The sequence below is a fragment of the Vigna umbellata genome, chromosome 3, assembly GCF_029865625.1.
Source record: "Vigna umbellata cultivar VRB3 chromosome 3, Vumbellata_1.0, whole genome shotgun sequence".
In the NCBI taxonomy this organism is placed as follows: Eukaryota; Viridiplantae; Streptophyta; class Magnoliopsida; order Fabales; family Fabaceae; genus Vigna; species Vigna umbellata.
In genome coordinates, this window is record NC_142167.1 from 34638197 (window position 1) to 34710285 (window position 72089).

The 72089-nt window shown below is 32.5% G+C and overlaps 4 protein-coding genes and 2 pseudogenes across 4 annotated transcripts; 3 read left to right on the top strand and 3 right to left on the bottom strand.

Annotated features, from left to right (window-relative positions):
* Nucleotides 1–1809: 1809 nt before the first annotated feature.
* LOC124820495 (mogroside I-E synthase-like) lies at nucleotides 1810–2640 on the bottom strand (annotated as a pseudogene).
* A 4138-nt stretch (nucleotides 2641–6778) lies between these two features.
* Nucleotides 6779–10531, top strand: LOC148202374 (transmembrane emp24 domain-containing protein p24delta7-like). Its single transcript, XM_088110032.1, has 4 exons — nucleotides 6779–7129; nucleotides 7504–7716; nucleotides 9310–9386; nucleotides 10121–10531. Exons 1-4 carry the CDS (start codon nucleotides 6914–6916, stop codon nucleotides 10263–10265), a joined length of 651 nt encoding a protein of 216 aa, XP_087966158.1. The 5' UTR covers nucleotides 6779–6913; the 3' UTR covers nucleotides 10266–10531.
* A 370-nt stretch (nucleotides 10532–10901) lies between these two features.
* Nucleotides 10902–14356, bottom strand: LOC124820278 (uncharacterized). The gene is made up of 2 exons (XM_047291940.2): nucleotides 13044–14356; nucleotides 10902–11227 (listed from the first exon to the last, which is right to left on the bottom strand). Exons 1-2 carry the CDS (start codon nucleotides 14286–14288, stop codon nucleotides 11147–11149), a joined length of 1326 nt encoding a protein of 441 aa, XP_047147896.1. The 5' UTR covers nucleotides 14289–14356; the 3' UTR covers nucleotides 10902–11146.
* Nucleotides 14357–27827: 13471 nt separating this feature from the next.
* Nucleotides 27828–31520, bottom strand: LOC124842880 (putative disease resistance RPP13-like protein 1; annotated as a pseudogene).
* Nucleotides 31521–52239: 20719 nt separating this feature from the next.
* Nucleotides 52240–52927, top strand: LOC148202375 (uncharacterized). The gene is made up of 2 exons (XM_088108718.1): nucleotides 52240–52596; nucleotides 52664–52927. The coding sequence occupies exons 1-2, from the start codon at nucleotides 52411–52413 to the stop codon at nucleotides 52925–52927; spliced, it is 450 nt and encodes a 149-aa protein (XP_087964844.1). The 5' UTR covers nucleotides 52240–52410.
* A 16532-nt stretch (nucleotides 52928–69459) lies between these two features.
* Nucleotides 69460–71233, top strand: LOC124833445 (uncharacterized). Its single transcript, XM_088110680.1, has 5 exons — nucleotides 69460–69718; nucleotides 69949–70038; nucleotides 70167–70316; nucleotides 70632–70834; nucleotides 70952–71233. Exons 1-5 carry the CDS (start codon nucleotides 69551–69553, stop codon nucleotides 71052–71054), a joined length of 714 nt encoding a protein of 237 aa, XP_087966806.1. The 5' UTR covers nucleotides 69460–69550; the 3' UTR covers nucleotides 71055–71233.
* The last annotated feature ends 856 nt before the right edge of the window (nucleotides 71234–72089 follow it).

Sequence of the window (72089 nt, forward strand, 5' to 3'; positions counted from 1 at the left end):
GATAAGTTTTGTGTAATTTCCCTTAACAAAAGTGTTTCTATTGCATTTGTTTGGATATTTCTTTAGTTTTTTGTTGATTGTTATCGTTTTTTCGTTTGACATTGACGTCCTAAACACGAGTTCAAAATCCATCACTTTTAGGAAAACAAACTGATTCCTTCACGAATGCAAAGAATAAAGGTTAATTTTGTATCATTTACCTTAAATGTATGTGTTTCTGCTACCTTGGTTGTCATTTTGTTTGTGTTTTGATGGATTCATTTCGTGTTTTCGTACTTCATTGAAGCACTACCACAATAACCATCATAGGCACATTCTCATTTCTCTCTCACCAGTGACCGCGTTTTATTCCATTGACGAACTTACCTTTAAGGTTAGTTTTGGATTTTTGATGAATTTCCATTTCCATTTTTTGGGTTATAAATTAGTTGTTGAACTTTCACTTTTTGAACTTATTGTATATGATATTGGTTATATTTTATCTAGTTTGCGTTGAAGTCACTCCTTAGTAATTCTTAACTTGTAAGTTTAGATATTCAAGTTTTCTTCTGTGAAATTCAATGTTTAAATGCACTTTGTTCCTTCATGGAATAGAAGATTTGAGGCCTGGATTTTTGTTGAAAGCCTATATCATGTTCTTGATTGGATCTTTGACATTTCTATAGTTTAGTGAACCATCTTCTGAGTTTAAGTAAACACATAAATTAAATACTTAGTTTAGTTGGATTATGTCAAATAAATATAACTGGGACAGCTACTACTATCCAAATACTATTAAATTGGAGTGCCACTACTTTACATAAATTAGCGCTGGGTTCCGGTAAGCAAGAAACATAGGAAGCTGGATGAAGGGAAATATGTGCTAATTTATAATAATGATGGAACTTGTTATGCTATTAATTAGTTCTGTGTAGGTTTAGTCTTTGAGCAGGTCTCCGAGAACTATTACCATAGAAAAGAAAGTACAACAAATTATAGTAGATATGCAGGAACATTATTAAAGACCTCCATAATTTAATGACCGATTGAATCTACTCTATAGTATAGATATTATATATAATTTTTGTTGAAAAAAACAGATATAATGATCATACTATAGATATATGTACAAAGTTTTGGATATATAAATAGATACAATATATTATATTTAAAATTAATTTGTAATATATATAATTGAATAATATTAAATTGAATTATGTTTGAATATTACTGAATTATATTTCAAATGATTTTGTTTGTATTTAACTTTTAAAAGCAAAGTATTATGAATATTGAATGGGCTTGTATAGTTTGGAAATGAATATAATGTATTTACCCACGGTTTTAGATTAGTATGTAATTTATCCACAAAAGTTGTGTGGTAGGAATGATCCACGGATGATAGATGATAAATGGTATGTTTGGTACTTACCTATTGATAAATAGCTGTGGAAAATTATCTACAAATGTTTGGTATGAATTCAATTTATTATAATATAATTTTTTTAAATTTTAGTATATATATTATAATATAAAAGGAAGTCGTGTTATTTTTGTATGATTTTATTTTGTTATATTTTTTTTAACTCTAACTAAAATCATACTGACTTTGCAGACTTGTCCAACTTTCTAATTATATCATTTTAATAAGAAGACAAAATTACACTATTTTGATGGCTTTGTCAAAGAATCACAAAGTAAATATATCATAATCAACCTCCCACTTGAAAATATATAAAATAAGCATAGTAAATTAAGCGTATGAAAAGTAATAAACAATCATCAGCCGTGAAACGAGGACAATAACTTAGTACAGATCAAACATGAAACTTAAGAATGCAACAAACTATTCATAAATTGTATGATATTTTCATAAGAACTTCCACCTTCATTGACAGCTCTCAGAGCTAAGTCTTCCATTGAATGACATTGTTCTTCATCTCTTTGTTTCTTTCTATTATCTCCTTTGTACAATTCTTGATAGATTCTCCATGCACAACTTTTTTCTCATAAGTGAATGCTCTAATTCCAATCTTCCAAACATCAGCAATATACTTGGCATTTGTGTTCTGATCTGACCAACATGGTATTGCAACGGTTGGAACTACTATAAGTACAAAGTTTCTAACGTTGAATTCCAACCACAGTGTGTCACAAAACACCCGACAGCCTTGTGAGCAAGAACTTTCAATTGGAAACACCATGTTACTACCAAACCTTTTTTTGTTTTTCTCTCAAAATCTTTAGGAAGTTTGGTTTCTTCGGAAGCTCTCACCACCCAAAAGAAATAACTCGAACACTCTATCAAACAACAAACAATTTATTCCATTTGTTCTTCACCTAGTTTAACCATACTCCCAAATGTTACATAAACAACAGACTCTTTAAGTTTATCATCTAACCATTCCATACAATATTCTTCACTCTTATACATTGTAATTCCATAATCTTCATCATTTTCACATCTTTTATCTAAGAAGAAAGAGGGCACATTTGGTCCTATGGTCTTAAGATTTGGCCAAATCTTCACAGCCCAATCTACTATCTAAAAAAAGAGTGCATGCTCAATTTAACAAATTTCAATGTGATATATATTTTATTAAAAATGTGAACTTTATATCTAAGACATAATTATAAATGGATTACCAAAATTAAAAACATTATGGGGTGATATTTTTAACATGTGTAATGACGTGGTCAATTTAAGAAAACATTTATGTAATATTAATTATTTATATTTAATAAGTTAAATATTTTACTATAAAATAGTAAATGAAAACATTAAAAACAAAGTAAAACCACTATCCAAAGAAAAAACAAATTAGCTTATTGAATTATGGGTGATGATACAAATAGCATATTTTCTACTCAACACCGATTAAAAAAACATTTTTGTTTTAAAATATATAATGGATTAAAATGAATTAAGGAAAAAGTTTAAAGTCTTAATTAAAAAGTTGGTCTCTTTGGTTTATTTTTATCTTTATATTTCTTTTTGTCGATTAATTTTTTTTTAAAAAAAAAATCCTCAATATAATCACTTCCATTAAATTATGTCACTTGTCATCTAGATTTGTAATTGAAGTTGAAAGTGATAGGTGTCAAAATTAGAAAGGTTTTAAAATAGAAAATGACGTAGATTTTTACCTATAACATTTTTAAAGGATCTTAACCTCAATTTAATGAATAAAAAAAGTTACGTTAAGTTATTTTAAAAAATATAAATAAAAAATTAATTGATTAAAAATATATAAATATAAAAAAATGAAAGATGTAAATATAATAATCAAATTATTAATTAAATTAAAATTAAAATATTAGTATTTTATATATTAAGGGTTGGAAAAGTGTATAAAAATTGAAACACGTATATTTATAATTTTCCTTGAGACTAACATTATCCCCTTTCCAAATGTGTGAATCTAACATTGAGCAATCACAAACTAAGAAAAAAAAAACCCATTTTTAAAATTTAAAGCTATAACCTACAATATAATATTTCATCTATAATATTTTCTCTTTGAAATATCTTCTTCTTTGTTATCATCTACAATATAATAAAAAAAATGCTAATTAATAACATTGAAACACAAAATAATAAATAATTAAATTAAATTAGGTAGATTGGTGAGCCAACTTGGCTTACCACGGGTTCAACCTAGTGAGTCAGGTTTTAAGTGAATCGGATTGAAAAATAGCCCATATAAAAAAATTACATCTGTTATTTTAGGATTTTAACGTCAGATCCCGATCCGACGTCTTTATAGGTGACGTTAATGGGACGTCAGACTCTACGGGTCCGACGTCAAACTCTACGGGTCCGACGTCTTTATAAATGTCGGTTTACACCAACACCGACGTTTTATAGACGTCGGATATGACATTAACTGACGTCTACTACAACTCGTTTCTTTGGATAGTGTAATAGCACCTTCTTCGTTTGCTTGTTTTGTCATAAGAAAAGCTTGCATCTTTTGGACCTCTTATGGCATTTCAACCAAAAACCGAATATTGGTCCTTGCCTAGTTCCATTCCAACCGGTAGTGAAAATGAATACGTTGACATGAGAACTAGGCAAAGACCCAAGTTCGGTTTTGGATTGAAATGCTATAAGACATTCAAAAGACGCAAGCTTTCCTTACGAGGAAACTAGCAAAGGGAGAAGGTGTTATACTACGCTACCCAAAGACACAAGAAAAACTGCACCAAAACACAACAAAAACTCATTTTAATTGGTTCAAATAGAAGATAATCCATCAAAGACTAATTTAATCGGAGTAAATGTAAGTTTAAACGGTTCAAAAGAAACAAAACGCACCTGAAAATGCAATGTCGCGGAGAGAAAAGGCGAGAAGGAAGACGATGAAGTGAGCGTAACAGCGGGTTCAATTTTTGATTTAACAGGAATCCAGACGTCGGGCACGGGGGGCACCAACGTCTATTCTCGACTAGACGTCGGGGACCTCACTAATATGGCGTCCATTCAATTTAAAAATTAATATTCGTGGTGTATATAGACGTCGGACGTAAGGGTAGTCGACGTCCAAAACAACTTTTCACCTACCTGTCAGGCCATTTAGAGGTCGGATGGCGGGATCAGACGTTCATATGGCGAAAAAAACAACTTTTCACCTACCTGTCAGGCATATAGACGTCGGGTTTGGCAGGATCAAACGTCGATATGGTGGAAAAAAAGAACTTTCCATCTACCATTCAGACATATAAGCGTCTGTTATGAGGGGCACCAACGTCCATAATATTAGAGACATCGGGGACCCCCTAGCCGACGTTTATATGCCCAACTTATTTATGAAAATGTCACCGATCAATAATTTACGTTGGTTATTTGGTAGTATGACGTCTACGGTGACGTTAAAGGCCAATTCATTATTGACAAAGAGGGTGGTGAATAATGTGAGAAATATTGTACACTCACTTGGGTGAAATAGAATCATAGGTCACATTCTTCCTTCATACTAAACTTTTAATTTACTATTTGAAAATTGTATATTATCGAGTGATTTATGAGTAATTCAAGTTTATTAATACTAAAAAATTCAATTGATAAAATAATTGTCAGTAAGTTTTGTACACCTAATTAAAAAAAATCATCTTATCGACTGATTTATGAGTAGTTCAAGTTTATTAATACTAAAAAATTCATTAATAAAATAACCGTCAATGAGTTTTGTACACCTAATTAAAAAACTCATCTTCAAACGGATACCATGAGACGCTAGCTAATACCTACTACTTTCGAACTCAATCTGATTTTGCAAACCATTCATATTTTAATTTTTTTTATATGAAAACTTTGATGATTTCTTTATATTTATATAAATAAATTTTTATTAGTTGTCTCGTGATTTCGGTTATATATATATATATGGGTTTGCTAAGTTGCGTATGTTCATTTTTCTGTTTGTATATTTTAATAATGTATCAGGTTTTAATAGACAAAAATATATTAATATATCATGGATTCTAAGTTTTAAGGTTAAGGATATTTTAATAATTTTCATTCTCAAAACTAAAAAAGAAAAAAAAACCCAAACGTTTTCGCTGTCATCGCTACTCTAGTCCCAATTGAAAAAATAAGAAACAATCGTCTAACTGTAGTCTATCTTTCTCACCTATCTAATTTGTTTCTCTCTCACATCCAAACTTTCCCCCTCACCCACATACAACAACCCGCGACACCGCAATTTGTTGTTTTTGCTATGATTGTTCATTTGTTTTCCAGTTTAATGACAAAATAATTAATGATGTTGATTTTTTATTGGAGAGTTGTGTTATATATTTTACCTTCTGATTATTATTAAATTTTGTTTTTAAATTTTAGAATTAGTAGTTTATCTTCTTATACACTTAAACACGTGTTTTGATGTTTTCTTCATTATTGCTATGAGAGGTGGTTAGGTTACGGATTATAGACTATTCTAGGAGAAAAAAACTTGACATTGGAAATGGAAGTAGCGATTCCATTATGGATTGACTGATGGTTAGACAAGTGTTTCTGATTTTTCAATTGCACACACACACACGCACACACACACGCACACACACGCGCGCACACACACGCGCACACACACGCGCACACACACACGCGCACACACACGCGCACACACACGCGCACACACACGCGCACCCACACGCGCACCCACACGCGCACCCACACGCGCACCCACACACGCGCACCCACACACGCACCCACACACGCACCCACACCCGCACCCGCACGCACCCCCGCACGCACCCTCGCCGCGCGCACCCCCGCGCGCACACCCACGCACACCCACGCACACACACGCACACACACACACCCCCACACATGCACCCACACTCACATGCACCTACACACACCCACACACACCCACACCCACACCCACACGTACACACACGCACACATATATATATAATTAATCTTATCTTATTTTTTAATGTAATTACGTGAGTCTCCTATTTTGATATTGGATGAACATATGACTTTTACACCCAATATATATATATATATATATATATATATATATATATATATATATATATATTAATTCTCTTCAAAATTTGTCAACATTAATAAATAGTTATATTTTTAATTTATATATTCAAGTCACAATAATAACCTTTTTGTCTTTGTTTGTTGTTAAGGAACGTAAAAACGTATTTATTTTTATAAATGTTTTATTTATGTTGTAAAAGTGTATTAGTTAGTTGAATGAAAAAGGAAATTAGTAACAGATTCTCACAATATAAATAAAACATTTGTAAGTATGTTTCATCTGTTATGTTCCTTAACAACCAAAAGCCCAGGTGGTTACTTTTTGCATATCGCGCTCCGTTTTGAGTTCACTCTGCGAGGTGCCGTTTTGGCCATCCTTCTTCGTTCCCTTTCAAATCCTAATCTACCGATCAGATCCCAAATTGGGAACACCCCATGGCAGCAATGTTCAATCCGGTTGGTCCCCTCGCACTTCTCACCCTGGCATTGACCTTTAGCCTCGCGTATTCGATGCAGTTCGAGCTTCATTTGGGTCACACCAAGTGCATTTCAGAGGACATTAAGGCCAGTGCGATGAGTGTGGGAAAGTACAGTGTCGTCAACCCTTCCGAAGGTTACCCAAACTCCGATTCCCACAAGATCATTGTCAAGGTAACTTCGTGATTCAATCACTGTCAAACCCTTTCTTTCATAGTGAAAAATGAACTCTCCCAATGTTATAACTCGCAAAGCCAAATGTAGCTAATAGGACCACAATTGCAGTTGCGGGCACCCAAAATACCTAGGCTTTGCAATTAAAATCGCGGGTTTTAACTGTTTTATAAAACCTCGTCCTTTCTGAATGAAAAGTAAAGCCTCGAATCTTAAATGGGTCAGCTGTAGAATGTCTCCTGGTTGTTTGTGATTTGCTTTGTGGTTTGGGTTTCTGAATTTGGAATGTGGTGTGATTGTTGGGACAATGGGGTCCTGTGGTTTTGTTATCAACGTGGGTTTGACTGAGATTTTGGATGTGTGTGTTTTTCCAGGTGTCATCGCCTCATGGGAACATGTATCACTTTGGGGATCATGTGGATTCTGGTAATTATGCATTTACTGCATCTGAAGCTGGTGACTACACGACTTGCTTTTGGCTTCCGGATGAGAAGGATGCGCCACCAATGGTGACTGTTGAATTTGAGTGGAGAACTGGGGTTGCTGCCAAAGACTGGTCCAAGATTGCCAAGAAAGGGCAGGTTGAAGTAAGTAGTTTTATCACATTTCCATAACTTGCATTTGCTCGCGTGTATGTGATAGATAGTTTTTTTTTTAATCATTATTATATCATTTTAACTCTTTCTGTGTTTTTTCTTTTTTGAGAAACCCCTGTGTCGCAGTACCAAACCTGAATATTGAGGAGGGTTGAATTAGGCAATAGGCAGGTTTCTGCAATGTAAACTTTGTCAAATGTTTTTTATACTGAACAACAATGTAATTCTGCTAAGCTTTGTACGAAACAATTGAGAAATCTTGCTCTATTAATTCTTTTCCCCCTGAAAATTTAGGTTTGGTGGCCCGTTTAGTGAATTTACTGGCTAAGAGAAGTTTTAGCGTGCCCTTTTTATGCCACAGCAGATATATATAGCCAACTTGCACAGTGAAGTAATGCACTCAGAAGTTATTGTGTGCTCTTGTCATGGTTTTGGACACCCGCAGGATTATTAACTAATGCTATGCTTCTGTCTTTCTATTGTATTTGGAATATGATACTGTATAATATATAGTTACAATATCGTAGTGTTTTCCCTTATATGTGAAAAATTAGTCTAACCTATTTTATCAATCTAGTTTTTCTATGACGAAATCATAACTATCAATCAAGGGTAACAGCATGAAATGGTCACCCTTGAAAACTGTGGCAGTATAAAGGAAAACTTGTGTATTTTTTCAAAACTAAAAGAAGTTTTACATAGAATCATCCTCAATCTGGTAGCAACAAGAGCATAGGAATGATGCCAAAGAAAGAAGGAAAAAGGAGCTGAACAGCGTACTCTCACAGAAAGAATAAAAAGAACATAGACCTTGAAAGTGTGAAGGAACAAATGTCAACTCAGGAAACTTTTTGAGTAAAGAACTGATGAAGAAGGGTTTCTAAATCAAAATTAATTAGAAAATGGGGTAGAATCACAATTCCCCTACCCCCGCCCCAAACAAAATTGTTTAAGCCCCAAAATGGGTTTTAAAATCCTATCACAAGACTTCCACTGTAGTGCATGAAAACCTGCTATTTTGGGAATGACTGCTACTGAAAACTGCTCTGCAGTTTGTATCTTGCAGTAGCCTAGGGAACACACACTATAACGTCATAATAGGTCCTTCATGAAATAACGGAATAAATCAATTTAAAAATCTCAGTTCATGGAATTTTCTGAAATTCTAGTTCTTGTACTTATAGAGAAATCAAGGAACTAGCATAAAACTGTCTGAGAAAGGATGTACCAGTAACCCAGATTTAGCTTTACACTACTGCTTTGGATCCATATGTTTATTTTAACCATGACTGTGTAGCTCACCCATTCTTTACGTTTTGGTGTGCATCTTTCTTGCTTAAGATGTCAAATCCCCCAATTATGAACATTTATTATATCATTGTTCAATTGTCTTTCATTGTAAATGTTCCATGTTTAGTTGCTACTAAATTTTATGTGAGCTTACACAAGGTAGTCATATGATTATGAACGCCATCCTAATTTCTTAACATTTGTAAGTTATAGGGATAGGGGTTTCTGTTTTAAAGATCTAGGTGTTTTTGGTCTTTGTTTGTTTATTGATGTGGTTTTCCCCCTTTTGTCTAGGTAATGGAATTTGAGTTGAAGAAGCTATATGATACTGTCTTATCAATCCATGATGAAATGTTTTATCTTCGAGAAAGGTATTATTGCAATGACTTCGGCTAACTAACTAATCTCTTGAATTAGTATATAATGGTTCCATGTGATCTTTTGATGGAGAAGATGATTTGCTTAATTCATTCATAATTTTGCTTAAATGGAAGATAAATGATTTATCTGTTCCGTTAGAAGAAACTGGAATCTTTTTCTGTGCAGCTACGTATTCCTCCCAATCTGTCCATGTACTATCTGGAATACATCATGGTTAATCTAAGCCTTGCATCAACTGTTTATATTCTCTTTACATTAAAGAATGGTCACTACACAATTAATTTGTTTGTTCCTGAGTCAGATAAAGATAGGGATGAAATCCCTGGACCTAATCAATAAATATGGAGAAAGAAATGTGGATAGTTTATGGCATTACTTTTTCTTCCATGTTTGATAACCTTCATTATTCTCTTCCATCAACTATATTGTGTTTTCCAATAATTTAATAGCTGGAGTGGGTCAGAAACTTGTTCTCTGTTATGCCTCCACTAAAAATAATTTCTTTGCTAACATGTTGTTCTGTATGGTTTTCCTAAGAATGAGATGCCTAGGATCAAGTAGTTGGGTATATAACTGATGACAAACTTCTATTTTTTACGTTAAGTTTTGGATGGTTTGGCTTTTCGTGGTCATGCAAATACTGCAGCATTAGAGTTTGCGTTCATTCTAGAAGTGTTTTTTAGTGCATTTTGCTGACCTGTTTTTATCCATGTGTCTTATGTAGGGAGGAAGAGATGCAAGATCTTAACAAGGCAACTAACACCAAGTTGTTTACTTTAAGTTTCCTTTCGATTGCGGTTTGCTTGTCTGTGGCTGGTCTGCAAATATGGCATTTGAAGACATTCTTTGAGAGGAAGAAGCTCCTCTAAATTCATAGCACGAAGTTTGTTCACTTTGCTTCTATTTTTTTTATTTAATTTCCTGTTCTCTGGTTGTTCCTTGTGTATCCAAGTGTATGATTATTATATCTTTCATTTTTTTTACACTTCATTTCATGGTAATTAGGAATATCTGCCCATTGCAAGTCATGCTAAATGTATTTGTATTAACTTCTGAATAATAGTTATCTTTCTCTACAGACCCTTTAATTTGTAATTGGAATGATTGAATTTTAATTTTTTATTATGAAAGCCCACCAGTAACTCCTTCAAAACACGAAAGGTAGAAGCGGGAATTATTTATATTCAAATGAAACACCATTGCTATGTTATCATGCTCATGCATCTCTTAACAAATTACTGCATGTTCATATTTGACGTGCAAAATCCTCACATCCAGATAGAAGCTTTTACTTTACTGATATAGCTTATGCATCTTGTATAAATTTGATTTTATTTCTTGTCCCTCTACTAATGCATTTCCAATCCTATGTTTAATGTTACTTTAAAATTTAATTTACATTATTTGTTTCAGATTTTGTTGAAATTAATTTGAACATTGATGTAATTGTTTCAGTTATGAATTCAAATTATATTTAATATATTCTATTAGGAAGATAAATGATGTTGCAGGACGGCCAAATGCATTCAAACTTTGGAAAGTGAAAATACATTAACACACAAACTCGAACATTAGGGATACTATTATCACACAAAAGCCAATGACCTCACATTTAGTTTAGACCAACAGTGCTTAAAGCTCAAGACATCATAGTAATAGTCTAAACACGCAGGAAGGTATAATGGTGTCAACCCTTTATTTAGTAGGTAATTATGGGGTGACTTTCAAACAGCAACCACTGGCATTTTGATTACTCATCGGCATAACTATTGTGATGATGGTGATGCTTGTGGTGATGCTTCTTCCTATCATCATCATCCGAGTCATCACCCTGCAATGATAGGAAAATATCAGCAAATGGATACCAACTTCAATAGAAATGCTTTATGCACACAGATATAATATTCACAACTACAGGGTAGCATTTTATTATGTTTAGATAAAAATTGGAAACATGACTATGGAAATTGCAATACACATTCCCAAATTCTGGGTCGCAACGTAAGAACAATTTGTTGATTTAGGTAGTAAAAGCACCTACTCCGCCAACTAGCATTCAAACATATAATCGTTCTGCTTGCAAAACCTATTACATACATCTTACAGGGGGATGGGACAGAAGAAGCAATCTTTATTGATTGCAAAACCTATTAAACATATCATGTTCAGTTATCAAATTTCAGTAGGAAGCACAAAACTTACATTTTGAGTCTCAATTTGTAATCTCTCCATCTTTTTTGTGCATACTCAGTGACTATATTAAACATATCATGTTCAGTTATCAAATTTCAGTAGGAAGCACAAAACTTACTTTTTGAGAGTCAATTTTGTAATCTCTCTATATAAGCTTTTTTCAGTGTATAGCTTTTTTGTGCATACTCAGTGACCATATTCATTTAATAATTTAAATAGTATTAAATCTTCCACGAATACATTCAATTCCTCTAGAACTTCCAAACAAAAAGGAATGGGAAGTTTCCTCTATTCCATCATTATGTACTCAAATAATGATATAGCAATTTTATCCCATTCCATCTGATATCAAATTCAACCGATTACACCCATCGCCATTTTCCAACATGAAATTGATTAAAATAAAACTGTTGAGGGTGAAAAGTTGTTTGGAGAAAAGAAAATAGTTAATTTTTTGGAGACGGGCCATAAAACAAATTACTGTAGCCATTGAACAAAAAAAATGTGTAAACGGAAGTCTAGGAAATGCTAAGCTAGTCTAGTTTTATATGAAAAATGTAACATGTTAACTGATATTTGATTACACATGTTTCAGGTCAGCCTTAGCACCCTTGATCCTTATCATGCATTCATTAGAAAGTAAGTTCAAAAGGATTCTTGATCTATTAAAACGCAACACCAATGATCTATATTTATAACAACGCATGAAAACGCATGAAAGTAATCCACTGAATCATGTACAAGAAGAAACAATGCAACTAACTCTGAACACGAATACAAGGTTTTGGAACGTTACAATGAAGCAAACCAAACTTTAACAAAACCAAATCCATGAAACTAGCAATGTACACATTGTATCATATACCATAAAGGAAAAAACTTCGATACAGTTCCTATATAGTTTCAATGTTGTTTTCTAATCAGAATTAAAGTTTTATTTCTGTAATTCACGTAATAAAGATTTGTGTTGAAGGTTAAAATAGGTGTTACTAACTGAAACTCCAATTCTAACAAAAGATAAACACCAAATAGACATAAGGAAACTCCAATTATAACAAGTGGTAAGAAAATAGAAGATATATGACAAGAAATTAAAATTTACATAATAATACTACATATCAATTAGTTCAAGCAATTACACCATTACAATGCACAAACAATATAAGATATGAACCATGCACATAATTCGAGTATTGCTTGCAACGGCAAAAAAAAACATCTTTATTAAAGAACACCAAGTTACCAATTAGTGATTTTAATTTCAGTACACTACCAGTATAACTATGAACTAATCAGAAATCACTTTAATTATGCCTTCTAAGGAAGTAATCAGTAATCTTATCACCGTATATGATCATTTGTGATTAGATAGCAAAGTAAAGTCCCTGTACACTACAAATCACAGACTACATAAACTCATTAGTTGAAGGAATGCACGAGGCAGTAGTACTTACATATTTCTTGCGTCCATAGGCCTCATCATCATTATCATCACGCTTCTCATAGCTAGGCTTTCGGTATCCCTCCTCCTGAGGTGGACGCCCATAACCATACTCAACACCTCCTTGGCTCCCATAGCTAGGTTTCTCATCATACTCACTCCTCCCTCCATAACCATACCCACTGTCCTGCTGCTGCTCTTCCCCGTACCCACTACTCTTCCTTCCACCATACCCAGATCCATATTCACTCCCCTCCGTTCTTCCACCATACCCGGATCCATATTCAGATTCTTGCCTCCTTCCACCATACCCGGATCCATATTCAGTCTCCTCCTTCCTTCCACCATACCCGGATCCATATTCTGATTCCTCCTTCCTTCCACCATAACCAGACCCATATGCAGATTCCTCCTTCCTTCCACCATATCCCGACCCGTATTCAGATTCTGGCCTGCTTCCTCCATAACCGGATCCATAGTTAGATTCCTCCTTTCTCCCACCATACCCAGATCCATATTCAGACTCCTCCTTTCTTCCACCATATCCCGACCCATATTCACCTTCTTGTTTCCTACCACCATACCCGGATCCAAAATCTGACTCCTGCTTCCTACCATACCCAGTCCCATATTCAGATTCCTCTTTTCTTCCTCCATAACCAGATCCATATTCAGATTCCTCCTTTCTCCCTCCATAACCAGACCCATATTCTGATTCCTCCTTTCTCCCTCCATAACCAGTCCCATATCCAGATTCCTCCTTTCTCCCTCCATAACCTGTCCCATATCCAGATTCCTCCTTTCTCCCACCATACCCAGACCCATATTCAGCTTCCTCCTTTCTCCCGCCGTACCCGGATGACCCGTATTCAGATTCCTGCTTCCTGCCATACCCGGATCCGTATTCCGACCCGGATCCGCCATACCCGGATCCAGCGGCGGGGTTGAAGCCTGCAGGTGCAGGCCTAGGTTTGGGGCGAGAGTAGCTGCTATACTCAGTGACGAGGGCTTCGTCTCCATAAGCAGAGGGTTCAGCGTTGGAACTGTATTGAGGGCGATCGTAGTCAAAGCTGTCGTCGGCGGAGGAAGAGTTTCCAATGGGGTAGCATGTCTCTTCGGAGGGAGGGACAGGACGGCCGTAGGTGAGGGAGATGTCGTAGCCGCCGCCGTAGGGGGTGGGATCGTACTCGTCGAAGTCGTCGATCTTGTCCCCGTGGCCTTCGTAGCCGCCGTGGTGGCCCCTTGAAAAGAACGACATTTTCACTCTCTCTCGTTTGTGATCGTGCAATTAGGAAATGGGAAGCAGCGAGATTGATTATGATTCTCAATCCGCGGTGCTTCTTTATGCTACGATGGTGGAGCATCTAAACGACATCGTTCCTGGGACTGTGACTATGATTGTTCTTGTTTTGTGGACCCACACGTTTCCAACGGAAAACCGACACATTTTGTAAACGTCCTCAATCTTATTAAAAAGAATAAGAGAAATTTTTATTTTTTTTTATAAATTTAGTTTGGATATAATAAGTCAATAGGTTTAATTGTAATTTTTTTTTATAATTTTAATTTTCTAATTTTCAATTATTTATAATTTTAGTTACCAAAATTCTTTTCACTCAATTTTGTATCTAAATTTTTATAAATATGTAAATCTGTTCAGTTTTTAGTTTCATAAAAGCTATTGGCTTTAATTTTGTTGTTGTTACTATATTCAATTATGTAAAGAAAATGAGTTTTTCTGTCAATCATACTTTGTTATGTCCGAATTAACAAAAAAAATAGATAACTATTAAAACTTGACCAAAGTTACATATTCTTAAAAATTAAAGAATCTAAATATTACAAAACATATAAATAAGAGACTAAAATTATGGAAAAGAGATTGAATATGTAAATTGTGGATTTTACAAAAAAAAAAAAACTAGAAAAAAATTATAATTAAGTAAAAAAAATATTAGAAAATTAGAAAATATATGTACAAAATAAAATACACAAAGTAAATTATAGATAAGTTAATTTTAACTTAAGTAAAAACTCAAGTGATCTTCTATCTTTTTTATTAGAGAAATTTATCCAAATATATTCTAATTCTTTTATAATTTGGTTTCATAAAACTAAAATCAATTTTTATTTAGTGGATTAAATCAACATTGCGATCTTAGTTCTGAGTTATATTTTAGCTTCAAAGAGATTAATTAATTAACTACTAACTTAATTTATTTTGTAATTATTGTAAATTAGTTATTGATTTTATTAGTAGTTAATTTTAAACTTAAATAATTCAATTTAGTAAAAGAAACCTCCAACCTAAAAACTAAAATGGATTTCAGAACTATATTAAAACAAGAAAAAATTAAAATTATTTCACTTAAAAATTTGAATTAAAATAATATGTATATTCGAGTGACGTTGACTTAATATTAAACTCCCTAATGCTTTATCTATTTCAAGTATTGGAGGAGTATATTACTAATGAATGTCTAACTTAACAAAACTGGTAATAAAGATATATTCAAATAAATTTGAATGACATTTTACACTTTAAAAGTAAATAGATTTTTATAAACTAAAAATTAATATTTATAAGAGATTGTATTTATAGATTAAAAAAATTAACTTGTATAAATTTGAGTTTGTAAAAGATTGCTTTATTTGCTTTATTTTTTTTAATGGTCTTTAAGAAAATTTTTGTTCAAATGTGTTTTTATAAAAGTAAAAATGTCACACGTATCTTTTATTTTAGAAAGGATATTTTAAATAAAAAATTTCCTCAAATATTTTTTCAGGTTTAGTTATTTATTTAGTTTCCAATTTGGATGGATAGTTCTGAACTAGTTTTCTCTTAACTTTTTATTTCAATTATGTTTCAAAATTCATTAAAATATTTTAATCGTGTCCTTTCTAATAGATTTTCGATCATAGTGTTAATAGAGTGATGATGTAATAAAGTATGACGGATACATGTAAAAGGTTTTAAAATTATAGTGCAATTGCAATAGTTTGTGTCTACTTTATCTCTTTTAAGGTTAGGGGTTTGTTTTTCCTAATGAATGGGTCTAATCGATTGTCCTTAATGGAGATGGGCAGTGCACATGTAGACGTCACCAATGACCAATCGAAGACATCTTCGCCACCATCATTCACAGCTTAGAGTGTTGTTGGTATCGCTAGTGAAATGTGTGGGCATAACTTTCTCCACTCTCCAAATCGCATGGCTCACCATTGGTTTGCTTTCTCCAATGAACCTTGTAGAGACATCATCACGATGTTTGAAGTACCTGAAAAACACAAGAAGGGAGAGTTGAATAGTGTTAATGAAAAACTTTTGGCAATCCTTCTCATATAACTCTTTATCGAGCTCTTGAAATCTTCTTTTAAATAATTGTAGGCTCGACTTAATAGGATTTCGCAATAACTACTTTCAGCATGCTATTCAGATTATATATACTAAAACTATTAAGAACTTCCTTTGTGAAATAAATCGTTTAACTTGGAAGATTCTTGTGTTTGGAAATAAAGCGCAACAACAAGTTTTCATAAAAAAAGTTTCATTTAGGTAAGACAATAGATAATTGCACAAGAGATTTTATACTAGTTCGCTTCAATTGAGTAACATCCAGTCTCCTCCGTAGAGGGTTCAACTAATGAGTATTAGCACCACTCTTGTCAAAGTAGGCATGCTTTTTCAGTTCTTTGCTTGAAGTAAGTTGTACGATATTTTTAGACTTTGTTTCAAGTGAAGAACATTTTGTGAATATCTCCTTCTCTCTAACGTCCACTTTTTGATATTTGATGTAGCACTATGGATGCGTGTAGAATAGCTTATCAGCAAAATTAGAGTAAATTGTACATGCATCAGATACGTCTTTTCTTATCACTTTTGTTGTTTTTGACTGTTGAGCATTTAATGTCATTTAATGGTTGCTCAGAACAACAAAATGCTTTTGATTTACTATCGTTAGGTAACATTTTACAATTAAGTTATTTTCTTTAAAGATATTAAGGGTAGATATCTACTTCATCATAAGATGAGGTACTTGTTAAGCTCGTGACATCTTTAGTAAAGTAAATGCTTTTTTAACTTTGTCTCTTTTTAGATAGATAACGTTTAGCTTGCTTAAGCTTTCTTACACATTTTAATAATTAAGTTTTTTAGTATATTTTGTCATAGACATTGTCTCGACCTATTTTGTTTTCGAGAGAAGCTGAATTCTTATTTCTGGTACTATAATTATTAAGTGTTTAACTCAATCTCTCTTGAACTCTTTATGCAGAACATCGTTTAGCCATGTGTCTAGGTGTTTTAGCCTAAATGTTTTTCTATTTCCTAAGACCTAAGTGTTTTCCTATGTTTTTCTATGCTTGGAGATTCTGGTTTTAGGTTGTTTTTGTTTGGGGTTTAGGCTCCAAAATCTTGTGTTTTCACTTTAAGTTATTTTCTGATTATCAACCTTGTTTTAATGTTATTTAATTAAACTTCAAAACATAAAAGTTTTTTGGTGAAAACAGAAATATCCACTTAAAACTCGCTAGGATAGGCTCTAACCATGACTCTGATACTATATTAGAAGGTGGGTTAAAGACTAACTCAACCTCACAAAACCGACTTGTAAGATGAGGTTTGCATCTCACTTATATATTATAAATTGGTCTTATGTCTAGTCGATGTGAGACTTCTAAGAGTGATTGAAGGAAAAAAAGCTAGTGGTGAGGTTGAGAAGAAGGAACGCTAGGGGCTATGATGGGGAACTGGTGGGAAGATGTGTAACGTTGATGGCTTGAAAGATGAATCTGTGATGTGATAAAGGAAATTAATGGACATGATGTTATTGTAGAGATGGAAGGTGAATGGGCATGAGGTTCTCGAAAACATTTTGGAGAGGGAAGGTGTTATAATTGTGATGGTGAGTGAAAGAAGAGAGAGGATTTTTGGTGTGGGTGGGTCTTATAGGTCTTTCACCCACATTTTTTAAATAATTTTATCAAACAAAATTCTACCTCAGAAAAAAAAACATGTGCCACATCTACATTACTTGTCTAATAAGCATGTCTAATCATGCAGTCCATAATGATTTTAACAATATCAATAAAAAAGACTTAATTGTAGCGTTTTAACAAATTTTGAGACGTATTTGAAACAAAAATGCTAAGCTTGAGATCAAAGTTAAAAGAATTCAACTCCATGGTCCTTCATAAACATTTTAAAGATGTTGTTCTCATAACTTTTTCTAACTCTTTTATAATTTTAATTTTACAAAAGTATTGCAAATTAATGTTTACTCTTTTTTTTTTCATTTATGGATGAACAAAGTTTATTTAGTGTTCAAATACTTCACATGTAAAATTGAAATGAAATAAGCTCATGGATACCTCATTAAATAAATAAATTGAAATAAAATATCACTAATTAAAATAAATAACAAAATAAATATAAATGAGGAATATAAAAATATTAGTATTTTTATATGTGCTTCATTTACCTCAAAATAATTTGTCTAAATAAAACTCTACTTCTTAATAAATTGAATAATTTTTCCAAACGACTTTAACATTTTGATCGATAGAAATTGTTTTTAATGAGATAGAAATAAAAATGAAGAAGAATGAGAAAGAAAGATTGATTGATGTAACTCCAAAACTCTCTTGTATTACTTTTCCTTTTCCATTATATAGAAAATTTATATTAGTATTATATTACTATTTTTTTCTTATAGATTCACACGTAGGTAATAGTAAAACCATCATTCATTATTTTTTAAATATTTTAATATATAATATTGAAGTCATCATTCACTATTTAAATATAGTATTTCACATTTGACAACTTGGGAGAAAACTTTTTGACGTTTTAAAAGAATTGTTCCTTATTCCAAATTCGAAAATGATATTTCTTATTATAGACCCCTAATTGTAAATCTGAACGGTCAGAGTGAAAAATATGTACAATGTTGAGTTAGATCTAACAGTTAACAAAGTTAGAATTGAATTGTTTCTAAAGTAATTTAAAACAGAACATAGGTGACTCTAGTTCAAACTATGTAAAGTGTTTTTCTAACCACCAACTTTTAAATGGAAATCTCGACGTTCAAAATAAAATACTATATCTTATGAACTTGAGATAAAAATTTCATCTTGATCTAACCGTTAACAAAACACGAATAACATTTCTCAATTTACTTTTAAAAGTACATTTAAATAAAAAATTTAAATATAATTAAGTCATAAAACAAATGATGTATACATAAAATATTATTTATATTTTAATGTCTTAATGTTATAGTTATAAATTATTTATCTTATAAGATAACAATTATTTATATAATATAATTAAGTTCATTCGTAAGAAAAATATTTATTTTATTCAAGTATTCTTCAAAAGTTAAATTTTTTTTATATTAAATATTTAATATAAAATTTAAGTATAATTAATAATCAATATGAAAATATATAAAATTATAATCGTAATTAAATATTATAAATATCATATAATTAGTTATTTTATTTTATATTTATGTTCAATTTATTTGTGTATTTACTATTATATAGACAATATATATATATATATATATATATATATATATATATATATTGATTTAATAAATGTTTTATTTTTTATGTAATATAACTAATAATATACTATAAAAATGTATTATTATAAATGTGTAGAGAATATAGTTTTATATCATAGTACGTGGTCAAGATTGAATGAAAGACGTGTCAAATCATATATTTATTATATGTAAAACAGGTGTGGAATTGATAATCTAGATGTGACATATAATAATATTTATTTTCTTACTTTTATTATCTTTAACGTGTTGATTTTGTGCTTATTAGGAGGATATCGAAATAAGGCTCTTATTTCCTACCTTCTATAATTACTAGTAGATTTCATAAATTTTAAAATCATTATTCTCTCCTTCATGTTATATTTCAATTATGATTTCGAGATTATGTATTCTGAAAATCTTTTGAAACAAATTTTCAAAATAAGATTTTTGAAGTAAATTTTCTGAAAATGATTTATAGAATAAACTTCCAAAATATGATATTTTTTGGATTAAGTTTTTTAGAATAAGTTTTCTAGATTTATTAAATGCTTTATATAACAATTTTTGGAACAAAATTTTCAAAATATATTGGATATTTTCTTAAACGAGTTTTCTATCGAAATTAATGTTTCATTCTTTTTCATTTTCTCATTCTTTAGAGTATAACAAAGAAAGATTCATTAGCGACAATGGTGGTAACAAAACTTAAATATTCATTTGGTTTTTATTTTTGTTGATTTTATTTAAGTGGAACTTCTTTTTTTTGATATTCATTGTGATGGTTCCAATTTTGATAATATATGTTCAATATGATCTTTTTCATGATGTCCTCTAAATTGTTAATGGTAGATTGTACATGTTGATAGTGTTTGAATGAAGTGTTCAATTTTTTCTTGTGTTGTCATGCCAACACAGTGTGAGTTGCTTACGTGCTTGACGAGACCGATTCAATAGAGGCCATGACAAGATTATTGGTAGCAAGCTCGGCCAACCGAAGCTCGGCCAGACAAGCTCAACCACAAGAACTTAACCACAAGAACTTAGTCACATGAGCTTGGTCACATGAGCTCGACCATAAGAGCTTGGTCGTCATGCACAATGTGAGTTGAAATTAATTTAATTAATCATGTTTGAATAAAAGTATATGTGTGGGGTTCACAACTTAAGGTTTAGAACGCTCATGAAAATCACATGGAGGTTGTTCAATTGAGCTCGTGTGACTGAGCTTCGATTGACCGAGCTTGCTACTCGTCATGGTCTGTTGAACTAGTCTCGTCAGTCGAGTAAGTAATTGTGCAGGATAGGTCATCTAAGCAGCAATCGAACAACTCATTCAAACATTGCTAAAATGTATAGTTTGTTGTTAACAATTTAAACGTCGTCATGAAAAATGACCAAATTAAACAAATTACCAAAAGTTGAACCACAATGAACACCCACAAAAAATGAATCTCACTTTGAATAAAGTCGAAGAAAATAGGAACCATAAGAATATTTAAGCCTAAAATGTTCTGGATTTTTTTCTCCTATCCTAGGCTTTTCTATAATGCTCTAAAATTTGCATTACATTTTAATAATTCTATCTTACACTTTTCTATATTGTTCTAGAATTTGCATTATACTTTAATAATTCTCAAGGGGGTAGAGTCATAAAATGACATGAGTGCATGAAAAGAAAATCTATGAATTGTATAAATAATCTTTTTGATGATTTCATACCCAAAGTAACAAAAATTAGAGCTTAAGTGTTGGTTAAAAATGAATTTGCTGAGGGCACAACAAATTCAAAAGAAGTATGTTGAAAAGAAAAGACAGGATGTGCAATTTGAAGTAAGTGATTGGGTGTTGGTTAAGTTGCAACCACATTAAATACATTCTTTGGCTCTAAGGAAGAATAAAAACTTGGTTTGAGATTTTGGCCCCTTTGAAGTTATGGAGAAAGTAGGGAAGGTTGCTTATATATTAAAGCCTTCGAATTTAGCTAGAATTCATCTAGTATCCCATGAATTGACGTTTCCACCACAAACCCTTCAAATACCTCTCATGTAGATTTTTAAATCAACATTACAACAATCATAATGAGATGCCAACCATTAAGTCTCAAACCACAATCGCCCATATTGATTAAACTATAATTGTATTGTATGTGGCCAAAGACTCTTTGACCTTATAACTATGACCTTAAGATGATTGACTAACTAAACATAACCAAGATACCTCATATTAGATACCTAATATTGAATAACTTGTGGCCAGAAGAGGTCAAGTTGCCTAGCGAAAACTGAGTACTACACACCAAAGGAGTAAGATGAATATGATTATATAGAGAATACGGATGGTTGAATGTCAGGTATTGTGTTCCCTATAACAAAAGATTACATGTCATTCGTTGATGGACGAGCTCCTCACTAAAGCCAAGTACCGCCTACCGGTACCTATCCCTACTTGCCGAGCACATCAATACACTTCATAACTTAGTCAAAGCTGTCTGCATATTGTTATAGGTAAAATTGCTATTAGGCTAATGGGTCAATGAGCCTCCTGTAATCTAGGTCCATCCAGGTAAGGGCCCAAGGTTAGTAAAATACTTCTATAATGCCCATAATTCAGGTCCATCTAGGTAGGGGCCCATGGTTAGTAAAATACTCTTATAAATATTACTTTAATCGATTTTTGACGTCACATTTTCACATTAGTCATATTTTGATTAGAATCTCTGACCCAAAGTATTGACTTGAGCATCATAGAATAATATGCAAGACCCTACCCATTCATTCTCTAGAAGGCGAGTACCAGAAGGGCGAAGAGGTTTGGCGGATGAGTATATGACACATTCATGGAGTGGGAGAAGACTCTTTCCAAGGTATATTCGACTGTATAAGTACAATTGGGACCCACCGTGGGACCAAGAAGTATGATGTAAAGGAGTTCAGTGTTTGAAGAAGAGTAGCTCAAGCATGGTTTCCAAAAGGAGTAGAGTTGCTGAAGAGTTGGGCCCTTCTATGGTCAGCATAGCTGCAATCCTTGAGGCCCAAGTAAGGATGCAACAAGAGTTCACAGATTTCAAAAAAGAGAAGTGTTGAAAAGATTGACACGTTGAGGGAAGAGAACACTAGACTAAGAAGGAAGATTGAGGTTAACATTATGGCCAAGAAAGGCAAGGAGAAGGAAAACGAGAAGGAGATTGTTGATAATATAGCCTTAGTACTGAGAACTCATTATACCTGCAGTGCCTGCTGGAATGAAGAAAAGAGTGAGTGTCATCCTGTCTCGAGGTCTTACCATTCTTTGTTTGGTAGGGGGTGAGAGGCACCGTCATCCATTCATTGATGGCATTACTGATACCCCTCTTCCGAAGCACTGGAAGTTCCTAGCCCTGCACTGTTATGATGGTACCACAGATCCAAACGAACACATCTTTGTTTATGTTACCTAGGTCATCTTGTATTTCACCAACAATGTCGTCATGCGCAAGGCCTTTCCCACAACTCTTAAGGAGACAACCCTAGAGTGGTGGACCGCTCTCCCTCCTTACTCCATTAACTACTTCGATACCTTAATGAATATTTTCAATATCCAGTTTGCCACAACCTGTCGTCATGACCTCACCTCGCCAGCTCTCCTAAACATCAAGCAAAAAGAATGATGAATTGCTACAAGCCTTTATTGAGAGCTTCAACAAAGTTGCATTGAGAAGAGAATAGGTACATTGAATCTAGATCTTGACGTATGAAATTAATGATAAATTAAGGTAATTAGGAAACTAGAATTATTAACGTGAACAATTAGGAAATTAAGATAAAATATTCTAGAAACGAGAGGCACCAAGTTCAGGGTTACGATGGTGTGATCTTAATATTTGGTTAAGTTAGAGACCTAGCACCTTGAAGAAACAACATACCAATGAGTGAGTTGTGAGTTTTAGTAAAATTTTTGTTTTTTTTTAAGTGAGGGAGCAAGGAACATTTGTTGTGGTGTTGGAAACGTAATGGAGCTAAAGAATATTTCTAGAAGAGAGGCAAGAGAAGGTGTAAGACTTTATGTTTTTTGTTTCATGTGAACCCCTTATTTTTCATGTGGGTGTTCAAATTTACTTTCTCTTGATGGTTACAGTTCTCTCAGGGTTTCGACATGAATTTTTGGTATAGAGTACACCATTTGTATATTTCACGTTTTTTGGTTATATGCTAAGTGTGTTGATTTGTTCCCTTTTTAAATTGTCATGCTAAGATATGGTGCAGGTTGTACCTAGGAACCTAGGTAAGTGTTAAACTGTTATAAACATTGCCATAATATATTATGCTATGTCGGGTTGTATGAATTGTTGCTATAGTGTACTATTGCGGTACCAATCTTTTTTCATATGATGTTGGGGGTTGTGTAGTATGTCTTCATATTGTGCCTAGTGTTTGTAGGTTTTTTCATGTTGTTTCAAAGTTTGGTCGGGTTGTTATATGTTGTCATGATGATTCTCGGGTTATGTCATGCTGTTTTAATTGCTTATACATAATTATGGATTGTTAAACTTGAGTTACCATGTTGTTTTTATACTCGTTGGGTTGGTTAAATGTGTTGCCATGATGTTTAAGGTTAGTGCCATGTTGTTTTAATTATTATGGTGATGTTTTAAGAAGCAAGTGTCGAGTTGCTTAATATGTTGCCAAGTTGTTTAGGGATTTACATAGTGCATTTTATGTTGTCATGTTACCTTATTGCTTGCCTTGATGTTTGGGTGTGTTTCCGGATTGTTGCCATGTTGCTTGGGTTTGTTGCCATGCTTATTTTTGTTTGTTGGTTGGACTAGGTTGGTTAAGTTATGTTGGCAAAACTGGGTTGACGAAGCTATTTATGACCGCGTTGTTCTAGACCTCAATTTTGGGGTTCTAAAGCACAACCTATGTGTTCTAGAGGCCAGCATGGAGGTTTATGACCTTGGTTGAGCTGTTTGTGATGGTTGACATGCTATTTGTGATGACTATCAAGGTCTTGGTGATGAATATTGAGTTCTGTATATGTCGACTAAGTTGTGTGATTGATTGTTGATGTTCTTTTTGGACTGTATTGTTGTGGAATGATTTGTTGTGATGATGGTTGGTGTGATGTGACTCGTTAGTCCCAATTTGTATTGGGATACGATTTTGTGGGTTGTCTTGTCTGTCTCAATTGGTATTGGGATACAAGTTTGATGAATATGTCTTCTTGTCGTACATTGTAAAGTCGAGGTTGTTTTTTTCGCTTGTGTGAGAGAGTGGAAATGAGTTCTCTTCACCTATGTAAGGCAGTGGAAGAGGAGAGGTTTGAATGCTGCACCTTTTTTCTTTTGAGGTAGTGGAGAAGGGAATAATATTTCACTCGTAGGTTTCCAGTTCATTATTGAGTATAATGCTCGATGTGTAACACATCAAAGTTTTTACTCGTAAGTCCTTGAGAAGTAGGGGAGACAAGGCCTTGCTATGACGGCAGGACGACACAAACTGTTTTGTTTCGGTAAATACATTTTGTACTGTAGGGTACGAGAGAATGACATATGGTTTAGTATCACTTGAAGGTGATACATTTTTTGTATGGTTTTAGATTTTATCACTTGGAGGTGATGTGAATCTTATGACATGTTTGTGATGTGAACTATATGCTTGTAACAAATGTTTGAGTAGAATGGGTGAGTATGATTATTGTATATTATCTGACTTTGTTCTGGTATCTCACCCTTGCTTGATTGTTTTGTGTTATGCAATGATTTTATAACTTGTATTGTTATGTGGGAACAAATATTATAGATGTTGCCGGTGTTGAGTAGAGTAAGGAAACGCGTGGAAAAATCTTATGGGGGAATTTCTAAAGGCATTTAAGAGAATGTTTATCTTTTATGTAATATAATGTTTTGGATTACTATTTTTGGTTTTAAATTTGGAATAAGGTGATTTTCAGCTTGGTTTGTTTTAGTATAGATAAATAATTAAAGATTTTATTAACTCACTTATTCACGATGGTATCAAAGTTTGAGATTTTCACTACCCTTTCCAATTGACGTGCAAATTATAATTATCCATTTAAATTTATTAAGAGCTTGTTTACCCTTAATTCCTTAGATAGGAAAAATTATCCATTGAATTCTAACCTCCAATTCCTTGGGCCACTTAAAAAATTTAATAAAATCGTGAAGAACAATTATTATCTCAATTGCAAACTAATTAGCTATGCCCAATTTCCACATTGTGACAACATCTAATCTATTCTATTTATAATCGCAAACAATCTCTAATTTCCCAATTGTGAAATTGCTTATATGATAGACATTAGAACATAAATAAAACACTAAGAGAATTAAAATTAACTAAACATCAAATGGAAAGGTTCAAAAATTATAATATAAAGTATTACATCAATCCTGTAACAAAAAGGAAAATTACTTCTGCATAAGGTAAAATTCACAAGAAACTAAAGGAAGAAGAAGTGTAGAATTCATTCCTTGCTCTGTGATCTCTATGCTGCCCTTCCTAATTGTCCAATCCCTCTTTTCCTCTAATTCCCCCTTTCCAGAGGAGTGGTTACTCTCTTCAAATAAGTGTCTTCAATTTCTATTTTTTTAAATCTTTTTAAATCCATGTAATATAAGAGGTTAGTAATTGCTTTGAAAATTTTCATTGTTGATAGAAAAAATCCACAATCTGCTTGTGCACTTCTCTGGTTTCAAGTTTGCGCTCCTAAAGTAAATTCACAAGTTGTGAAAAAAGTCCCAACTCAATTGTTGAACTTGCTGGTTTTCATTTTTTGTTTTTCTCAAGACAAATCCATGGATTGTGGAAACTTTCACAGCTCAGTTGTGAAAATCTCTGGTTTCAACTCTACCTTTTAGAGCAAAATCCACAGGTTGAGAAAACATTCACAGCTAAGTTATGATTTTAACACTTTAGAAACACAATCTACAAGAAAAAAAGATAATGCATGATAAAATCATTCAAGAAAAGATAGACTTGCAGGCAACAAGCCTCTCTTGAGGGGCACTATTAGCACTATATCTAGAGACTTTACAGGAGGAGGAGCGTAGTACCGCTTACCAGTACCTATCCCTTCTTCCCGAACACGTAAATATGCTTCGTAACTTAGCCAAAGCTACTGTACATTGTCATGGGTAAAATTTTCATGGCTGGCCGAACACATTAATACACTTCATAACTTAGCAAAAATTTCCTACATATCGTTATAGGTAAAATTGTCATTGGATCGCACATCGTCACAGGTAAAATTCCATTGGATGGTGCTCTTGAATTCTTTTATTCACGTCTCATATACACAACTTGCAATCTTTTACCTTAAATTTCATCCAGTTTCGTTTCTGCTCATGGAAAAGTCCATTGTTCAGTGTCATGCTGAGAATCCAGGGCCAGCTGAAGAGGCTGTTTTCTACTACCTCCAGGCATAAACACGGATAATGTAAACAAGAAAGCGATATTAGCACAGGGCTCTTCTGCTTCCATTTAAATCATTAACTTAAAAATCAAAACCCAACAAAAAGAATGAGCGGATCCATCAGCATACAAACTTTGTAGAGCTGCATGTTCAGATTTTTCCAATTAAATGGCGATGCTAAAGCTTCACAATGTCAACTGCCATGACAACAAGCTGCATGTTTAGATTAAAAATGTGAGATATTAAAAGGACAACTCTTAGATTTAACAGATAACAATAGCAAAAAGACAACTCTTAGAAACTGTTTGATTTGGAAAAGGAATTATACTATTGTCAATTAACAAATCATTCATTAAAACTCATCTCACCATTTCCTATAAAACTCGGTGTTTCTGTTGTTTTAGTAAATACCGATTAAGATTGAAATATTTGCAACTAAGAAAATTGTAATTGAAAAGGTAGAGAGATATTGTGGAGAATTAGCACCTAGAGACAGACTATTGGGAATTATACACATCTAACTTTCTTCTACTTCATCTTATTATCCAATAATCAATTCTTCAATATGAGCAATCTTTACCCAGTCTTGGCCTTTTGGCTTCTGACAACGCAGTTGGAGCAATGGGCAACCCCGAATTGCGAGAGAAGAGATGGATTTGGGTAGACCCTCCACCGGTAAACATTGAAGGTTGTGGCAGTGAAGAAGTGTGAGAGAAGAAAGGTGACAGAGACCCTTGTAGTTCAGCTTTTTAAGATTTGGGCAATCAAGGATTTGTAAAGAGATGAGAGAGCGTGGCAGCAAACCTTCATCGGGAAAACACTCCACATCCACCTTTTCAATGCACAACCGTTCAAGACTTGTGTTCCCATCAAAGCTCTCTCTCAAGGATGCCATAAGTTTTAAACTTGAAAGAGACACATATTTTACATTTCTTGGCAAACCTTCGTCTGAGAGCATCTCCACTTGTGGACAATCAATTATCCGCAGGTTCTTAAGAGATTGAAGCAGGATTTTCATGCGTTTTGGCAACAACTTCAAATTCTCAGCTCCTTCAATTGCAATTATTTCTAGACACGGCGCAGATAATCCTTCACTGGGGAATGATTCAAATTGAGGGCAATCGGTAATTGTCAGTTCGTTGAGATGATCATGAGCGTGCTCTTGTGAAATTCTTCGCAAGTTTTGGCACCTTCGCAATCGAAGTAAACGGAGCTTTGGAAAGAAATCTAGCGGAAAGATTGTAAGAGAGTCGCAGCCACCAACAATCTGTATTACTTCAAGGAAATCATTATGCGTAGAGGGAATACTCACAAGAGGACATGAATAAATATGCAAGATTTCAAGCGACGATGTGTTCATACTGTTTTCACTAATGATGAGCTCATCACAGGAATTAATAGTTAGTTGCTTTGAATGAAGAAGTTGGTCTGAGAGACCTTTCAGCTTAGGACATCTATCAATTGAAAGATGTTGAAGACGTGGAAAATAAGCAGTTTTACATTCCCATTCTTCCCATTCCTTCATGTTGTAGAATTCCAATATTTTCAACGACTTGAATGAAGAAGAGGTGCTCCCACAAAATTCAGCACCAATGCTCACTATTCCATCAAACCCTATAATCTGTAGAATCCTTAGAGATGACAAAAGTCCAAAGGGAGGCAAACATAGGCAATATTTACAGTCAGCCAACCATAAGGACACCAAATTTGATAATGAATTATCGAATACCCAACCTGGGAATTGTGTACCACCATAGTTATAGATTGAAAAATGCTCCAATTGTTTGGAAGGTTGTAGATTCTCAAGTACTTTCTTTTCTTTCCCTGGATCATCAGAGACATGATTCGAATTCCATTTTAACTCAAGTTCCACAAGGTGTTGATTTTTCAAATTTGCTTCTAATGCATCCAAAGGATTCACAATATTTTGCACCTCCTTAATTGTTAGCCTTCCATGATGATTGAGTTTGAGTCTTCCTAAAAGCCTAGTACTGAACTCACTATTTTTATCTACAAAACGTATTCAGTACTTGAAGATTCTTCAATTCTCCAAAATGCATTGGCATCTTTGTCACTTTTGTTCTTTTAAATTCCAGGCAACACAATTTGGTGAGTTTATGCAAATTTGAGGGTAATTCCTCCATATATACACAATAGTTCAACTTCAGTATTAGCAAGTTATAGAGCAAACATATTGAGTCAGGCAGTTTCTGTATCGAAGTACCCGTAAGGTCCAACGAATGAAGATGTTTAAGATCACCAACAGAATCTGGGACCTGTCTAAGTCCTGAACAACAAGACAAAGATAACACACGTACAAACTTAATCTTGGAGAAGAAATCGTGTAAAGAAATCTTGAACTGCCAAGCAGAACAGGTAAGGTTCCAAATATGCCTAATCGGAACAAATGAACGCAGTCTTTTAGCATCAGTTAAACTCTCAAAACCATCAAAATATCTTACATCATTGAATGCAAATGAAAAATGACGGGTTGTTTTGGGTATACAGTTTCCTTTATCAAATTTCAGCCTGAAACAGAAGTCTCCACAAACATATTTTGCCAAATCGTTCAGAAGGTCATGCATGACGAACCGCATTTCGGAGCTTGATTGAAGAAAGAAAGACCTCATTAATAAATCATCGAAATACTGTTCACCAATTTCTTGTACATTCTTGTTCGATTGAGAATGATGGAGAAAACCTTCAGCCATCCACAACAAAATTAATTCCGTCTTGTCAAATTCATAATCTTTTGGAAATAACGCACAATAAGCAAAGCACCTCTTGAGGTGAGAAGGAAGGTGCTGATAACTCAATAACAGAGCAGGGATAATTTCAACTTCTTTCGGTAAGTCCCATATGTCGCTTTCCAATACGCTTTTCCAATCTAAAATGGATGACTTTGTGCGGAGAAGACTTCCAATTGTTTTCAAAGCAAGAGGTAATCCTTTGCACTTCTCAACTATCCTTCTACCAATCTCCTTTTTCTCGTCATTCAATTCAAGATCATCATCTTTCAAAGCTTGTTTGTTAAAAACTTTCCAGCATTCATCCTCTTCTAATTGCTTTAGGTGATGCACTTTAGATCTCATGTTAGAAGCAACTTTCTCAACACGTGTTGTGACAAGAATTCTACTTCCTGGAGCCCCATAGCTAAGAGGAGTTCGCACAGCTTCCCATTCTTCTCGTCTTTCATTCCAAACATCATCCAAAACAAGAAGAAATTTCTTTCCAGATACGTTTCCTTTCAATCTTCCATGAACCATTTCTAGGTCTGCGCTATCATCTTTAGATTTAGTGATTGCCTCAAGAATTTTTTTTGTCACTGTGAAAACATCAAAATGATCGGAAACACACACCCAAGCTCTGATATCAAATTTAGCCTCCTCAATCTTTGGGTCATTGTATACATGTTGGGCGAGTGTGGTCTTACCCAGCCCACCCATTCCCACAATGGAAAGTATTGATGGATGGTTATGATCATCGGTTTCAGATGTGAGCCAATCAGAGATCTTTTCTTTGTCCGCATCTCTGCCATAAATAACACTTTCAACCACCAAAGAAGATGATGGCAATTTCTGTGACACTTTACTACCTGATCTATCATCAGAATAAGTACTCTCTTTCAAACCAAGAGCACCCTTTTGCTTTGCAAGATATTCTAGTTTTTCAAGGATTTCTTTCATCTCTGATTCAATTTTCTTGTTAAATGAACTGAAAGTAGAGGTGAAGAAATTTGATACCTTGTGAGTAAAGGTTTGAGGTTCGGATTCAGCTTCCACTTGGCATCTGGTGAGTTCATAATCTATTTCACCCAAGAGATCTTCTGCATCAAAGACAGTCTCTTTGACAGAAAAAAGCCATGCTTTAACGTTTGAATCAGTGAACTGCTTCTGTTCTGCATCTTGAGCAAGAGAATTGATGGAGTGCAGCATGATGTTCAAATTGCCGAGCAGCTTCTCATCAAGTTTTCTTCCACGAAAGAAGTCTACAAATTTAGGAGAAGCCAACTTGTCGAATGCAACCTGAAGAAAAGCAGAAAGAAGAGCACCACCAACAATTTCTGCTGCCATGGTATAGGAGTTGCAAAATGGTGAATGGAAGTGTGTAATTTGAGATGGAAGTTTACCACAGGGATTCCATGCAGGGATGCTATAATGAAAGTATGAAATCCTAATATGGAAAGAGGGTTGTGGGCCCCAGTGAAACAATAATTGTTGAGTCTTTTTGATCATAAAATGTTCACAGCTGTAATGCATGAATGGAAGTCTGACAATAAGAAATCAGTAGTGACATCTGACTTGGTATACATTATTTTGAAACCAATGTTTGGATATTCTCAGACTTAAAGGTGTAAAAGTAAGGAGACAAAAGCTGCTTCATCTCGTGACTGGTGTGAACCCTGTTGTCAATGAACAACATGCAAAGCTAAAGGAGATTCCTTTGATTCTGCAGAACGTAATTGTCTGTCTAAGACTCTTGTTGCATTACGTTCAACAGGAAATATGGGGCTACTGCCAGGTCTGAAATGTCCGCATCATGCCAGTTTTGACAAGGCAATTATGAGTCAATATGACGTTCATTGTATAATCTAAATCTTCCTATATTATATTTCTAATATAGAGAGTCAGTCTATTAAGGGAAGAATCCAAATTATAAAATATACAAAGGTGATATGTTTTTAGATAAAGTTTATTTTGAAATATATTCACTCAATTGGGTTTTACCAAAATTACATCGACTTGAATGTCGAAGTGTTTACAGATATTTCATGTCGAAGTAAGGATATCTCGGACAAAAAAGTCGAGACGTACCAGATCATGGTTTGTTGTTATTTTTATTGTATTGTTAATATATATTTTTTAATTTGGGTTTAATTTAATTTTTATCAAACTATGTAATCAATATTTTGAGTTTAATTACCCAATTAGGTTGATTAAGCTTTTAACTTTATTTGTTTTACGATCTTACAAATTAACTATATTGGTACAATAAATATGGTGTGAAAATTTTCAAAAAATAAAAATTAAGTCAACTTATGATAAAAATACAACATATTAAAAAATAAAAAGTACAAACAATCAAGTATTTTATATAAAGGAGGTTTTAATAGTCTTTTAGTATTTTTTTTAATCAACTTTATATTTGATATAAGAGTCTTGAGTATTTATTATGATTTTAATTTTAGTAATTTATGTTTAATATGGTTTTTTTTATAAGGTTTAAATTGTTAACGACAGAATGTAAATGTTGACAGGAAACGTTTGATGACGTCCTCTATGGATGTAAGGAAGTCCTTCCACACTTGTGTTGAAGTTGCACAGAGCTGATATAAGTGGATGGGAGCGAGATTTTCAAAAAATAAAAAATAAGTCAACCTATAAGAAAAGTACATTGTTTTAAAAAATAAATAGTAAAAACAATTAAACATTTCATATAAAGGAGGCTTACCTACTCCTTTGATATCTATTTTTATAGATTTCTCAGTGTGATCTCAATTTTAATAATTTATATTTAATTTGGTTTTCTTTATAACAATGTTTAAATTTTTAATATATATTGTATACATTGGTAGTATTTGAATGAATTGTTGGATTGTTGCTTAAGTGAACTGTCCTGCACACTGAGAATTACATACGTGACTAGCAAGACTAAACCAATAAACCACAAGAACACGAGCATAAGGGTGTCTCAATTTTTATACAAATCATGATTTACATTGAAGTCTTCTTATTAACCAAATTCATCCTAATAAGTGTGTATAGCAAAATGTTTAAAAGTAAAAAGAAGTCTTTACATATTCAAAGTGCAACTAAATTAAAAGTACGAATATCCTTTCCATATAAAAAAAATACATTCTCCTATTCATGATGATATGGAAGCATACCTGAATTTGCCATTCAGAGTCATGAAGTTGATGAGATTAGAAATGAGTAGTCATCTTGCAAATGTAGAGTACCTTATATTCCTTTTTGGGTTTCTCTTTTGATGGAAAAGAAGCAAAAAATATTGGAATGATGTTATGTCTCCACAAATGGGGTCATAACCCTTTTACGTAACTTCTAAAAGTTACATTTAGAATTGTAATATTTCTAATTTTGCCCTCATGAAATTAAAAATAGTGCTTATGGTATTTACACTATTTGCCTTTCATGACATACATGTCCTTAACCATAATTTTTATATTAATTAGATTACTTTCATATTTTTGGCTAATAAAATAATGTCCCAAAAAAGTATTTTCAAAACAACAGTAACTATCAATGTCTGTTTTCAAATCTTCATCATCCACATCTTCTATCTTAGATCACAAATACACCTCAGATTTATCAAAAGAAGGATTGTGGGAAGAGTAATAATGGCGTTTTTAGGAAGAAGACTCTACAGATCTGACGAGAAAGAGAAAAAAAACTCATACAAACGATTTTTAGTTGTGGTTGTATAGAAAGAGTGAATAGATATAATACCTTTATCAATGCAACTTGGTGACCAATGGGTAAAGGAGCTTGAACAATGGAAGAAAAAAAGATGAAAATGACAATAGGACGTGGCAGAAGCGAAAAGCTTTGTATCCAAAACTCTAATGACAAGCGACGACAGCTATGATGAAAACCATGATTTGCAAGGAAGAAGAAGAAAACAAGACAATGTCTAGAAGAGAAAAGAACAATGGAGGACATGAAGGAGGAAGAAAAATCCCAAGATGTTGCTACAAAAAAGGAGGTATGTTCCAAAACTAAAAAGGAATCTGATTTCCATATAAGTGCTTTTGACTTTATGGTATATTCAACAAAGGTTGAGAATGTGTTGATGAAGGTGACAACAAGAGCTTCTGTAATTGCCAAAAGGTGATCGTGTTAATGGCTTATACATCTTCGATGAATCCACTATTATATCTCATGCAGTTATTGCAAGCCAGTCCATGGAAGACAAGAAAAGATTATGGCATTTGAGGTTGGGCCATACAAGTGAGAAAGGGCTAGTCGAATTTGAGAAACAACTGCTTATAGAAGATATAAACTTCATAAATTGGAGTTTTGTGACCAGTGTGTTTTGGGAAAAGCTCATAGAGGGAAATTTGGAGCAGGCAAGCACACTTCCTCAAGACCTTTTGAGTATGTTCATGCAAATTTATGGGGTCCATCTAGGACCTAAACTCATGGAGGAGGATCATAATTCTTGAGTATTAGTGATGATTACTTAAGAAGGATATATGCTTGAGAAAAAAAACAAAAAAATTTAAAGATTGGCATACTCAAACTAAAATGCAGCATGGATCCAAGTTAAAGGTATTAAGGACTGACAATGGTCGTGAATTTGTCTCTGATATCTTTAATACTATTGTGCTAAACATGGAATTAAGAGACATAAAAATGTAGCTGCAACCCCACAACAAAGTGGTCTTATTGAAAGGATGAATAAAACCATTCTTGAAAAGGTTAGGTGCATGATTTTAGGTTCTAGATTACCCAAGGTATTATGGGGTGAAGCTATTGACATAGTAGTGTACTTGATAAATAGGAGTCCATCTTTTGTAATGAAGAATAAAACACCAATAGAAGTCTAGAGTGGTAAACTTGTAGACTACTCAAATCTAAAGGCGTTTGGAGTTTTGGCTTATGCTCATGTAAAGAAAGACAGGCTATAAGTTAGAGATGAGAAATGTGTGTTTCTCAGGTATGCAAAAAGAGTTAAAGGATACATATTGTGGAGGCTGGATCCAAAATCATAATTAGTAGAGATGTGATCTTTGATGAAGCAAGGATGGGGATGCATACTTTAAACCAAGAATTTGAGAAAAAGAAAACATAATTCAAGGTGGACACTCTTATTGATAAATCTCAACAAGATCTTGATAATGACCCATAAAGTTCATCAAGTGACACTGAGAACCCAGTTTCGAATCCGAGGGATTTAAATCGAGCCACCAATGACTATCAACTTGTCTATGATAGGGAGAGAAGAATTTTCAAACCAACTGAAGGTTTGGTCAAGTGAGATTCTGAGGGTTCAAAAGGCTCGATTCAAGGTAAGATTAGTGGCAAAGGGGTTTAATTAAGTCAAAGGTATGGACTACAATGAGGTTTTTGCACCAATGGCTTTGATGATGCTTCTTCAACAAGAGATGCTCTCCAACGTGTGTTGATGAAGCTCTTCAAAGGATGGACTCCATGTGAGATGATGAATGTTGTAGAAGCTTTTCAAGATTAAGAGATGTGGTTGACGGTGTTGGATAGTCTAGGTAGAAGTCCTTCTAGGAGGTGAGGCCAAACTTGAAGTAGAAGGTAAGAAGAAGTCTAGAGAAAGACATTTCTTAAAGTAAGAACTAAAGATAAGGAGACTTGCAAATTTGACAAAGAAACCCTAGCATTCAAAATAGTTCTAAAAATTTATACAAGGTTGTCTCTCCTTTTATATGTGAAGGAGTAGGATAGCATTCAATGCATTAGAAAGGAACTAGAAGCTTCCTATGGTAAGGGAGGAGAAATGGGAGCCTTCCCCCCTAACTATCATCCAAGTTCAACGTCTAGGAGCCTCCCTTGATGTTGACATGTTCCAAAGGCTTCCTATGACCCATTTTAGGTGCATATTCACCTATATCTAGGTTTATGGTGTGCTACTTTACTCTAAAAGCTACTAAGCTTCTAAAACAAAGTTAAACAAAGTGTTTTAGCCAAATACAAGGCCTTTAGAAACTATTTTACATATTTACAAAAAATGTTTTAAGATAAAGAAGAAGATTAAAATATGATCCTCCATAAGAGTAGAATCTTTCAAGCTCCATCTTTTTCTTCCATCTTCTTTGATCATTACTTTTTTGAGAGGTCCAATGTCTTCTAAGACTTGAGGAAAAGCAAGAACAAGTTTGAAAGTCTTTCTTCTTCTTCCAATCTCTTAGCATTAGTTTAAGTTCATGCTTCCTTCATGAATTTTCATTTAATTCCAAAATGGATTCCATCATGTCAAGACCAATTGGATGTCAAGACTATTTTCCTACATGGAGACTTGGAGGAAACAATATATATGAGCAACCGGAAGGATTTGCACTCGATGATAGTACTAAAGTCAGTTTTTTCTTCAAATAGTACTTCCACTTTTTTGACTGTTAAAGTTTGTTCTTTGTAGAATGTAGATAAACTGTACAAAAAGCTTACCAATCTGAAACAAAAGAATGATGCTCCTAAAAGGCACCGGCGAGATGGCTATTTGCGAATTTGTGGCCCCAAAGTCGATATTGTAGATCACTATGAAAGGAGATTGGGTGATATAAAAGATAATGTGAGACTGGAACAGTCCTCTCTAGAAGCAAGGTAAACTATCTTGTTCAGGCACTAAGAACCTACATTACTGGAATTCTGAGAAAATAATTATGTTTCCTCTTAAGTGTAAAGTTGTTTAATGTCTGGTTTGGATTGTAAGCTTCCTAATAGCGAACTGAAATGCTTGGATTATCATTTGCATAAACCAGATTGGCTCTCACAGCATATTTAACTTGATTTGTGATATTAAGACTTAGTTTTGTTTATTATTGGCAATCTGGTTAATAATACAATACAACGTGGCAGGAAGCTCAAACGAGATTGGCGAAAGAAAATATGGTAGGGAAAGAAACTCAAATGAAATTGTTTCCAGAATTCTCAACCATTTTAACTATGATTAACTATGTGCTGAACTAGAAAACATTTTGTTTTGTTAGATAAAAGAACATAGTATACCCATTTATTACTCAACACCAAAATAAACAACAAATATATTATTTGATTTACTAATGTAACAACGAATATGTTAACAACAGCAGTAGAACAGTAGTTCCTGTAAACAATATATTCTCGTTTAGTAACACATCGTTTTATAAAGAATAATGTTTCGAATTCGTTCTAGATGGTTTTTACGATTAAACGCATTTTTAGTAAACATTGTTTATAGAAGAGTATATCATTTTACACATGCTTTTCCCGACGTTTTGTTTATAAGAAAACATTTCGTTTAGATATTTTATTTAGAAAATACTACTTCATTGAAATTTCGTTGGTTAAACTTCAAGAATTGTTAAACAATTTTGTCTAGATCTTGTCTTAACTAATGTAAATATCAAAAGACAAAACGAGTGATAAATAATTTAAAACATTTAAAAATAAAATTTAAACCATATATATATATATATATATATATATATATATATATATATATATATATATATATAACAAAAAATCATCAAGAATATAAAGAGTTTTATTTTTTTCATTCAATTTAGAAAATTAGTTACTTATAGTTAATTATATTTCGTTATCTTTCCATTATATTTTTTCCTCAAAAAGTCCCATTACAATTACGTTAAAAAAAGTTTAATGTCTCTTTAAGTCCATATTTTCGTCCAGAATCTCAAATAGGTCTTCTTCTTTTTCGGTATCTCAATTGGGTCCTTATTTTTATAAAATTGAATCAAATAGGGGCTTTCCATCAAATTGAGAAGACGTCGTTAAAGAGGGCATTATGCTGACAGTGTCTTTTTAAATGATGTGACATTATAAACGTGTGTGAAGTGTATTTTTTCATTTTTAATTAAAAAATAGAGTGCAAAGAGGGAAAATAAAATTTAGGTTTAATTGCTTGCATTGTCCACAGTTTGGCTGCAACGTGTCAAGTTAGTCCATCTTTTTAAAAAAGTTTCAATTACGTCCAAACTTGGTTTAAAAGTGTCAATTTTGTCCAAATGTATGTAAAATTTGCTTCAATCAAGTCCCTTCCGTTAAATCCCATAAACGGACGTTAATTTATTTTTCTCTCTCCTCTGCTTCTCTGCTCTACTGCTCTGCTGCTATGCTCTGCTGCTCCTTTAGTAAAATGTTTTTCACTTATATTTAATATTTACATAAATTAAATCATGATCATGATGTAACTAAATGATTTTATCTAAATTATTATTCCACTTTTTTTTTACCAATATGCTACATATGATTTATTAATAGAGAATTGTGCCTGTTAATTGAAAGAAAAAATTAAAGTTATTAAGTATCTATTAATTAAAATATGTGTGTATTTTAAAGTAAAATAATTTTATTAATCTCAAATATAAATATCTATCTTATATTTTATTATCTTAAAACTATTTTAGTTAATAAATTATTTTAAATATATATGATTTATCCTATTATCTTATATATATTTTTAATATACTTTTAATGAGGATAAATTATATATATATAATTAACACAAAACGTATAATTCTTTTTTAAAGAAAATGAAAATATGTAGAAACAGTTCAACCAATATTATACCAAAATAAATAATTTTGTAAATACCTTTTTAGTTAAAGAACAGAAAAATGAATTATTTGATTTTTAGATAATATTTTACTACGAATTATAATATTTTAATTATATTTATTGTTATTATTTTAATATAATATTTTACTACGAAAAGCAATTATCGAATGAAGCAGAAAATGGGTGTGAAAAGAATACTTTTTGTTTAGATTTAGTTTTCATGTTTTTGTAAGATAAACTAAAACCAAGTATAAATATATGAGAAATGAGAGTTTCATCCACAATCATTACTCTGTGCAGAAGTTCTGTATAACTTAGTCCACGTATACTGTTTTTTTCATTTAATATATATGCATAATATTTTCAAATTTTCTAATAATTGTTTAATGTATTATTTTATATTTTATATTATCATTATTTTATTTTATAATGTCCAGAGGAGCAGAGCAGAGAAGCAGAGGAGAGAGAACTAAAAAATTAACGTCCGTTTTGGTGAATTTAACGGAAGGGACTTGATTGAAGCAAATTTTACATACGTTTGGACGAAATTGACACTTTTAAACCAAGTTTGTACGTAATTGAAATTTTTTTAAAAAGATGGACTACTTTGACACGTTGCAGCCAAACTAGGGACAATGCAAGCAATTAAACCTAAAATTTAAATAAGGGCAAAGTAGTCATCTTATTTCAAAGAATGCACTGCCAGCACCAAACATTGCTCTTGGAATGTCATCCTTCATCTTCTCCGATAACCAAATCACGCATCCATGACAGCCACCGTAAACAGAACTACAAATTGCAAGAACCTAACCATTTTGGGTGTTGCCTCTACAGAAAAAAAAATATAGCTCTTGGAATCATTCAACTAATAGAAAAGAAGTATAAAAGTTCTATATTCTCTTCAAGATTTGATAATCAACAAATATATATTTTAAATACTCACTTTCTAGTCATGAAAACCTTCTACCTCCAAAAAGTTTTCCAGAATCTGAAACGAAGAACAACCAACTTCTCAAAAATTAAACTCTTGTACCTACCACAATCACATAGTTTGCGATTTACACCACCAGTAACAAACTAACATTATCATGAACACTAAATGAAAATAATTGATAATAAATAATTAAAACACGTATCAACATCCAAATGCTCCTAGAGAACAGCCAAAGACATTCAGCAAACAATAGCATTACATTTACAAGTACCACAACAAAAATTCAGAACCCCAACTTTTTACTTCTTTTGAAAGAAAAACATTTCATCAGACAAACGAAGCATGGATGCGATGAGGATAAGATGCCGCATCCAGAACAAATTCTAGTACTATACCTAAATTCATGTATCGACATTCATTTAGCAGTCAAATCCAGAACATAATTTCAGCACAACACAAAACTAGATCCAGAAATATTTCATCATCCGAGAACCCTTGAGAGAAGAAAAAAACTCATACCTGAAGAAAACCTGAAAACCTAATAAAGTGGAAGGACAGGAGTTTCAACATCGTCAGCGTGAGGCATCTTGCCTTTGCCTCGCCGTCGTGAACTCGACAGAGGAGATCAGATGAGCTTGCAGCGACGGGAAGAGAGATTGGAGATGAGCTTCGTTTCTCTTGAGGGGGGAGGCAATTCGTTCCTGTGCTCGGGTTGTGTTTGTTGCACCTTCCAGGACACCACCGAGCCCTCCCATGCACTCCTCAAGACCTTCTACCTTAACCTCCTTGCCTCCAAGCATGCCTCCTTCATCCCGCTCTTCCGCAACAACCTCTCAGAACACTTTGCTGACCTCGAGGACCAGCTCGCCGGAAGATTCTCTAAGGCCAACTCCAACTCCTCCGTCGGCTCCGCCTGCTCCGCCTCCTTCAAGCCGACCTTCAACTTTTTCTCACGAACCCTAATTTCGCATTCCTTAATTGCAGAGAGAGGGACTGATTTAATTTCTTTTTCCCAATTTACCCTCAATTTTTTAATTTAGAAATTATAAAATACACGTTAATCATGTATAAATTGTCACGTCATTTTAAATAATAGACTGACTATACCACATAATCCAAACTTAAACCCAGTTTGTCCAATTTGACGGAATGTCTCTAATTACTTCAATTTTACAAAAATAAGAATCCAATTGAGACGCCGAAAAAGAAAGAAACCTATTTGAGATTCTGGACGGAACCTAAAGACACGATAAATCTTAAAAAAAAATTCTTTTACATCATAAACATCTTTATTAGTTAAATTATCAATATTAAATGTCATTTTTGATCCTAATATATATCTTTCTTATAATAATAAAACTTTTATGTTACATATATAAAAAACAAAAAACAAATTATACTCTAGTATAGGTTTGAAAATGTCATTTTTTTTCTTAATAAATCTTTCTTCAAAAGTTTCATTACAATCTAGGTTGAATATATTTTGTTTATATCATTCAAATCTATCTTTATTGGTTTTCAATTTTAATTTTTTCAATGACTTTTGTATGTATGTGATAATAGGTGGTTGACATGCATATAACATGTCTAGAAATGAGAATGTGAAATGTATGATGAGTTGATTTATAAGAAGTAAAACATTACAAAGTGGGATGAAGATTTCAACCAAAATGCAAGTTGAATTATAATCTCATTTAACTTATATACTTTTTTCTTAATGTTTTCTTATTATATAAGGTTTATTTTAATTTTTTTTCATTATTTCATTAATATTATATATTAAAAAATAAATTTATATATTTATTCTATATTTTTTATTATATACTTGTTTTTTTAATTAATTTTTAAGTTTTTCTTTTATTATTTAAAAAAATCCTTATTGATATATTTTTTTATGAAATACTGGTTGATTATTTTTTTATTTTTTTAAGTTGAATTATAAGAACACAAAATTGGACTTAATAATTTGCAAGTCCTATTTTCAATAATCATTTTAATAATATATAACTTACCTAATATAAGTTACACTCTTATATCTAACCTACAGTTTTAATAAATTAAAAAATAAAATAAAATAAAACTTATATTTTAAAATAGGATTCTAGGAAAGAAAATATTTATATTTGATATTTATTTTAAATAATTATTATAATTTCTTTTTCAAAACCCTAAAATAAATGAAAAAATATCTTTAAAGCTATTTGAAATAAATCTTTTAATATGATAATATACTAAATTCAAAAAGATAAAAATAAAACCCATTACTCATACATTTTATAAAATATAAATTCTTAAATAATGTCTTTTTAAAAATCTTAACTTATTTTAATTTTAATCTCTTTTATAATTTTAATAAAGAGTTGAAAATGTCATCGAGAAATTATGGCTTTTTCACAGTCAACTAGGCATTATTCTATGGAATGTTAGTTTCGTTATTCTATGAAAAAAAAAAACAAAGTTTCAAATAAGAAAAAGAAAGTTTCAAATAAGAAATTAAGAAAAAAAATAAAAATAAAATGGTGAAAACTGTTTTTGATCCAAAAAAAATTTAATGTCTATATCATTCATATTTTATTTTACATTTCTTTAACCCACTTTATTTTATTTTTATCTCAATACCCACTTTTTTACTTTTTTTTTTTTTATTATTTCACCCGCTAATAGTTGTGTTTTCTGAAATAATTGGAAATGCATGTTGAGATCGCCACTATTAATTTGCACACTTTGTATGAGGCACAAACACTCAAACATTCCAGTAATGAAAACTTGAATTAGTGACATTTCATAATAGCAAACAATAAAAGGAAAAGAAGAAAAAAAGAGTCTTAAAGTCTAATTTAACTTACACACTGCGTGATGAATATTGAAATAATGGCATTTGGATTATTTTGTATTACATAAATTATTACAGTGAGTAAAGAGTTTATTGAACTTCGTCGGTTTATATAAATATTTATCCACTTTAGAAGTAAATTGTATTAAATTGTTCCATTTAATAGTTTTGCTTATACTAGGGTGAAAGCCACCATCAATTAAATAATTAAAATCAAATCTCTATTAAATTTTGTGTTTATAACTTCAAGGCAAATACTTTTAATATTAAGAGTATGTCACTATGTATATAACAATTTAGGACTTGAATCAGGAAAACCTGATTTACAGTGGCTCTTACCTCCTTCAATTTCAATTAAAAAAAAGTATGTTAACTATTAAGGGATTAGGGTATAAATTAATCTCTAAAATTAATTTAAAATAAATAGTAAAAATTAGTTAAAATATTGATAATTAATGTTAAAGACCAATTTAAAATTTAATTTAAAAATTAATTATAATTTTTTTATTAGGCTTTCTTATATGTAAGAAACAATGAAGAAGGAAACATGATCCCAGAAGGTGATGACTTTTATTCCTTTTAATCCTCCAAACAATATAGTTTCTCTACCAAAACAACTAATTTAAGAAATCTAGAAAAAAAGACTTCTTCCTAAGTTGTAAATAGGTAGACTCATAAGAAAAGAAAACAAAGTAGAAAACCAGTTCATTCAAAACTTGTGTATTGAAGAAAATAGTTGCAAGATCATTGTATTGGTTGTCTTTGCTACAATAAAACTGTAAAACACAATGAATAGAAATCAATACACAAAAGTAATTAAAACAAAATGAGGCATCTGAAATGTTCGCTAGAAAGGAATTAAATTCAAAAGAATGTCTGTTCTAGCAGCACAAGCTATATGCCCTCTGTTTGACTTCATCACTTTCACAGTTTCATGCCTCCTTTTTTCAAAGGAATCTCCAGTGACATGCAGGGAGAGAAACCTCATTGGGTTTTCAGCCTTTTATTTTTTGTTTTGGTTGAGCCTCTTCATGTTTTTCTTTATCTTTGCGTCAAAGGACTCTAATTTTCTTTTGTCTAATAAATTTGTTCTTTTATAAAAAGAAAAGAAGACTACATGAAATATGATTTATCACAATAAGAAGTAAAAGCAAAGTGCTTTAGCGGTGTTTTAATCTCTCATTCCCTCCTACTTAGGTAGCACTGAAAACATGTTTGTTTAGTAAGAAGGAAAGAACTGGGTGAGAAATAAATGAGAAATAAAGCGAAAATAAATGTGAAGATTAGGATATAGATAATTAAAATTCAGTAAAAACAAAATAAATATGAATCACGTCAAAGAAACACTAGAGGACAAGGCTCTTACATTTACATAATTCCCATACATTCCAGGAGGTTGAGGACATTCAATACCAGTTATTAACACAGTAATGTACATGATAAATAGGACTAGTGCAGAAAAGACTTTAACGTCACCTTTTAGACGTCTAATCACCAAATATCCAACGTAAAAAATGATCGGTGACATTGTTGTAATTAAAATCACTATTTAGACGTTGGTTGGGGATCCCCGACGTCTAAAGAATAATACACGTCGGCCCTTGCAATTGGACTCCAAAAATAGACGAATGAATAAAAAATATTAATATTTTAATTGGCTTTAGATGTTCAGGTTCAGGGTGCCCGACGTGTAAGACCTATTTTGGGCCCAACCACTGACACCAATGAGGTAGTAAGAATTCCAAAAGTTACCATTTAGATGTCTGATCCTGCCACATCGACGTTTAAAGTCTTATTTAGACGTCGGCCCCCATCCCCCTGAAGCCAAATTTCCTGAAAAAGTGATTGTTCTATTGTCCTTAGATGTTTGTCAGTCAACACCGACGTCTAAATAGGTCTTAGACGTCAGCCCCTCCTAACTCAGACGCCAAATGTGTCCACTAAAATTATATTTTAAACCATTTAGACGTCGGTTCGAGAGGGGGCCCGACGTCTAAACATCTGCTATTACAAAAACCGCGAATGCGAGGCAACAGTTACACACAATCAGTGTTCATCATCTTTCTCACGTTTTCTCTCCACGGCCAAAGCTTTTGAGGTTCGTTTTCTCTCTTTTACACCGTTTAAAATTAGTTTTACTCCGATTACATTACTCTTTGATGAATTATCTTCCATTTGAACCGGTTATAATGTGTTTTGGTGCAGTTTTGCGCGTGTCCTTGGCCGACGATTTTGAGAGTTTTTGGCCGACGATTCTTGCACTTTCTAACGGTGCACTCCTCCATTTCCCTCCACTGTGTTTTTGAACGGTGCACATGCAAACGACTAACGGATTACATAGCCAAGATTCGTCGAGGACATTAAACGTCGGTCGCCCACAGTTTGATGTGTATATAGACGTCTGACCTGTACTATCCGACGTCTACATTGACGTCTCCCAGTAAGACTTCGGTGCGAGATCAGATGTTAAAAGCCTTAAATAACAGACGTTAAAATCCTTTTCTACACTAGTAGTCCATCTTCTGTAATGAAGAATTAAACACCAATGGAAGTCTAGAGTGGTAAACTTGTAGACTACTCAAATCTAAAGGTGTTTGGAGTTTAGGCTTATGCTCATGTAAAGAAAGATAGGCTAGAAGCCAAAGCTGAGAAATGCGTGTTTCTCGGGTATGCAAAAGGAGTTAAAGGATACATATTGTGGAGGCTGGATCCAAAACCATCTATACTCATAATTAGTAGAGATGTGATCTTTGATGAAGCAAAGATGAGGATGCATACTTTAAACCAGGAATATGAGAAGGAGAAAACACAATTCAATGTGGAGACTATTATTGATAAATCTCAACAAGATCTTGAAAATGACCCAGAAAGTTCATCAAGTAACACTGAGCACCCACTTTCAAATCCAAGGGATTTAAATCAAGCCATCAATGATTATCGACTTGTCTATGATAGGGAGAGAAGAATCTGTCGGAACAATCGGTACCGTTATAGAGTCGCGCAGCGGAATAAAATATAGATAGCGGAAAGCGTGTAACGATCACAACACAAGTTAAAATATGTGCTAAGAGTTTAGGGATCAAGAAAATCAAGACAAAATTTTTATCCTGGTTCGAATCAAAAGATTCTACGTCCAGTCATTAATCACTATAAATAGTGATTAACCTTTTTCACTAAAAATATAGTTTGCAGATTACAATCAGATAATCAAAATAAGCAAAGAATAAAAAACACCTTCCTTCGACAAACGAACGGAAGAACCTGCTCAGCCAACTTGAAGAGAACCGCTCCGACCTTTGACACACAAAACGCGAGCTTCTCCTATTCACAAGACCAGGCAAGAGCACTCTATCACTTTGAGAACTTCCTCAGACAAACTGTATTCTCAAAATGGCATAGATCCTTTTCACTCACAGAGAGCTTCCCTTAGGCACAAAGCTCTAATACTCTCAATTGAAAAGTTACTTCTAAGAGTTGTGAAGACCTCTATTTATAAGCCTAGTTTTGTGCAGAGTCAAAAACTTAAAAGACATCTCCCAACTGCCACTGATAATCGATTATCATAAGTGATAATCGATTATTTGTGTCCGTTATGGGGTTTTCAAAATGGTGATAATCGATTATCCTGAGCAATAATCGATTATTCCAGAGACTTGGACAGAATTAAATGAAACAGTGATAATCGATTATTCTGTGTAATAATCGATTATTTGCGCAAGCAACTCTCTTCTAAACTGGCTCGTGATAATCGATTATACCTCTTGATAATCGATTATTTGTGCAATGACTCACTACATACGAAAACTTCTAAGAGTTTTTACATCATTACATTTTATCCTATACATTTGTTTCTACAAAATACGTTTAACAAAGATGCATTTAGAGTCTTCAATTCTTCAGCTTTTATCATCATCAAAACTTTACAGTAGCTTTCAAGATACCAATGCTCCTCATTGGTAACAGAATCTTCAAACTAATTGAAGGTTTGGTCAAGTTGATCTAATATACTATGCTTTAAATACAACTGAAGAGATAAATGAACCTGATGAACCAAGAAACTTCAAAAAGGCACTTGAGAGTGAACAAAGAAAGCTTTGGTTGTGTGCCATGGAAGAAGAACTTGGAGAACTCAAAAAGGATAACACCTGGAGACTTGTAAAGCTACCTAAGGGCCAGAAGGTGATTAAATGCAAATGGATCTTTAAGAAGAATGGTGAGATTCTAGGGGTTCAAAAGACTCGAATCAAGGTAAGATTAGTGGCAAAGGGGTTTAAACAAGTCAAAGGTGTGGACTACAATGAGGTTTTTGCACCTGTGGTGAAACATTGCTCAATGAGAATTTTGATGTTAATTGTAAACCAATTTGATTTATATCTAAAGCAATTGGATGTCAAGACTGTTTTCCTACATGGAGATTTGGAGAAAACATTATATATGAGCCAATCAGAAGGATTTGCACTGATAAGGTATGCCTGTTGTAAAAATTCTTGTATGGCTTAAAGTAGAGTCACAGGTAGTGGTATAAGAAATTTGATGACTTCTTAATGAAATTAAATTTCAAGATATGTACCTATGATAGGGTTGTATACATACTTGATAAAGAAGATTGGTTGTACCTATTGTTGTGTGTAGATGATATTCTAGTGACAAGCAAAAACTAAAGGATGATTAATGATCTAAAGTTTACCCTGAATTCAAAATTGAAGATGAAGGATCTTGGAAAAGGTAGTTGGATCCTTGGAGTAGACATCATCTTGGATAAGCTACAAGGTACCATGTTTTTGTCTCAGCAAAATTATATGAAGAAGGTTGTGGAAAGGTTTAGAATGTATAAAGCTAAACTCGTGAGCACACCTCTAGTCCATCACATGAAACTCTTAAAGATTCAAGACGTCATGTTTGACGATGATAGGAAGAAGATGCAATCTATTCCTTATGCACGTGGAGTAAGTAGTCTTATGTATGAAATGATTTTCCCGAGAATAAACCTTGCACATAGTTCATGCATATTGGGAAGCCCTAAAGTGGATACTCAAATACTTGAATGGATCTCTAAATTCAAGACTTTTATATCATAGGAAGGCTCATTTTAGATACATCATTGAAGTCTTTGTTGATGATGATTATGTCGGATGTCCTAATACTAGAAAATCTCTTGTAATATATGTGTTTACTCTCTTTGGAATAGTTGTGAATTGGAAGGCAAATCTCCAATTTGTCATATATTTGTCCACCACAAAAGAAAAATATAATGCATTGGTTGAAGAAGTAAAAGAAGGTTTATGGTTGAAGGGAGCTCTTTGAACTTGGATTCGAATAGAAGAGTGTCCAGATCTGCTGTAATAGTCAAAGTGTTATCTAGCTAACCATCAAATGTATCATTCGAGGACTAAGCATGTTGATGTTAAACTACATTTCATTATATATGTGATTGATTCATGTGTCATAGATTTTGCTACTAATGACAACCCAACATATATGTTAACCAAAGTGCTATCTAGGAATAAGTTTGAAAAATTATTAACTCTGATAAGTTTTAGTCATGTTTGAAATCATGAAAATAGTTATTTTGTACACCCTATGAAGTATCAAGGTAAAGAATTGTTGCAATTTCACTCTTTATATAGGTTCACCTCATAATCGTTTTAACGATTATGTTTGTACCTAGTGGCATTCTTTTGTAATACATATATATTCTCTTTTTGGTTAACAAATACAAATCAGTTTCTCTGTATATCTTTCTCTTGTCAGGGATTCCTGTTCTCTATGTTTTTGTGTCTTGTTTGTACATGAGACTTAACAAATTCCTATCACAATTCATTCACATGATAGAGAAAGCATATAAAAGCATACCATAAATTGGATTTCGCACTGGAAAGAAAAATAGTCAATACATAGGAAAATAATTTATAAGTTAAAATCATAATTATAGTCCTTTAGAAACTTAAGAAAAACAAAATAATACAATAAAATCATAAATCTAACTAGATTTTTGTAACAATTGTTAGAATATGCTTTTCATATATAAGAAAACAGATACGTTCTCCAATTCACAATGAAAATAGAATACAAATAGATACCTGAGTTTGTTATTAAAATAATGAAAGTGATGATATTAAGAATGGGTTTGTCATACATATTGTAATCACTATCATTTTTTATTTTGGGGAGGATTTTATTTCATTGCTACAATTATGGATTATAAAACAAAATAAAACATGTATTTAGATATTTCTCTTCAACTTAACAAAAATTGAATTTTTGTTTTTTTTTTTACATACATAAATAGTTGAAGGGAACTCTCCAAACAAAAAATGGATTATGGGAGTGTGTGACTTGAACTATTTATTTGTCTGTGTAGATATGACTTTTCAAATATAATCTTCAAATGTAGAGCATCTTAAATATTTTTTGAATTTTTATTATTAACTGCTTCTTCTTCTTTTTTTGAATATAGAATGAAACAACTTCTTGCTTCTATGAATACAGGTAATCATTTTTACCATCATTGTGTAACTCATATATATATATATATATATATATATATATATATATATATATATATATATATATATATATATATATATATTATTTATTTTCTATACATTATATCACCTTTTTTTCTCTTTTTCAAATTCAAAAATGGAAACTTATAAAAAAATAATTTTATTTTAACCCAAATTATTCAAAATTGATTAATGAGGACCAAAATTGAATTTAAGAAATTTGGAATAATTTAAGGAAAATTGCAGGTGTTCTGAACCAGGTTATTGTTCATCCCAGAGAGAGTAAAATGGGTCACAAACTACAGAATGAAGGAGTTCAACAGTTTCTTAATCACAGCTTTATTGATTCAGAATCAGACAGATCCTCAAACAATGACTCACAGTATAGGTTACAATTTTAATTGAACTGTAATCTATATACTTTTATAAAATTATAAAAATGTTACTGCATTTTATAGAAATTATAAAAATATTATCATATTTTTATAGACTATCTTTTTCTTAAAATCGTAATCTATCATAAATATCTTAAAATTACAAATAGTTAAATGTAATTTTTACAACTAATGTAGCCTTCAACATTTCACATTTTGTTTAGAAATTGTTGAAGACATTCACTTAAAACAATTCTAAAGGTGTTATTATCTTAAGATAAATTTGAGAAAGTAGGTAGATGAACTTAAATAAATTTAAACATAAAGTTTGTTATTTCTTTTAAGAAATCTAGATGTGAAAGAAAATAAATTTGAAAGTGAAATTTATGGATGATTTAAGTAATGAGATGGATAAAAAAATTTAATAGATAAAAAAATTATAAAATTATTCTTGATATTAAAAGTAATATGAAACTCTTTTTATGTTAGATTATTTTAAAAACAAACTATTAATGAATAATTTAAAAAAATTAAGAATAATAATAAATGAAAAATATAATTTATTTGATATAAACATAAAATTAAATATTTAGATATTAATTATTATTATAAAATCTCACATAACCCACCTCAAGCTACTGAAAGCAAAAACAACACAAAAACATGACACAGAACAATGCATATTACTAATCCTCGCATATAGATAGAATGGGAAAAAATTACAATGGCAAATCCGTCCTTTCCAATTTCTCTTAACACTAAATTCTAAATCCTTGAAAGTGTCATTTTCACTGTAGAAAGTGTCTAAGTAAAAGAACAAATATCTTGATTAATGACATTACTATGAGTGTTTGGTGATATAGCTATGAAAAGAAAGCAAATAAATTGTTTTTGCAAGTAATTTCAAGATAATAACAAGGGTTAAATATGTTTTTAGTCCCTTAACTATCAAGCGGTTTTGTTTTTAGTCCATCTTTCAAAGTAAGGTACATTTTAGTCCTCCTCCTTAGGAAAGTTTAATTTTTGGTCCTCCAAAACTTACACCGTTAAAAACCAGCTGATGTGGCTAACGATGGTGTGTCACGTGTTTTTTTTTTTGACACCCGTTAATATTTCTCAGCTCCTCTCCCTCCCTCTCCCTCCGACTCTACCATAGCCACCTCCGGCGCCACCTTAAACATCCCTGGTGCCACCATCAACCACGAAACCCCCATGCACAACCACCCTCCACCACGCTCACCTCCATAGCCAACATAAAACCTCCATCTCCATTGCCCAGAAAACCCCCAAACCGTGGTACATATGCTTCTCGAGGTTAACCTTTTTGGTAATTGTGTCGTAGATGTTTGTGGGAGAAGGCCAGGGAGGTTGAAGCAATTACGAGGGAAGTGTAGAGATCGAGGTCCTTTCTGAGCTGAACGTTGAGGGAGCTTACTACCCACCCATCGGAGTCCTCAAACCACCCTTCAAGCAAACCTTGTTCTTCCGAATCGAATCCAGAACCTCCTCCAACACACGTCTCATGTCTCCGTGCACCTCGTACTTCTCAAAGTAAAGAGGGGCGTGCATGGCCTCCATCACCTGCTCCACTGCGTTCGTCACCAGAGACCCAATTCCGTCCCCCAGTATTAGCGTCACCCCCTGCGACGCTCCGTCCCCCGGTCGAGGCATGTACGTCACACTCCGTCTCATTTCCCTCATCGTCGCCTTCATCACTGATACTGACATTCTCACCTTACCTCTCACCCCTATCTCTCTCTCTCTCCTCTCCGATCTCACACACTCTTTCTCTCTAACAACAATCAAAACAAAAGATCCTCTTTGCAATTTCCACTCATGCCCCCCCCGAGATAAATAAATAAAAGGGAAGGATAATTTATTATTAACTTATTTATTATGAAATTAAAATAGGATTAAAATTAGGGGAAGAATATCAAATGTCAATTGCGAAGAACAGGTACTGGATTTCTGGGCAGTGGAGATGGATGTTTTATGTTGGCCAGGTGAGCGTGGTGGAGGGTGGTTGCAAATGGGGGTTTCGTGGTTGATGGTGGCACCAGAGATGTTTGAGGTGGTGCCGGAGGTGGGTATGGTAGAGTCGGAGGGAGAGGGAGGGAGAGGAGCTGAGAAATATTAATGGGTGTCAGAAAAAAAAACATGTGGTAGACCACCGTTAGCCAACTGGTTTTTAACGGTGTTAGTTTTGGAAGACCAAAAATTAAACTTTCCTAAGGAGGAAGACTAAAATGTACCTTACTTTAAAAGAGGGACTAAAAACAAAATCGTTTGATAGTTAAGGGATTAAAAACATATTTAACCCTAGTAATAATAATTGACATGTAGAGTTGAACTGAACTGAATTCAATCACAAAAAGAATTGAATTATTTAAAATAAAAATTGTACTCAATTATGTTAATTTGGTTTTTAAAGTTTCAATTACTCTTAAATAGCACTAAATCGAACTATAGTTTAGGTGAAAAATATATAGTAAATAAGACGTCTAGAGGTAATAATAAAAATTCATATAGTTCAAACAATTTAGAATGGTTAAAAAAATTATGCTATAGTTCAATTCTTCCTTAAAATACTTTTGAAATTTGGTTCAATTTTACAATACTTTAATTCAATTAATCTATTTTATCCATTCCAATCAAATATATTGCTTAAAAATAAAATCGTAAATAATTGTATGGAATTATCATATACTTATATCAGTTTTTTTTTTTCACAAATACTAATGAAATAAAATAAAAAATACCATTTCTTTACAAGTTAAAATTGTAATTAAAAACAATTATTTAAAAATTATACAAGAATCTGTATAAATTAGTTTATACTCATTAATTTTAACTTTAAGAAAAGAAAATATTATTTTCTTGTGTTTGTTTTCTTTTAAATATGCAAAGTTCATTTAAATAGATCTTAACATAATGAGATTTTTTTATTGAATATTCGATTGTTTTTTACTCACGAGTGGTGGTTGATAATTTTAGGGTTAAATATGTTTTTAGTCCCTGAACTATCAAGCGTTTTTATTTTTCGTCCCTATTTCAAACTTTGCACGATTAGATCCCTGTCCTTAAGGAAACCATTATTTTTGGTCCTCCAATACAAACGGCGTTAAAATTCGGGTGATGTGGCTAACGTATAGGCACGTGGGATGACATGTATCGTTTGTAACATTTGCCACGTGTGTTTACATTTTAAATTGAAATTGATTAGTGATTAAATGAGCTGACGGAGATAAGGGCTTATATACTTACTAAGGGACTGGATCTTCTTAAGTGAATCAAAGACGAGGGTTGATAAGCACATAATTTCAGCTGGGAAGAAGGTTTCGGTGAACCGCAAAAGGTTGGATTTCATCTTCTTCAACATTGGTGTAAATGGTCACGTAAGTTGATTTTCGTCTTTCGTTTCGTCTGAATGGATGGATTTGGGATATAGGGTTTTTGTTGGGAGTAGTCGAAGTTGATTTACTTTGGAAATTACTGTATCAGGGAAATGGAAGCTGACAGAGGAGGAAATGGTTGCACGCGAAGGAGTATTGGTTCTGGAATGTCCCAAACATGTGGATCCTCCTCTGACTTAGCTGCAAGAAATTGTGGTTGTGGGGAAAGATTGTTGCTGTTGAAGGCAACTACATTGAAGAACAAAGGGAGACTGTTTTATAGATGTAGAAATTGGGCAGTAAGTGAGATAATGTTTTACTTATTGTGATGAAGTTTGTATTCGTGATTTGTAATTTCTTTTGCAGAGTAATTCAAGTTGTAACTACTTTGAATGGGTTGATGAAGGAGACTCGAAAATTGAAGGAAGCTTACAAAGGAGGAGTGAAGAAGTTGAAGTCTGTATTGAAAATGTTGTGTTGGATCTAAGGAAGAAGAAGGACAAGTTGAAGAGGAAATTAGAGCAAGAGAGAAAAAAGTTCAAAATGATGTTGGTCTTGTTTGTATTGTCATTATGGGCATTAACAGTGATGTTTTGTTTTATGTTTGTGCTGAAGATAAATTGTAATTAGATTGGTAATGTTGTGTTGTGGATGTACTTTCAAGTTTTAAATTGAATAAAATGTGGACATCATACGTGATTACGTTGTGTTATGTGCATTTCTGTTATGTGATTATAGTTGTTATTTTAAATCAAAGAGTTTTATAGCATAGTTTATAAAAATCAGTTACACTCAAAATGTCAACTAGTAAAAGCATTATACTGGTATGCGTAATTGAACCAGTAAAAGCATTATAAAAATGAAGTCTTGTACCAGTAAAAGCATTATAAAAATGAAGTTGCCAAGACATGTGAATGAAGTCTTGAACCAGTAAAAGCATTATAAAGAATGACCAAGTATCATTGGATGTGGATGGTTTATATAAAAATGTGACAAAAATACTTATAACATCAGAAAGCACAATGTGACAGCAGAAAGCACCAGTGTTGAACCTGATAAGGTTTTTGACTTATAACATCAATCTTGCAAGATTATTATGAGATGCCAACACCCTACTGCTTTGAAAAAAACTAATCCAACAAAAGTAATTTAAAGCACAATGACTGAAATGGACAGGGGACAATGAAGTATTCATGTGCTTCACCAACATAACCATCTTCTTTATCCACTGCATCATCTTCTTCAGCCACATAAGCATGTGGTTCACCAACATAACCAACTTCTTTATCCACTGCATGATCTTCTTCATCCACATAAGCATGTGCTTCACCAACATAACCAACTTCTTCATCCACAATAGCATCTTCTTCAACAACATATGCATGTATATCTTCCACCTCTTCTTCCATATTTACCTCTTCCTCCGTCTCCTGTACTGCCTCTTCACCAAAACACAAAAACTTAACTTCATCTGGCTGACTAGGTTGTACATGTTGGACATAGATTTCAACCTCATCATTATTTGCCTCTGCATAGTTAGCCAAGAACAGTGCTTCCCTGTCATCACTGAGTAATCTTAGGTTGTTCATCGCCTTTTGTTTTGCCCCCTTCCACCATAGCTTGAACTCTGCATCATACTTGAATTCTTTAACATATCCCACTGCTTCAAAGTAAGACCACCTGTCCGGATCAATTCCTTTTATAACATGTATTTCTCCTCCCACATATTCTATTCCCTTATTCTTCACGAACTTCCCCATGTGATGCAGAGAAAAATCAAAAACCATTGCTAATCCTACATTGTAAAATGCAAATTTTACTCACACAATGCACAACAAGCAATGGAGTGACAGTAAACATAAACGAAAATAACAAAATTACCTTCTTCGAATCGCCTTCCTGACACACACAATGCAAACGAACACTGGAGCAACAAAGTTATCAACCCTAATCGCGACTCACGTTCAAGATAAAACAAAGTTATCAACCCTCGTCTTTGATTCACTTAAGAAGATCCAATCCCTTAGTAAGTATATAAGCCCTTATCTCTGTCAGCTCATTTAATCACTAATCAATTTCAATTTAAAATGTAAACACACGTGGCAAATGTTACAAACGATACATGTCATCCCACGTGCCTATACGTTAGCCACATCACCCGAATTTTAACGCCGTTTGTATTGGAGGACCAAAAATAATGGTTTCCTTAAGGACAGGGATCTAATCGTGCAAAGTTTGAAATAGGGACGAAAAATAAAAACGCTTGATAGTTCAGGGACTAAAAACATATTTAACCCATAATTTTATTTATGACATATGTTGGAAGTCCCACATTGATTAAAAATAAAGTTAATTTAAAATATATAAGTGGGTGCAAACTCCACTTTAAAGGCCGGTTTTATGGGTTTGAGTTAGGCTTAAAGTCCACTTCTTAATATGGTATCAAAGCCACGTTAGAGTCTATTCTAGCGATATCGGTTGTTGGAGTCTATCCTAGCAATATGTGTGGATATATTTCCACATCGATTAGAGATAAGGTCAATTTATAGTATATAAGTGGGGGCAAATCTCACCTTACAAGTCGATTTTGTGGGGTTAGAGTCTATCCTAGCGATATCGGTTGTTTGTTAGACATTTGTTCCTCGCTATCGGCTCCTATCGAACCACCCATTAATGTCTCGAGATGATGTCAAATCTCACCTTACAAGTCGATTTTGTGGGGTTAGAGTCTATCCTAGCGATATCGGTTGTTTGTTAGACATTTGTTCCTCGCTATCGGCTCCTATCGAACCACCCATTAATGTCTCGAGATGATGTCTCTATCCCGGCGTGAGGGAGATATGTTAGAAGTCCAACATCGATTAAAGATAAAATAACACTTTGATGTTCAATCCTACTTATCAAAGGTCTTTCTTAGACTAATAAGATGATTTACTATGTATAAATTTGCTTTTGTACATTTGTTATGATTTCTTCGTACTACATTCTAAATAGATTGTATTCTTTTGAATCAATGCATTTGTAGAGTTTCACTTAAAACTCTAAAAAAATTCATCAAAACTTAATGCATATGCAATAATATTATTGGTTATATGATCATGTTGAGCTTTCTTATTTTCATCTTCAAACTAGGAAGACCAAGGTTTTTCAACATATTTATTATTAGGTTTAATGTCTCTTTAGGTCTCTATTTTCGTCTAGAATCTCAAATAGGTCCCCTACTTTTTTGGCGTCTCAATTGGGTCCTTATTTTTGTAAAATTGAATCAAATAGAGGCTTGCCGTCAAATTGAGAAGACGTCGTTAAGGAGGGTGTTATGTGACATGCTGATAGTATACTTGTGTAAGGGAACTTGACATGTTGACATGGCATGCTGACACCCTGGTGGTCGGCCACTTAGCTTGGTGGTCGACCACTCGGCCTGGTGGTCGACCTGGTGGTATTGAGACTAACCAAACAGAAACCAAACGGTCTTTAACACACGCCAAACGGTAATCAATGTCATCAATGTATTGTTGAGGAACAAATTGAACAGTCATTTAACACAAGTTGAACAATCATCAATGTCTTGTTAAGGAACAAACCATCAGGCCGACCACCAGACTGAGTGGCCGACCACCAGGCCGAGTGGCCGATCACCAGACTGAGTGGCCGATCACCAGGGTGTCAGTATGCCATGTCAACATACCAAATTCCCTTACACATGTATACTATCAGCATGCCACGTAACACCCTCCTTAACGGCGTTTGATCAATTTGACGTCAAGCCTTTATTTGATTCAATTTTACAAAAATAAAGACTCAATTGAGACACCGAAAAAGAAGGAGACCTATTTGAGATTCTTGACGAAAATAGAAACATAAAAAGACATTAAACCTTAGGTTTAATGTCTCGGTAGGTCCCTATTTTCGGCGTGAATTTCAAATAGGTCCCTATTCTTTTCGGCGTCTCAATTGGGTTCTTTTTTGTGTAAAATTGGAGCAATTAGGGGTCTGCCGTCAAATTAAACAAACGACCGTTTAAATTTGGCCTACGTGGCATTAAAAATAAATTTTGAATTAAAAATATGGATTGCACAAATGTGGATTCAAATTTAGGGAAGGGCAAAGTGGGCAAAGCATATTGGTCGAAGCATGTTGGCCGAACGGATCTCCCTATTTTCTTCTCCCATTTCCCTCTTATCGTTTTCATTGTCGAATTAACAGGTTCCACACAGTTTTTTAGAGTTCTCAGCGTTCCGCTGCTATCGTCCTTCTCATCGTCGTTGGTGGGAATCTTTAGCTCAGTGGCTGCAGGCCTAAAACATCTTTACTAGGTGTCGTGAAAGAAAGGGAAAGCAAAGCTGGCAGTCATGAGAGAGGAGAAGCAGACAGGGATGGCTGGAGCAGGAAGCAATGGAGTGTCAGGGTACAACCCTCAGACTTTAACCCCTTCACGCAAGGTAAAAGAAAAAAGAAAATTCAATTGCGAGAAGAGGCAGAGAGACTGATCAAGAAGACGAGGAAAGGAGGGGATAAGGGGATTCTCTCTAACACTGCTATGAATTCCTCTGTTGACTCAACATATTAACCTACTCAGAAACTCATCACTTCCTCCATTCTCTGTCAACACCGATCACCCATATCCAACCATCACCACCATCTTCATTCACTCATTTTTTTTTCCCAGTCTCTGCCTACTGCAACCATACAAACTCCAACCTTTGACTCCTCTCATCCGTAACCACCTCAACGCCTTCATCATCTATCATACACTTCTCACACTACTCTCCACCCCTCACACTACTCACCTGTATTCACTAGGAACCATCAAGAACCACTCGGGCACAAACAAAACAAATTTTGAGTTTCTCTTCATGTCTCCAACAGTCAAAAAATAGGAACAGTGAGAAGCACGGTGAAGTTAGGTTGTCGGAGAAGAGCGAAGAAGGAGAAGGTCGCGTTGACGCTGGTAAATCTTCCTCCTATGGTGACCGTCATCGCCGGTGGCTGTCCTAGCTTGACGGAGCGTGGTCGCGCAACGGTCACCTGACTGGAGATCTCGAGGGGTCGCGACGGTTGTGGACGCTGGTGCAGGAGTGCTTTGCCCGAAGTGAAGCGGGGCGCTGGGAGAAGCCCTGGTGGTGACCGGCGTCGTCGCCGGCGGTCCTGATAGCGAATAGCATCGTGACCTCTTGTAAGTTCTTCATTCGGAAGGGATTTCCCCTCCGCGCTTCCAATCGAAGAAGAAAAGGGGTTTGCCCCAGTTTGCCTTTTTTGCCCTTGAAGAACGTTTGCTCAATCCATTTTTTAATACAAAAATCAATTCAAAATCATTTTTAATAACACGTAGGCAAATTTAAACGGCCGTTTGTTTAATTTGACGACAGACCCCTAATACTCCAATTTTACACAAAAAAGAACCCAATTGAGACGCCGAAAAGAAAAGGGACCTATTTGAAATTCACGCCGAAAATAGGGACCTACCGAGACATTAAACCTAAACCTTATTATTAACATGTTTAGGAATGAATAACATCCTAAATCCCTTTATCAATTGACTCAATAAAGAATTTCACTCTAGCCTTCAAAAATTGATAATTGACACCTCCAAATGGGTTGCCTATTTATAAAAACACCTTCAACAAAAAGTAATTTGTTCTCAATCATTTTTAAAAGACATGATCACGTTTGGAGTATCTTTCAATAACTACCACTTGCTACAATTGTTAGAAAGAAAAGCTAAGTTCAAGAGGGGTTAATTGAATTACCACTATTGTTTGAAAAATTTAAAGCTATAGAATAAAAACCTTATGAATCGGATTGAATGATAAAATTCAATTGTTCTTTTAGGTAAGCTTTTCACGTCAAAATATTAGTACACTTTAACCACAAGACAATAAAGATCAAGATAGACAATAATATGCTAAACAAATTAAATTGAATACAGAAAGGAAAGAAGAAATTGCACAAAGAATTTTGCATTGATTCAAACACAAACCGACAAAGAACACAGATCTTGTATCTTACAAGATGAATACCTAACACCAATAATACCTTGTTATTGAACTACTACTATAAAAACTCTATCCAAAAATAACTACACAACACAAAAAGAAAATTTCAACGAACAAAATCACTTCATCAACAAATACAACCAATAACAACACAATCTTAAGTGAACAAAACTTGAGTTTCCCTTTTCGCAGCTAAATGATCTTCAAAACACCGACAAAATTACTCCAAGAACTTTGTTTTTTGATCAAGTGTTACTCTCTCAAAAGTAAAAGTGACTCGAAAAAACCTGTTCAAAAACAGTATTTAAAGGAAGCCAAAACGAGAGAAATATAAAAATTTAAAAATTCAGTTTTAATAGATTAAAACTGAATTTTAATTTATTATATTTTAACTTACTTGCGAAATTCATTAAAACTACATTCTAACAGATCATAATAAAGTATCCTAAAACCTTATGAAATCATATAAAAGTTTAATCTAATAAAAAATTGTTTTAACATATTACAAACTTTTATTTAGAACTAATCATGATTGTGAAAAGTAATTTTAGTTGATTAAAAAAATATATTTAATTAATTAAAATATTATTTATAATTATATAATATATATATATATATATATATATATATATATATATATATATAAAAGATTTTGAGATACTGAATATATAAAATATATTAAAATTTAAAAAAAATAGTTTAAATTATATATGAATTTATATAAATATAAATAAAAAAAATTGGAGGGAGCGCCAAGGTCTTTCTATGTTATGAACATTTTAACAAATTAAAAAGATCTTTTAATTAAATAAAATTTTCTTAATACCATGTTAAGTTCTAAACCAAATTCAAGAAGTTTTCTAACAATAATGACAAGATCAAACTATGGAAAAAACTAATAAAAATACAATCTAATCAAAACACACTCCCTAATCAACCAAGTCTTTATAGTCTTCGAGGTGCGATAACATGATTGGATTATCAAATCTATATGCAACACAACAAAAATATCAAGAGTACTCATCCCTATTTTAAAACACTAAAAACATCATTAATTTATTAGATAAAAAAACAACTATTTATACTATTTTCCTTAGTCCTTGTCTCATTTCAGTTTAATAGCATTTTTTATGTAATTTTTTATTTTCTACGATTAATGTATTCACAAAATTTACTTGTATCTAAAGGCAATTACATTTTTTTTTTCACATTTGTGTAATTTTGTTTAAATAATGTATTACATTTCAAAAAAAAAATACAAATCTTTGATTAAATCATTTTTAAAACACACATTTAATCATTTGTTTTTATTTAAATATTTTTATTTATTATTTATTTTTGTCACTAGGAAATATCTTATTATTAAATTTAAGGATTCAATCGTGAAACTATTATTTAATACTTTATTTTAAAATTATACAATTATAATTTTTATCTTAAAATTTGAAATTAAAAAAAATACAATAAACCTTTTACATTAAACTTTTTGTAATATATATTTTTATTGTAATTTTTATTTTTTAAATAATTTAATTGATATCCAAAACAATACAAGAATATATATATATAACGGAAAGAAGTTTGGGGATCTAACTTAGAATTATTTCTTATATTGCATAGTATGAGTGGTACGCTAATAATGATGACTTTTGTCTGCTTGTTAACACATGTGTGTCAGATCATACTTTACCATTTTCGTTGTTGCCAACTAGCAAGAACACGCCATCACCTTATAAATAACCAAATTAGGGTTTCCCACAACACATATTTCCACTTCTGTTTGTTTAATAAGAAAATTAGTTATACCAATGTTAGATATAATCAATACAAAAACTGTTTCCTAACATTTAGGTAAGATATAGATATATGAATACGGAAACTGCCACATAACTTAGACATAACTTAGAGTGGTCATCACATTAGTTTGTAAATTTGGTAATTATTATTATTATTATTATTATTATTATTTTTTGGTATTTGAAAAACAATAATTTAAGTAAGATCTTCTTATAAAGTGTAAAACCCAAGAAAATGGTATTTTTAGAAGTGGTGGTAGTCTAAAAATAGTGAGACTCGATTATTTTAATATTAAACGGTTTTATTATAAATAGTTGTGTTATAAACGAGTTTCATTATTTTAAAACGTACCACCTTTCTATAAATCACTTTTCTAGAGTAATCTACCTTCTCTCTAAGAGTTCTAACTCTTGAGTCATCTTTTTGATTATCAGGAGGTACCTAATCGACCACGGCAACGAAGTCTACGTTTCTACCCGATCAGTTTCTTTAATAGAGCAAGTAAGTTTCGACTCCTTTTTCCCCTTTTGTTCCTAAATTTGTTTTAGAGGAATATTGTATTGTTGCATGTGTAATCATGCATCTCCTACATGTTTTTGATTCATCTAGAGTTCTAAAAACTTTGTCCGTTTCTAATTTGGTGTTTCATAGGTTCGTCTAGGAATTCCTTGCAGTTCAAGCAATCGACGAAGCGTTTTGAGAAGTTTGGCAGTTGGTTTAGAGATAAGGAAAGCTAGATTTTTCTTTAATTAATGTTCTATATGAGTATTTAATTGTTTGGAGTGAAAAGTCTGTGATATGTTAGTTATAACCAAGTTAATTGAGTATTTTAGGTATGTGATGATGAAATGTTGTTGTGAATTGTATTGTAAGTTGATTTGAAGTGGAATTGAATGTTGATATGTTAAATTGTCTATTTGGAATGTGTATTATGAAGTTTAGAGATTAAAGAGTTGAACCGTAGGAGTTTTAATGGTGTTTTTGAAGAAAAGATGAGATCAGAGGTAGTGAAATTGTGAGGAAGGGGTGGTGAACTGGTTTGATGCAATTGAGAGTGTTTAGGAGATGTTTTGTGACTTGCTGAAACATTTAAAATGGACAGAATATGAGTTATGAGTATGTGGTGGTAATTAGGTAGAGTCAATGTTGGTTTATATCTAAATTCTTGGGATTGAACTAGTGAAAACTTGAATTGGGGGTTCTATGAGTAATTGGTCATTTTGGTTTATGTTATTGAGTCTTTTGGGACTTGTTAGATTCCCTAACTTGTTTAAAAACAAGCTAGAACTAGTAGAATCCAAGTTGGGTCTATAAAGTGAAATTTTGGTCAGTTATGGAGTAGAACCTTATAGTAGTCACTTAAAAATGAGTTGAGGATGGTTTGTATGAAGTTGTCTAAGTTTAATTGATGATATAATACAATCTATGAGTGTTAGAAGTTGGGAAAGGTGCATAAAAGTGGTCAAGAGTGGTTGAGATGCGCAAATTCTGCAGTTTTGGTGCTGCAGAATTATGTAGTCTCGTTGAGCGAACGAACTTGGTGTGCTGAGCAAATGGGCTTTAGCTAAGCGAAGATATTTGTTGCGCTGAGCGAGAGGTGAGTGATCAGAACCCACTGTTTGTTTTCGCACAACGAGTTTGGTGCGTTGAGCGATTAATCCAGAACCTGTTTTAAGTATTTCTTTCTTTATTTTATGAGAACTTTAAGCTATGTTTTGAGTTTGAGGATGGTGTAGAAATATCTACAGTATTCTATGATGATTTATTCTTGAAGTTATGTATGTATTTGATGTATGATTAAAGATGATATATCTTGGTATTCAATGTAAAAGTAAAGTGACATATGTACATGGTTTCAAAGGTGTTCAAAGTTATGTGTTGTGATTCAAAGTGAAAGTATGTGATTTTCAAAGTATGGTTTCAAAGTTGTGGAAAGAGTTCCTGAATCTCTTATTGGTGATTTTATGGGAGACTAGTATAAGTTGTAAGAAGCCGATATGATGGTTATCCTGAATCTCTAATGATCATTTGTGCTTAATTAGAGAGTGATGAGTCATGTCGTGAGAGGAGCATGAGGTCCTAGCCTGGGGCCTTTCTTCATGGTGGCAAAGGGCATTTTTAAGGACTAACCCTCTATGGCAACTTTGAGTGAGTCTGTTGTTTCACCACACAGGTGCACAACTATTCATGGTTTGATAGTTATACTAGATGCTAAAGGGTTTGGCCAAGCCTGAGTCAGTATGGGTGAAGAGAAATAATGTGAAAAATTTTGGTGTGCTTGAACTTGTATATTGTGTTTACTTTAATATGAATGATTATTTTTCAACTAGCTTACCCTTGCTTTTGTTTGTCTGTCTTTGTGTGTTTTCTCTTTTGCAATGAGCGCCTTAATGGGTGTGAGCTTAGGGATGGCATATTTCAGGGGATCCATCAGTTTGTTGAGAGAGAAGCAACCAGATGGAGAGTTTTACTCTTCAAGGATAGAATCTTCTACTCTAGTAGTTTGTAGTTTTCTGGTATGTTATCATCCATGTAATGTTTTATTTTGGTAGTTTTATTCTACTAAAATGGGATGGTACATAAAGTGGATCTTAAAATAAATTGGATAGTCTTAATCTCTCAATCTCATCGGATTTATATTTCTTAATGTTTTTCTTAGGATAAAGACAAAGGCTGGAATGTTAATGAGAATAACATGGTTTTTTTATTTTTTATTTTCACTACAAGATGAGAATAATTTTAAAATATAGGAAAATATTAGAAATCACTAGTACAAAAATAGCTTATAACGTCACGCGTTCAACGTTCAGCCATTGAATAGCCAACGTTAGAAATGACCGGTGACATTTTTGAAAATAAATGCAATTATTAAACATCGTTTAGAATTGTAATTCGACGTAAAAAGATATGAAACGTCGAATGCCCTAGCGTTAGACGTCAAAAGGTTAGTGAATTCAATAAAAATTTGTGCGAGAGATTGAAAATTCATTAACTTTATCTTAGCGCGCGATACCCTCTTCTCCTCTCAAACTTTTCTCGAACGAAGTCTGACGACCATCACATGTAATTTTTCTTTCATTTAATACAAATGTATATTAATTAACTAATTTATGTATGATTTTAGTTTGTTTTTACCGATTATTTTCGTGTTCTTGCCCTTCATAGGTGCATTCTTCTTTCTCTCTCACATGTGATGACACTTTATGCCGACGAACCCACCTTCTGAAGGTTAGCTTTCATTTTCGTTTTGAAGAACTTATTTGTTGAACTTGTTTGCTGTTTTTTTTTGTTGAACTTGTTTGTTGTTTTTTTTTTGTTGAACTTGTTTATTGTTGTTATTTGGTTGAACTTGTTTTTGTTGTTGTTTGACTGAACTTGTTTATTGTTGGTTATTGTTGTTTGTTGTTGATATTACACTATACATTCATAGTTCATGCTTTATAAAATACCAAAAACTGAAATTTGTTGTTTTTCTGCTTTTCAGGTCTCGTAGAGTTGTAAAAAAGGATCACAATTAATTTTAAAAAAGCAAAAAAAAAATTTATCAATGCCGTATATTGATAAAATTCGACGTTAAGTTAACGTCGTATATTGACAAAATTCAACATTAATTTAATGTCAAATTTTTTAAATTCGACGTCAATTTAACGTCTCTTGATATGACGTTAAAAGCCCAAAATATACAACATTGTACGCGATTTTTGTACTAGTGAATGGGAGTTTGAATAATGTTTTAAAATATTTTGCAAACTAATGTTTAATAACTATAGTAGGAGTTGGACAATCTACAATAATTATTAGATGTATGTTTTAATAAAATATTTAGAAAAACGTTTTAAGTAAGAAAAACAATAGCATAATATTTTTGTACGAGTTTGTTTAACCTGAACTATGTTCGGTCTCCCTTATGACCTCTTAAGGGGTTTCACTAATTTTTCCAAAGATTATAACGAGTACATACCACTACTGGTATATACCGAGTATTATCAACCACTCATGGTTCCAACCCTAGTCAACCTAACTAGAACATATCCACACTAGACAACTCCATCTAGAACATTTAACTTCATTGAGTTAAAAATTACAAGTATTTGAATTCATTTCTCAATATAACACAACAAGTGTTTTTACACTAGTGCAGAATTGGCTTTTAACGTCCCCCATAGACGTCCGTCCACAAAAGCCCCAACATAGATAAGGGGCTGAAGACAATTAATTCTTCAACCACCCTGTCAGCATCCTAAACGTCCGATATGGGGGGTCGGACGTCTATAATATTATAGACGTCCGACCCCCTCCACCACGGACGTTTAAGGGGCTGATAGGGGGAGTTGAAACGTTCATTTGTTCAGCCTCTTAGACGTTCGTTGTGGAGGGGGACGGACGTCTATAATATTATAGACGTCCGGGCCCCTTCCACGGACGTCTAAAACCCCCCGCGAATATCAATTTTAAATCCCCAAAGACGTCATATTAGTGATGGCCCCGACGTCTATAATATTATAAACGTCGGGGCCCTAGAGTACCGGACGTCTAATAGTATTAATACTAAAAACGCGAACCCACGAGCAGTTGCGCTCACTGTTCATCGTCTTCCCCGCGAACTCTCTCTGCGGCATTACTTTTCCAGGTGCGTTTTCTCTCTTTTGGACCGTTTAAATTTACTTTCAATCCGATTACATTGCCCTTTGATGAAATATCTTTGATTTGAACCGATTAAAAATCGTTTTCGGTGCGTTTTGGTGCAGTCTCTTGCGTGTTCTTGGGCGGCTTCTTTGACTGTTTTTGGGCTACGTTTTACGTTGTTCCCTCCTTGATTTCCCTCCCTTTCATTTGGAATCTACTTTTCAGGTTAGCTTGTTTGTTGATAAAGGTTTTTTGTATGCATATTATTGGGTTTTGTGTATGCATGTTTTTTACTCTAAGGTATGCATGTGTTATTGGCTTTTGAATATGCATGTATTAGTTGTGTTATTATAATTGTGATATATTAGTATATAAGTATCAAATCATTGAGTGACACTTAGTTCCCCTTTGAAATTTAACACAAACGATTATTGGTAAATCTCGTGGTCAATGGTTCAAATTTTGTATCCAAAGGTTGTAAGTCATTTACAGTTCTAATTCATTTTCTATGTCATTGAATGATCTAAATTCTTAACTATTTAGTTTGTCATTTTAGTGTAACCAGCAACTAGATTCATGGGAATGTGGCTTCTATGTGATGTGTTGGATTAAGACCATCATTCGAGTTGTCATATGATTGGAATGAGGTAATGATGTATACCTTGAATACATTACAAATCAAATTCATCTTCAAACATATATGAAACCATAATGAATCTTTCTTGAATTTTGCAGCGCTTCAAGAGTACATCTCCTATACCAGAGGACACAATTAGACAGATAAGGCAGGAGTGAACCGCTTATCTTCTGTAAAGATGGAGTTAGGAATAGTTTTATTTGTTATTGAATATTGCTTAGTTTTAGTTTAAGTTTTATCTTAATAGTTTTGGTAGTGGATTATATTTTACATTAAGTAGAACTTTGTTTATATGAAACGCATATATATATTATTGCAAAATTGTTTTTGGACAATTTTCTGCTTTTCAGGTGTGATTTTATTGCAAAAATAAAATATTTTTTTTAAAAAAAACGCCCAGTAGACGTCTGTTAGTGCACTGTCCAACGTCTATAAACGTCGGCCAGTGCACAACCCGACGTCCAACGCCAACCCTAGCACAAAACCATTCAGGCATATGGTCATCGGGGGAGGAGCCTGGACGTCTGTGTAGACGTCGGGGGGAGGAGACGCTGGACGTCTAAGGAGACGTCGGAGGAGAGAGGCGCCGGACATCTATTTTGGGCGTCGGGGCTGACACATCGGACGTCTATATAGACGTCCGATGTCAACCCCCCGACGTTTGAGTAACATCACCCACAAAGACGTCAGGGGTAGGTCGGATGTCAAAAGGCCAAAAGAACGGACGTCTAAAGCCCTTTCTGCACTAGTGTTAGTTTCCTTACAAGACAGAATACAACTCTCGTAGAGAGGATATATGAATAATCCAATGAACTTCTAAAATCTTGTAAAAGTTCTTTCTCTTTAAACGAAGGTTTTAGACGATATGAACTTAGAGATAGAGCAGTGTAATGATTCAAGGACTTGTTCTCTTTTCTTTCTTTTTCTTGTATTTTTTTCTCTTCTACGAGTCCTCTTTATATAGTCTTTCTCGAGAGACGATCGTTACTCCGAGCTTTGACTTTTTTCTAGGTATGTAACCTTTATGATAGAGTCAAAAGTTATATTGTTTTCTTGTAGAGCAATTGTGCTATGTACGAATGAGACAGACAAAAGGCATGTATGAAACTTTCTTTTGAATATACTTATGTCTCTAAACATTCTTTTGATTATGAGTAGGTTTTTGAATAAAGTTGATAATCTACACAAAAAAAATAGCAAAACACAACAAACAAAAAGTACTTGAACGTACATGCATTCAAACCGTTAGACGATCTAGTCATTTGATGCGTTAGACAACTTAAGTGCTTATGCGTGATGTTTGATATATGTAATCGTTTAATGCTTGTTTATTTTGAGTATATTGTAAGGACATTTACTTTTACTTGTCTTCAGACGCTTTGTCTTTTTGTTCAGACATTATAGAAATTAGGTGTTCTTGTTAGGAGCTTTATAACATTTAACGCATTTTTAAGTTAATGCATTAGATATAGTTGTGATATCATATATTCATATTTCATTTGATAACATTTAGTGTGTTATAGTGATATCCTAAACTATTCATTTCATTTAGACGTTTATTGGCTTACTACTGTTTGGATAATAAATCTTGATATTCAGTATTAAGTTAAATGTTTACGTAAATGTTTTCGTTATATCATTTACAATTCATGTACGTTAAACAATATATATGTTAAAGTGCCATATTTATAAAAACATTGTAAATTATTATTTCGTTCAAAACACTTTAAATAAACAATTGTATTGATAAATACTTTATTTACTATTATTCTTTAGCCAATACAAATTATTAAATACTTCATTTAATAAATAATATTTCATTGAATTGTACGTTAAATTTTAAAATATAATTTAGTCTCGATTTTGTTTAACAAATTTAAGATGTATATGAACATAAGAAGAAAAAAGTTGTAGTTTTAATCTATTAGTTTCACGAATAAGTGAAAATAATAAATTAAAATGAAGTTTCAATTATACGTAACTTTTCATATTTTTTTGTGGAGAAATTTTCAAGTGGATTAATGTTTTATTTTTATGAATTATTTATATCTTTTCCTAATAAATATAGTTTACATATCTTTCACATGTAATTTTTTTTATTAAAGGCTTGTTGTGATTTTCATGCTTTGTATTTATATTTTTATTTTAATAAATTTTTATATAAATAGATTTTAAAATATAAATATATCTCACACATCAAAATTTATTATAATGTTTAACAAAAATTTATCTGGAATGGTAAACATAATATTCTGTAATATGTGAAAAATAAATTCTAATGTATATAAATTTAACATTAAAATTATATTTATTTTTAAAATAATAGTATATTCATTTCAAAATTATTAATTAAAATTCGTCCATATCCTTAATAATATATATTACAATCAGAATTTTATAAAAATTATAATAATTTTGCTTATACAAAATAGGGTATGTGGTCCAAATTTGGGAAGATATTTGAAAGCTAACGACGATCTACCAATCTTGCAAGCTTTTGTTACCATTCTAGCAAAGGTACGCGATCCCTTAACCAACCCGTAAGTAATTCTGAAAAGTCTTCGTTTACATTTTATTTCTAGTGTTCAAGTCACAAACTCTGAATATATATAATCATTTAATCTGTATAAAATAATATATACGAAAAAAAGTTTATTTCTCTAATTACATCTTATTATTTTGACAAATAAATTATTAATTTGGTCAATAAAATTGTATTTCTTTGTTATATTAAATTTTTAAACTAATAAAAAGGGTTATTAACTCTGTAAATTAATAAGAAGGTCTTTCGAGTCAGAAATCAAACATTGACAAATTTCATGAAATTATTGTTTTAGTTTTAAAGAAGAATAAGGTCAGTAGGATAAAACTAATATTATTTTCAAAAACATGTTATTAGCACCAACTTGTTGAATCATTTTTAATAAATCAAAAAATTAAATAAATCTCACAAGATCAAAATACCAATTAAATTTTAAATTATTATTTTATTTTAAAAGAGTTAATATATCTATTTTCATTCATTTTGTTTAATGTAATTATTTTTTAAATATTTAATATAGCTCTAATTTTGATAATTTATGTTTAATTTTATAGTATTTATGGTAACAAAATTCAAGTAAGTAACCTGGTGATCAAAGCATAAAAGAGTTCTGGTAAAGAAAATTAAGAATGTTACTTGTTGAAGTGTAATGACCGACAATTATAACTAATTTCCGTATACCATCTATTATTAACAATTTAAATAACATAAAAATATTAAATTAAATATAAATTACCAAAATTAAACATTAAGAAAAATCTCCTCTTAAACAAGATCAAATAAAATATAAGTTAAATTTCTTTAGTTGTCCGATTTTTGTTTTTTTTAATTTAATCTTCGTAATTTTAAAATTTCTAATTGAGTTCTAAATAGGGTTAATTAAGCATTTGTAACGATTCAAATTAACATTAATTAAAACTGAATTAAAGATTTTAAATGAAGTAATATCAAACTGAAAAAACCAAGGACAATTAGTTTAACCTAAAATATATCCAATTATTTAATACTGTATATTAATATATGAGTGCAACTTGGCGGCACATGTTCCCAAAAAGGAAAAATTATCGTACTACGCCTGGATAACACGTGATTTGTATGCAAGGATGGTAAGTTTCACTTTTCTTTTTTTTGTTTTAAAGTAAAATTTCATAATAATTCTTTTAATTATGAACAATAAATAAAGCTTCATATTTATTTTCATTTGTGTCTTATTTCAATTTTCTTGAATGGTGGTTATATTTATAGTTTGATCCTTATCCACTTAAACATTCATTAAATGATATTTAAAAGAACAACAAATAAATATAATACTACCAAACGTTCAATATTAAAAAAATACGTCTCTTCTTCTCTAAACGTTAAATAATAATATGAAAGAATTATAATTATATAAACTTCAAAATAAAATATAAAAAATTAAAAATATGTTAATAACTTAAAAAAAAGCAAGATAAATATATAAATATCCATTCCTACTAAAGTTAGGTAGACAAATTGAAACCACTCCATGTACATAAATACCATTATGTGTGTACACACATCAACAAAGGCAAAGAGTGTAAAATAGAGAATACTTTGCTGTGTTGAAGAGACATCATCTGATATATATATATAAAGCTTCATTTATTCATTCATTGTGTGAAGTCATCATCGTTATGGCAACCCTTTTCATGGTTCCTTGCCAGCATCAATTGCTGAAGAAGTTGCAGAGCCATTGCCATCCAAAGCCAGCAGCACCATCAAACTCCATTATTAGGAGTGAGAAAAGTTCTTCATTCAATTTCAGAAGCAATGCCAATGTTCCTTTTCATGAACTTCCTGGGGTGACATATATATTCTCACAACTATATGAACATGAATTTTTAATTTTTTTGTTGGGTTTTTCTGTACTATGTTTCTCCTGTATCTTTAAAATATACTGATAGATACTGAATTTGGTATATATTTTAAAATAATATATCAGTATTTTTAATGTTCAGCCAGGACAACATTAAAAGATTCAACAAAAACTTTCATGATGAATCTAACAGGAAAGTGGCAATGTTCTTTGCAGGCTTCCTTTGATCAATACATGGATGACAAGCACAGAGTTCTGAGAGCTGTGTTTTCTGGTGACAAAGGAACAACTATACAGATAAATGAGGTACTTGGACAAGTTTCATTTCAGATGAACTTTTGAAAAAACAATGTAAAAACATGAATGAGATGGAAAAATGGATTTGAGTGATGATGATGATGAGAAAGTGTTTATGGTGTTATACATGTATGCAGGAAGAATGGAGGATAAACATGCCTACCATACAATGCCTATTTCTGAGTGTGAAACCAGTAGCAGATGTGAGATTAACATTCAAGTCTAAAGGGGAAGATTATCCCCCTCACATTCCTCATCATGTCACCAAAGTTCTTGAGCTTCACTTTGTAAGCCCTTTTCTAGATCAACTTCTTCTCAAAAAGTACTTACAAACAAAAGAAACAAGTTTTAGATCAACTTTTCAATTAAGTTTATACACATTATTATTATTGTTGGAAATTTCAAATCGATCAAAAATAAAAGACTAATTTATAATATATAACGTAAATCTTAACTTACAATTCGTATTTATTAGACTTAAAATTTAGTTCTTTTACTAGTCAGAAAGTTTGTAATTAACTAATTTTGGCTTGATTCATTCTTGTTAGCTATTTTCTTGTTCTTCTGTGTAAGTATTTATGTAGAAGTTTATTGAAATGCAGACAAGGTGGAAGCTAGAGGGTCTGAGTGCCCTTTACAAGGACCCTTACCAGATAAACCTTGATGTTAGAGGCACCATATACCCAGAAAGGAAGGGAAAATATAGTTGGCTCAAGAATCAGATGGAGATGGAGATAGCATTTATTGTTTCTCCAGCAACAGCTTTCATTCCTGAAAGCGTCTTGCATAATGCCATAGAGCTGGTTAGATTTACGTTTAAGATTTTGATCAATTAAAAAAATGATTCCAATCTTTAATATGAATTATGAATTGAATTAAATATTTTTAGGAGGTGTTGTTGATTAATCAATTGATTAACAGGTTTCAAAACAGTGTGGGATGAAATGAAGAAGGAATTCCATGGTAGATTACTGCAAGATTATAACAAGTTCAAGATAAACAAGAACAAGAAGATTTCTGTATAAACTTAGTGTTCTATCTTTGTAATTCTGATAAACTGTCATGAATCTCTGTAAAGGAAAAAGAGAGATTCAGATTTCTCTGTCTAGCTTTCAACATTTTCAGTCTGCACTTTGTACATATGCATGGATTATTTTTTCCAAATCATTTTTCAATAAAATAAGTAAATATGCTATTAAAATTACTCTATTAAATCGAATTTCTTTTCTCATTTCTTATTTTAACAAATAAGAATACGATTATTTTGTTAGAACAACTTAAGAGTTCAAATGAAATGAAATACTTATTTAGTGATAGTCCTTTTGTTTTTCTTTCCCTCAAGTTCAAGCATACAAGCAACATATTTGGTCGGTACTTTCAAAGAAAAATTTTCATATACTAAAATAATAAAATAATTTGGTATTATCATTTAATCATAATTTATTATGTATTAAGTTTTATAATAACTATTTTAAAAATTAAATAAAAAATTATATAATTAAATGAATATATATAATTGATTAACTCTGTTTTTTCTTACTTAATACAGTTTGGCAAGCAAGAAATTTAATTAGTTGATTTTGTCTAAATATTTGTGATATAATCGTTGGATAATAAACAAAGAACATGGATATATACCAAATGGTCCAAGACGTGTCGGCAGATAGATAGATATTGCGTGTGGTTTTAACAAATCACATTCACAACGCGTTTTTGTTTTGTTTTGTTTTCTTCCTAACATGTTTTTGTTTTTATTTTCTATTTCGTATTAATTTTAATTTCGGCGTAAGTACTTTTTGTTCGTGTCAACACGCAATTTTATCCCGTATAATACTTCAATTACACCTTTTATTTTCTAGGTTTTAAAATTATGAAACTTTAATCTTTTGCTAATATATCATTAGTTTGGATATATATATATATATATATATATATATATATATATATATATATATATATATATATATATATATATATATATATATATATATATATATATATACGTCGTATGTTGATTACTTAAATTAAAGAGACTAAAAAGTGAGTTAATAGATTCTTTA

What these genes read in the sequence shown, in the direction of transcription:
- LOC124820278 (XM_047291940.2), bottom strand. Translation starts at nt 14,288, where the DNA reads ATGTCGTTCTTTTCAAGGGGCCACCACGGCGGCTACGAAGGCCACGGG. An exon ending in CCTATGGACGCAAGAAATAT is followed by an intron (nt 11,228 to 13,043) that starts GTAAGTACTACT and finishes CTATCATTGCAG; the next exon opens with GGTGATGACTCGGATGATGA.
- LOC148202375 (XM_088108718.1), top strand. Translation starts at nt 52,411, where the DNA reads ATGGAAGCTGACAGAGGAGGAAATGGTTGCACGCGAAGGAGTATTGGT. An exon ending in ATAGATGTAGAAATTGGGCA is followed by an intron (nt 52,597 to 52,663) that starts GTAAGTGAGATA and finishes TTTCTTTTGCAG; the next exon opens with AGTAATTCAAGTTGTAACTA.
- LOC148202374 (XM_088110032.1), top strand. Translation starts at nt 6,914, where the DNA reads ATGGCAGCAATGTTCAATCCGGTTGGTCCCCTCGCACTTCTCACCCTG. An exon ending in CCAAGAAAGGGCAGGTTGAA is followed by an intron (nt 7,717 to 9,309) that starts GTAAGTAGTTTT and finishes CCTTTTGTCTAG; the next exon opens with GTAATGGAATTTGAGTTGAA. An exon ending in ATGTTTTATCTTCGAGAAAG is followed by an intron (nt 9,387 to 10,120) that starts GTATTATTGCAA and finishes TGTCTTATGTAG; the next exon opens with GGAGGAAGAGATGCAAGATC.
- LOC124833445 (XM_088110680.1), top strand. Translation starts at nt 69,551, where the DNA reads ATGGCAACCCTTTTCATGGTTCCTTGCCAGCATCAATTGCTGAAGAAG. An exon ending in AAGTTCTTGAGCTTCACTTT is followed by an intron (nt 70,317 to 70,631) that starts GTAAGCCCTTTT and finishes ATTGAAATGCAG; the next exon opens with ACAAGGTGGAAGCTAGAGGG. An exon ending in CATAATGCCATAGAGCTGGT is followed by an intron (nt 70,835 to 70,951) that starts TAGATTTACGTT and finishes TTGATTAACAGG; the next exon opens with TTTCAAAACAGTGTGGGATG.